Source organism: Macaca nemestrina, chromosome 9 (assembly GCF_043159975.1).
Source record: "Macaca nemestrina isolate mMacNem1 chromosome 9, mMacNem.hap1, whole genome shotgun sequence".
In the NCBI taxonomy this organism is placed as follows: Eukaryota; Metazoa; Chordata; class Mammalia; order Primates; family Cercopithecidae; genus Macaca; species Macaca nemestrina.
In genome coordinates this window covers 116,636,321-116,700,418 of record NC_092133.1, presented here as the reverse complement: position 1 = coordinate 116,700,418, position 64,098 = coordinate 116,636,321, and the positions used below count along the sequence as shown (strand labels likewise).

Below are 64,098 nucleotides of genomic sequence, written 5' to 3'. Positions count from 1 at the left end.
AGCTGGGATTACAGGCAGCCACCACCACACCTGCATAATTTTTGTATTTTTAGTAGAGGTGGGGTTTCACCATGTTGGCCAGGCTGGTTGCGAACCTATTTTTCCCTTGAAGCATATTCCCAGGCTTTTCACTATATTTCTCAGCTGCTAGATATTAGATTTTGCATATCCCCAAAGTCAGTCTACTTCTATATGCTTTGTAGCGTCTGATACACTGATTCTTTGCAGTGGCTTAGGGGGCAGATATTACATGGAATTGGGAAAACTATCCCTTCGATTACATTTTGGTGTCACATTATGGAATTCCTTTAGTTTTCTCTGCTTTCTCCTTTCAAAAACATAATTCTCCATAAAGCCAGTTTAATGATTTCTGCACATACAATAATATCTTCCAGCACACAGTGGGCCTAACATCTAGAGGGCTTCACTGGGGTGTCCAGTGAGTGAAGACTTCTGTTATGGCAAAATAATGAGGTATGGGCTTTTTATTGTAAAATCCCCCTTGGAATATCAGTTCTCACTATTGTTTTTCTACTTACTCAAAACTAAAGTCCTTACAGTGAACCCTTAAATATAATGAATTCTGTTAAAATAATTGTTTATACTCTATAATTCAAAATCAGTGTCCTTGTTAATACCCAGAAGGTTGATGCTGAACCCAAGCCGTTTTAGAAAAGAGAATAAAACAATAACCATGATTGATAATATGTAGGAGTAGTGTACTTCCTTTTCCCTAATTTATTTTCCAGGTGAATATATGTTAATAGACTTATAAGAATAAGTTTTCCTTTCTCCCCAGTTTGGTCCTATGATATAGTGGCAATGACCTGCCCTTCCATCAGCACACGCTGTGCACATGCATGGACACTAACACGTGTGTACTTGCACACACTTGCCTATTTCGTGATAAGGACTTAGTTAGCTTGCTGGCTTTCATGCTAATTGTTTGTATGTTTCTCCATGATAATTACCAGCTCCTAACATACTACCTATTTACTTACGTATCTTATGTGTCTTGTGTGCTTTCTTCCTTAGGCACTAGAATGTAATTTCCATTGTGGGGATTGACTTCTGTTTATTTGTTCATTGCTTTGTCATCAGTGCCTGGAAGAGTATCGGTCACAATGCAAACACTTGACAAGTATTTGTAAAAGGCATGAATGAATCATACACTAGGTGTCTAACAGTAGGCATTTAGCACTAGGAAGGAAGCCCACCATTACTGTGGTTAAAAAGAAGGAAGTGTTACCAACCACTCAGCTTCTGACCTCCCCTTTCTAATGTAGGGGTTTCTTTAAATTTATTCTTTCTAGCAGGACTGAGATAGCTAACAAGAAATGTTAGCCATTCCTGGCTGGTGACTTCATCTGCCAGTCCCTGCCCTGCCTCTTGACCTGAAGAAAGTCTAGGCAGAAGGATGGCATCTCAGGGCATCATCCATGCAGAGCGAGGGTGATGAGACCTGCAGTAGCCTCCAGTCTGTGACAAGGGTTCAGGCCAGATCCCCTTTGAGAACATTTTGAACTTTAGAACTCTCAAAACCTTTGTCTTTTAAAAGAAAGGAATATCTTCTTTTCAATTATCTATATGAAAAGAGAAAATGAACTCTGTAATTCTTTATTGATATTAGAAAAATAAAAAGTAAGTTATTTTACGCTGACAGTTGCCGGGAAGTTTTTTAGCCACAATATATGTGAAAAATAACATATGTCAGTTACAGACTGATATGATTTGGCTGTGTCCCCACCCAAATCTCATCTTGAATTCCCATGTGATATGGGAGGGACCCGGTGGGAGATAATTGAATTATGAGGGGAAGTCTTTCCCGTGCTGTTCTCATGATAGTGAATAAATCTCACGAGATCTGATTGTTTTATAAAGAGGAGTTCCCCTAAATGAGTTCTCTCTTCTCTTGCCTGCCACCATGTGAGACGTAACTTTCACCTTCCACCTTGATTATGAGGCCTCCCTAGGCACGTGGAACTGTGAGTTCAAAAAAACCTCTTTTTTTTGTAAATTGCCCAGTCTCAGGCATGTCTTTATAAGCAATGTGAAAACGGACTAATAAATGGACTTAATATCAAAGCAAAATGATAATTATAAATGCGTGTGTTGTTTATGACTGTGTTACAATTTGATTCTTATATGGCCACCAAATCCTTTAACTTTAGAAAGCATAACTATATACTTTGACAGATATTAACCAACAAATTTATACTTAAATTGCTCATCCACATCAAAGATCCTCCTTCAGAGAAGGGAACAATGTGTGTGTATACAGGGAATGGAGGAGGAGAGTCATGTTTTCTTGCACACTTGCAGCATAAAAGGATAATATTTTCAGTGGTGAATTATTCTGAAATTTTGGGGCAAAAGTGTTACTTGGAAGATTCCCTTTGAATTTTCTGGGCAATTGGTATAGTATATATCAGTCTCTTTTGCAGTGGTCTTGAAAGCCTACTTATTTTGTTCAGGAAACCTTTTAAAAAAATTTAAGGAGATTTAAGAGCCTATTAGCAAATCACAATAACATTTGTAGTATCATATTTCTATTAATTTATTAAGAGAAAAAGGGGAATTTCCAGATATTTGAAGTTTCATATTTATTTCAAAGTTTGCTTCAAGGAGATGGACTAGAGAAAATCAGACTGTAAAGTTAGACAAGGAAATGAATGACACAAACATGAAAACAAAAGGATAGGGGATATCTGTTTCCAGCCATGATAAGATAATTAGAAGAGAGCTTGTTCTCTTATTGTTAACAACTGGGCAAGGCTGGGTGCGGTGGCTCATGTCTGTAATCCTAGCACTTCGGGAGACTGAGATGAGTGGATCACTTGAACCCAGGAGTTCAAGACCAGCCTGGGCAAAATGAAGAAACCCCATCTCTACAAAAATTAGCCTAGTGTGGTGGCATGCACCTGGAGTCCCAGCTACGCTGGAGGCTGAGGCGGGAGATTGCTCGAGCCTGGGAGGCTGAGGCTGCAGTGAGCAGTGATTGTGCTGCTGCACTTAAGCCTGGGCAACAGAGTGAGACCTTGTCTCAAAAAAAAAAAAAAAAAAAAAAAAAAAAAAGAAAGATAGAAAAAGAAAAAACAGGACAAAATGTGTCAAACAATGATTTTCAGGCACCAGACAACAGACAGAGAAGAATTATGAACCCTCAAAGACAGAAAACAAATGAAGCGAGTCCTATAATCATACTCATTTTCTTCATGGAGACATTTTCCAAACCACAGAATACGAAGGTAAATCTAGGCAGAGCATGGCATTTTCTTTACAGGGCAGAGTTTAGGAGGTCTGGGCAGGCTAAAATATGTAAGTCAAAGTGCCAGAGTAGAAGGAACCGTGGAGGTAAAGCACTTCCTAAATCTGCACGGGGCCCCTTTTAGCTTGTCTCTAAATACCTAGTCACCTCTGTGTAAGGTAAATGTCCATGAAGTCAGGCTTTGCAAAGTTTGACCAGAGAATCTATTACTAAATACTTAGCCACATATGGCACATGCAGAGGATGAAGCTCTATGAGACAAGGCAAAGCATAACCAGAGAGGTATACACTAAATCTCCAGCAATCCCACAGGGCTGGGAGATGTTTAAGTTTTGACCAGGCAGAATGTAGATTCCTCATTGAAAACCTGGGAGATTCAGTAGAAACCCCAGAGAGTTGTGCCTAATAGTAGGGCAAAGCTAGCCTAGAACTAAAGACTACTCTAGATTCATCCTAAGAAGTCCTAAAAATGAGCTTTGAAAAGACCAACCTGATACACAGATAACTTTGTCATATCCAATAGTATTAAGAGAAAGCAACAAAAGCTAGTACTCAACAACATATATTCTATAAGAAGTATCCAATAAAAATGCACCAGACATGTGGAGAAGGAAAATGTGACCATAACTGGGATGAAATTAATCCATACAAACTCGCAGCCAGCCTCTATGATGGTCCCCAATTTTTATCACCTCCTGGTATTTATTACTTTGATCTTTGCACATTGAATTAGAACTGGTCTGTGTGACCAGTGGAGTAGCAGATATGATTCTGTGTGGCATCCTAAGCTAGAGCATAAAGGACATTTCATCTTCCATTCTCTTGGACCACTAGGTCCAGGGGAATCCAGCAGCTGTCAGGGGCCCATATGGAGAGGAACTGGGGTCTCCCACAAATAGCCAGCACAACTTGAGAGTCATGTGAGTTAGCCATCTTGAAAATGGATCTGATTCCAGCCCCAGTCAAACCTTCAGATGTGTGCATTCTCAGCTGACATCTGACTAAATCTCATGAGAAACTTCAACACAGTAAAAACCCATTAAGGCCGAGCATGGTGGCTCACGTCTGTAATCCCAGCACATTGGGAGGCCGAGGTGGTGGATCACTTGAGGTCAGGAGTTCAAGATCAGCCTGGCCAACATGGTGAAACTCCGTCTCTACTAAAAATACAAAAATTAGCCAGGCATGGAGGTGTGTGTCTGTAATCCCAGCTCTTTGGGAGGTTGAGGCAGGCTGATCACCTGAGGTTGGGAGTTTGAGACCAGTCTGGCCAACATGGTGAAACCTCATCTCTACTAAAAATACAAAAATTAGCCAGACATGGTGGGGCATGCCTGTAATCCCAGCTACTCAGGTGGCTGAGGCAGGAGAATCGCTTGAACCTGGCAGGCGGAGTTTGCAGCAGTGAGCCGAGATTGCACCACTGCACTCCAGCCTGGGTGGTGACAGAGTGACATTCCATTTCAAAAAAAAAAAGATGTGGACATATTTGGAGGGTATTATTCTGCCTCTCAAAGTTGTTAAAATAATTAAGTAAAAAAACTGATGAAGTATTTTGTAATGGTTGGACCAGGCTGACAATACCTGAACACATTAGTGAATTTTACCATCTTAAACAGACAGAGTCAGTCATTAAGCACCTCCTGACATATTGGATTGAAAGCTCACAATGCCACCTTGCAAAAACAAACAGCAAACAAAACCAAGCACACATCTGATCAAACCTGTCTTACCCATGTCAAGAGGTCAGAGGAATGTGCTGAAACAGCATAATGCAATCAACAAAAGCCAAAATGTAGGATTCTAACTCTACAGGACAAATGACCTGGTTTCTTTAACAAATAAACTACAAGAGGGGGAAATAAAAAGAGGAGGGAGAATTTGTAGACTAAGAGTCTTAAGAAACACACTAACTATGGACTTTGTTTTGATTCTTATCAAACAAAGGTATTTTTAAAAATATGACTTGAGAAATTTTTAAAATACACACTAAATTTTGTTTAGGGCAGTTTTAGGTTCATGGTGAAGTTGAGCAGAAAGTACAGTGAATTCTCATATAGCCCCTGCCCCCTGACTTTCCCATTTGTTACAGTAGATGAATTTACATTAACACATTATTATCACCTGAATCCCATAGTTTACATTAGGGTTTACTCTTGGTATTGTACATTCTATGGGTTTTGACAAATGCAAAATGACATGTATCTACCATTATAATATTGTACAGAACAGTTTCACTGTCCTAAAACTCCTCTGTGCTCAGCCTATTTATCCCTCCCTCTCCCAAACCCCTGGCAACAATGGATCTTTTCACTGTCTCCAAAGTTTTGCCTTTTCCAGAATGTCCTACTGTAGGAGTCATACAATATGTAGGCTTTTCAGATTGGCTTCTTTCACTTCATAAGATATATTTAAAGTTCCTTCATGTCTTTCATGGCTTGAGAGCTTATTTGTTTTTAGCATGGAATTTTACATATATATATATATATAATTATATAATAATAATAATATATGTACCACGGTTTACCCATTTGCCTGTTGAAGGATGTCTTGCTTGCTTCCAAGTTCTAGAAATTACAAACAAAGCCGCTATAAACACCTGTATGCAGGTTTTTGTGTGGGCACAAGTTTTCAGCACATCTGGCCAAATACCAAGGAATGAGATTGCACAAGGATCTTATGCAAGAAGATAGGCCAGAGCTGGGATTGGACCCCTTTGGGATCTGCTGTGGGATGGAGGCTGGAGAGCCCAAATCGAAGAATCAGAGGGGCACTTTGTTTTCCAACAGGTTTCAGCACAGACGGGACAGTTACCTGACGGCAGCAGGAGCTGAGACCAGGCCTCCTTGGAATGTGCTGTGAGACAGAAGTTGGCAAAGCTATCGGGGAAGCTCAGGCTCTTGGGCTGTGAGATATGGGTGAGTGTCCCTCTGGGTCCTTGCGTGGGCAGTTCTGAGCTGGGCCTCAGCTGAGCGGGGCTAGAGCTGAGCCACAGAGCAACTTTCAGGTTCACTGCCAGAACTGATGTCAGCAGGCAGGTGAGCCTTTTCATCAAGATCCTAGTATGTACAATTCCTCCTGGACTTCTGGAAGACGGTTTTGGTTGCAGGCTCAAGGTCAAACAGGGCTGTAGTCAAGGCCCTTCTGGGACTGGGCCATTTCTGTGCTAGAACTTGGGAACACACTCAGTGGATTAGCTACCTGGCTGTTGGTCTGCAATCTCAAAATGACCCTCATAGGTCTTGGGATCAGCTGGGGTTTCACAAACTCCAACCTGAATAATGAGGCTCCTGCAGAGAGACTTTTGACTGTGAATAGGTATAGAATCTTTATTGGGGGATAGGAGCACGTTACCTTCTATTCCACCATCTTACTAATGTCCAATTATACTTCTTTTAAAACACTTTTAAATGCTTGCCCTAGAGTTTGTAACACACATTTACAATGAATACAAGTCTACTTTCAAATAACATCATTCTGCTTCACTGGTAGTGAAAATATCTTGTAAGAGTAACATATTCCTAATTCTGTCCTTCATTCGTTTAATCATTTCTGCTATTTGTTTCACTTACGTATAAGCTATAATTGCCAAATAGATTGTTGCTATTTTTATTTTGAACAAATTGTTATCTGTTCAATCAGATAAGAATAAAAAATAAAAATTTTCATTTTACCTTCACTTATTCCTTCTACAGTGCTCTTCTTTTCTTTACGTAGATATGAGTTCCTGACCTATATCATTTTCCTCCTTTCCAAAGAACATTAAGATTTCTTGCAAGGCAGGTCTACTGCCAATAAATCCCCTCAATTTTTGTCTCTTTCACTTTTGAAGGATAATTTTGCAGGATACAAAATGCTAGGTTGGTGTTCTGAACTCTCAACACTCTAAATATTTCATGCCACTCTCTTCTTGCTTGGATAGTTTCTGAGGATGAGTTGAATGTAATTCTTATCTTTACTCCTCAATAGGTAAAGTAGTTTTCTCCTTTAGATTCTTTCATGTTTTTCTCTTTGTTTTTCTGATGTTTGAATATGAGATGCTTGGTGTAGTATTATTATTATAATTACTGATATTGTTCCTGTTTGGTATTCTCGGAGCTTCCTGGGTCTGTGGTTTGGTGTCTGACATCGGTTTGGGGAGATTTTAAGTCATTATCGCTTCAGCAATTTCTTCCGTTCCCTTCTCTCTTTCTTCTCCTTCTGGTATTCTCATTATACATGTGTTACAACTTTTGTAGTTATCCCACAGTTCTTTGACAGCCTGTTCTTTTCTTCCCCCAGTCTTTTTTTTCTTTGCTTTTCAGTTTGAGAAGTCTTATGGATATATCCTCAAGCGTAGAAATTCTTTCCTCAGCTGTGTCCAGTCTGTCAATAAGCCTACTGAGGGCATTCTTCATTTCTGTTACAATTCCATTTCTTTTGGATTATGTCTTAGAATTCCATGTCTGCTTACATTACTCTTTTATTCTTGCATGTTTTTGTGAAGCAGGTTTACTGTGTACTGGTTTATCAAGTCGTCTGAGTCCAGTGCGACAGAACATACTCATATGCAACAAGCTACATTAAGTGGATTTATTACTTGTGGATAGGCAACAAGGGACAGCAGATGCCTGGGATTCATTGTGAGTCAGTCCTCCCAAGGCTCAGAAAGCTTCCCGGGATGGATGAAGCCTTAACTGTGAGTGCCCTACTTGTACTGCAGCTGAGGGACTCCAGAAAGCAACTCACCCTGGGTTTTATATCCCAGGGGCAACACTGGGGTATAAAAGCTGTAGCCCTTGGCTGCATATAACATCCCTTTCCTCATTTGATTGTTCCACATTGGGCTGAAGCATTGATGGACATTCTGTTTTTAGAATGGGGCTGGAATGAGCCTGAACTATTCTGGCAAACTCCCCCACATCTCAAGGTGTTGCGTTCCCAGCACATACTACAGTTCTTCTTGAGTACTATGAAGGAGTAAGGGAAGAGGAAGAATGGGGTTGGTCCAAGGACACCTAGAGAACTGTCCTGCAGTGCGCCTCACCTCACTTCCACAAGATATTACCCTTAGCAAAACCAGTCCATATCATATGCTCACCAACCATATGCCCAGATCTGGAGGTGGAGGTTTGTCTCATCAGATTCATGTAACATCTTGATTGACACATCTTCATTCAGTGCAACACCTTTGGGCCATAGCCAGAATACATTTCACTAGGCTCAGGAGGACTACAACCATAAGCATGACCAAGCCTTCCTGGAGTAGTGACCTAGCCCAGAATCCAAACAATCTAGCTAAGAAGTTGCCAAAGAGGTGAAAGAGGAATTCTTCAGGTGTTTCCACTGTCTGTGGCCAGTGAACCTGCTTCTGAATCTTCTTCACTTGTGTTTCCACCATACCTGTGGTATTAATCCAGGTATGGCAGGCAGTACTGCCAATTGCATGCACTCCTCCCAGTTGGATTAAAAGAAAGTCTAGATAACTTCTGTCATCTGAAACAGCCTTCCTGAGGGAGCTGAGGGATGTCTGCTGGGCGGTCAAGGCAGTGACAGTGGAGGAAGCCATATCTGCCATGGTCAGGGACAGATTTCTTATCACTTTTTCCAGAGCACTGACTCTGATGCATGGTCTCAAAGATCTCATAAAGGACATAAGCCCAGAGTCAGTTCTACCTCCTGGAAGGTTCCTAGTAAGTCTGGTGTATGGCTTTGGGCTGCAGGCCCAAATGGGGGCATCTCATTATTCCCAGGGGTGGTATCTTGGGGTACCCCCAGCATATGCAATATGCAAGATCCCTCTGTCTGACAGATTTTCAGGCATGACAATGCCCATCCTGTGGGTTACCGCCAGACCATCTGCAGAGAAAGATGTAGCCCTCGGCTGTACATAACATCCCTTTCCTCATTTTATTGTTCAATGGCCCATACATAGGGATAGATGCACTGGCTTTCACCAACCAAGTCCGATTGATGGCATAGTTGCATGAGCTCAGTTTCTTCCATACAATATTGTTCATGAATCCTACACAGAGGGCTAGCGATAGTCTAGTCTTTGCTTTCATTATCACTACTGGGACAGTTCTAGTCCATGTAATCAAAGGAGTGTGTCCATGAAAGTACCTGCCCACCAAGGTTTTTTTAGTTGTGGTTGTGACATTTTGCCACAGAGTCAGTTAATAGGGCACTTCCGGTTCCCTGTCATGTGGCAGGTGCCAGATCCTTGCTCAGTAAGCCATGCTCAGGTGTTATTGCCTTACACTGTGACAATACTCAGAGAATAATGGTTGATACAGTTTGGTTGTGTCCCCGCCCAAATCTTGAACTGTAGCTCCCATAATTCCCAAGTGTCATGGGAAGGACCTGGTGGGAGGTAATTGAATCATGAGGGCGGGTTTTTTCCTGTGCTGTTTTCATGATAGTGAATGAGTCTCATGAGATCTGATGGTTTTATAAAGGGGAGTTCCCCTGCACACGTTTTCTCTCTTGCCTGCCGCCATGTAAGACGTGCCTTTCTTCTCTTTCACCTTCTGTCATCATTGTGAGGCTTCCCCAGCCATGGAACTGGAATTCATTAAGCCACTTTTTCTTTATAAATTACCCAGACTTGGGTATGTCTTTATTAGCAGCATGAGAACAGATTAATGGTTTAGTTTACCACTGGCAGGAGAGAATTGCTGTGGTCTGTGACAGGAGGAGGTCCAGGGTGGCAAATCCAACACTTTGTCAGGTTGCCTGCCATGGCCACAGCTTGAAAGAGCCCACCAAAGCCCACCAAAGGCACACTCAAGGCTTCTGCTGCCACATCCTTGTGGAAAAGCAGACTGACAGGTTCGTGCCCCACCCCTACCCCTCCCAGGGGGCCCAGGTGTTTCCTACCCATCAGATAAGAATTGGGCTGAGGTGGTATAGTGACCTAGCCTGTCTGTCCCTATCCTGAGGTTGCCACCTCTGAGGGCACCCCTTGCCCTTGCTGCTTAACCCAGACCTTTTGTCCTCATTTGTCCAGTGTAGGAAGAGAAAGGGTGTCCTGTAAAAACTTAATATGCCTGATGACAATGCCCACTTGACTGGAAGGATCAGATGTCCCTAGTGCCCCTAGAGGGACCCTAGCACCCTTGTATTCCTTGGTTTTGTCACCCACCCTTGTGGAATCACATAGAGGGGAGGGGAGGCACCAAGAGGAAGCATTGCCTCCAGATTAGAGTCAGAGAGCCCCCTGTCTGGGGGTACTGTGGCAGCCTGAACTGCAAACCACCCACAGGATATGCTTTCTAAAGTGAAAAAAGAAGAATTGTTGAAAACATGAGGATTTTGCAGGCTCAGGCCAATCAGGCAGCTGCCTGGTCCACCGCGACCCTTACCTAGTTCAGTGTTTCTCAACACGTGTTGCAATGCTGTGTTTTCCTTGTGTTTAGTGCCTACATTGCCCTAGTCAGGTGGGGGTACCACCCCACCAGCAGGTTGTCTTGATGTTCTCTCTTCAGTTGCTGTGTGAATCAGCTGTTCCATCATTTAATGGTTTCACTGGCCTGTGCATAATAGGCTGCATGGAAAGGCCATCATATCCTCTGATCATATCCTCTGAAAGTGTAACCTGTGTCATGTTGCTTGGGCAGTGAAGTATGTTGTTTGGTTAACGGGACATCTCACGGAGTATCCAAAAAACATGACATGTTATCTTAAGGGTGGCTATGGTATTCCTAGCGTCCACATGGGTGACATGTATTTGTCCCTTCAAGACAGGAAGCTGTTGGCATAGTCCTTGTCCTCACACAGGGGATCCTTTAATAGCCTAGTCACTCAGCCACCATTCTCCTGACAATTTAACTAGGCTGCTGGCAATGGCCCGTGAAAATGTAGCAATATGGTGGTAGGGGTGGCCTGCTTGGCCATCACCACTGCAGGTAGTTTGGCCGGTTGGTTGGAACATCTGTATTCAGTCTGAGTCAAAAGATGGCCATCCACCTTTGCAGCCCAATGAACCCTATCTGCTTTTAGTTTTACAGAGCCATCACTAAATGATGCCATATTTTTGGAAGACATGTGTTTGAATCTTGGGCCCTAGGTAGCTACAGGAAGAGCTACAGCATCCCCTGTGAGCAGCTTAGTCTCTTCTGGGAACATAGCCATTTGTTCATGGAGACTACTAGTGCCACTAGAGAGATCTAGCACCCTAGTATTTCTTGGTCCTGTCCCCTAGCCTTGTGCAATCCCATAGAGGAGAAGTACCCTAGGGAAGCATCGCCTTGGTGAGCATACCCCAAGGGAGCTACAGCATCCCCCTCACTTCCTGCTGGACTGGAGTGATTAGCCAGAGGTTAAAGCTTTGAGTTTTCGCAGCTCTTTTCTGAGTATGTGTCCTGCCCTGAGCGTGTGCATGGCTTTAAAATTCCCAGTATATGGATCACCTGAGGTCAGGAGTTCAAGACCAACCTGGCCAACATGGCAAAACCCCATCCCTACTAAAAATATAAAACTTAGCTGGGCGTGGTGGCGCCCGTCTATAGTCCCAGCTACTCAGGAGGCCGAGGCAGGAGAATCGCTTGAACCTGGGAGGCAAAGGTTGCAGAGCGCCAAGATCACTCTATTGCACTCCAGCCTGGGTGACAGAATAAGACTCTGTCTCAAAGCCGAAAAAAAAAAAAAAAAAAAATCCCAGTATATAAAGGTGCTTTTGAATGCCTTAATTTGACAAAGAAACTCTTGGCCCAGCCTATCCTCCCTGGCTTATAGGGCACTATTAAATACCTCAACAGTAATGTTTTGACCCTGATGCTTGTGGGCTGTTCATTTGGCTTACGATGTTTTAAGGAAATTCTTGCTAACTTTTCACCATGAGTGAGTTCTGGGGAAGGTAAAACAAGCATAAGTGCTTTGTGTCAGTCTTCTGATAGCTCATAGACATGTTTAAACAGACAAACTCTCTGTGAATGAGGTCTTTTCTCCCTCTGGAACTAGGAATCTGGGTCCCACACCTGTTAGGAATGAATGTAGGCTACCTTTTTTTTTTTTTTTGAGACGGAGTCTTGCTCTGTCACCTAGGCTGGAGTGCAGTAGTGCGATCTCAGCTCACTGCAACCTCTGCCTCCCAGGTCTTAAGCGATTCTCCTGCTTCAGTCTCCGAGTAGCTGGAATTACAGGTGTGCATGCCACTAGGCCTGGCTAATTTTTGTATTTTTAGTAGAGATGGGGTTTCACCATGTTGGCCAAGCTGGTCTCGAACTCCTGACCTCAGGTGATCCACCCCCCCTTGGCCTCCCAAAGTGTTGGGATTACAGACCTGAGCCACCCTGCCTGGCCTAGGCTACCTTCTTAGGACCACCATCACTATCAAGCCAGGGAGGGGGGTGTGAGACAAAGGCAAATAAAAATGCCACAAAATTTTCCCACCATTTTTAAGTTGCTTTTTTTCTGATTTAGTGTCCACTTGGTTGGTGTAAACCTTGGACCATTTTTCAGAGTTTAATTAGAATCATTTCTAACAGTTTTTGCTTTTTTCAATTTTTTTTTTTTAAATTTTTGTGGTGAAATGGGCTCTCGGAGCTACATTCTACCCCGTTTATGCTGACATCACCCCAAATATTTTTGGTGAGGAAAAGAAACTAATTTGTAATTGACGTCTAGGAGAGAGAACTAAGGAGCGGGAGCCACTGATTGCAAGACAGGAAAAACATGACTAAAGCCTTTAGGCAAGATCATATTTAAATAGCTAACATTTCTAATCATTAATACAACTTCTACACTGTTGCTGTTTTTCACTTTTCCCATCCCATTGGTGTGACGAGTTAAATTCAAGGCCCAAAACCAACAAGTTCCAGGGTAAAAGTGAATTGCTTTGTTACAGTATAGTTTTATTATGATGAATACCTTCTTTAAAAAAACAATATTGGTTTATAGAGTTTAAGATAAAAAAGTAACAAAGTGTTGGTATGGTGGCTTACACCTGTAATCCCAGCAGTTTGGGAGGCTGAGGCAGAAGAATTGCTTGAGGCCAAGAGTTCAAGACCAGCCTGGACAGCACAGAAAGACCCTGTCTCTTAAAAAAAATTAAAACAAAAAATTAGTCAGATGTAATGGCATGACTGTATTCCCAGCTACTCGGAGGCTGAGACAGGAGGATCACATGAGCCCGGGAGTTTTGGGTGCAGTGAGCTATGATCGCACCACTGCACTCCAGCTTGAGTGACAGGGCGCAAATCTGTCTCAAAAAAAAAAGAAAAAAAAAAGAACATAACAAAGATAAACTTTAAAATCAGAAAGATTAATAAAAATCAAAGTGGACAACATACACAGCCTAATTCCAGTAATTAATATAAAGCTTCAATAATGAAGGCAGTGTGGTGGTACTGGGCTTAGAGCAGACCAACAGATCAATGGCACAAAATTAGAACCACACATAAATTGTCAACTGATTTATTTTTTATATAGATTCCAAGTTAATCCTATCCTGAAGGACAGTCTTTTCACAAATGATGCTGAGACAAATGGGCAGCTTTTATGAGAAGGAAACGGATCTCTATCCATACGGCCCAACAAATACATGTGATGGATCACAGGCCTAAATGTAAAATCAAAACTATTAGCTTAGAGAGAAAACATAGATGACTTTATTTGTAACCTTGGAGTAGTCAGTGTATTTCTTAGGATAAGAAAGCACTAACCATGAAAAAATATGATAAATTGGATTTATAAACTTTAAAAATTTTTTACCAAAATATACCATGAACAAAATGTGTAGAAAAGCCTTTGAATGGAAAAATAAATGATAAGATATATTTTCACATATGAATGCATGTAGCAAGTACAATGAAAACAATATTCCATTTATAGTATGAACCATACATACAGTAGTTGAATTTCAGGTATAAATATAAAGTAAAGGGAAAAAATAACAGAAAAGTTGTACCTTGTACTTGATTGTAAAGACTGTAAGAAAGATAACACTTCCTAATTTAGCGAAGATATTTTAATATAGGACTAATTAATTTTTATCAGTATATTTTAAATAATAATTTAAAATGGGATTTCCAAGTCAAGGAAACATGCCCTTGTTGTTAGTTTGTTGACCAATTTTTTTTTTTTTTTTTTTTTCTGAGACGGAGTCTCACTCTTGTCACCCAGGCTGGAGTGCTGTGGCATGATCTCAGCTCACTGCAACTTCTATCTCCCAGGTTCAAGCGATTCTCCTGCCTCAGCCTCCCAGGTAGCTGGGATTATAGGTGCACGCCACCATGCCTGGATAATTTTTGTATCTTCAGTAGTGACAAGGTTTCACCATGTTGGCCAGGCTGGTCTCGAACTCTTGACCTTAGGTGATCCACCCACCTTGGTTTCCCAGTAGTTTGTTGACTATTCTTAATAGTGCATTAAAAAAAATCAGATTGGATTGGGGCAATGAGGAATTATAGAATTGGTCTTTGATTTGTTAGTGGATATTCAAATAAACCTTCCAAAAAAGGTTAAGAATACTGGAATAAAAATTAGGCCATGAGCTGCCCCGAATACCATAACAAGAAACATAATCTTAAAAAATGTTCTGAAGATGTATGCTTTCGCTGAAGCTAAAACACACACCCCTAATATTGTTGAAATTGCACTTTGTAACACTGGGTAGCCTAGAAGATATAATGCCTCAATTGATTTTTGGTTTACTGAGGGCTGAGAACTAGAAATAAATGCATAGGAAATGTGTGCAGAAAAATCGAAAGAAAACCCTATACAAATGACAAGATTAATCATGGATATGGAATCAAGATTGACTTTCCAGAATGCCATGAAACCCGTTACTCCTACAATCACAGAACCAATAGCAAAAGTCACCCACAAGGAACAAAATGGATAAGGGATTAACAATAAGGAAACAATGAACATAGCTGCTGATGCAACCAATACATTTCGAACAGTGTTTTCTATTATTGCAGCATACTGATCAAAATATATAAATGCCTGGTTATATACTATTAAGGGAATTTGACAGTCTTCAGCTATGCGTCGTAATTGGAATAACATTATTTTCTTTTTGGTTGAGGAAGAAACATCTGTTATCTGAATGAAGCCCCGGGAAGAAATGATTTCATTTGATGATGAAATATTAATATCATGCTGAAAATTTGGAAAATTGCTTAAAAAATCAGGAATATTGTTCATAAAAGTATTCTTATCATTAGGATCTTGGCTGTTACCTTTTAAATATTGCACATATGCATCTAACCAAAACTCTGTAAGATTTTTATCTACATAGACATTTTTTTCAAAAATTTTAATACAGTTTTCCAGTTTTTGCCTAACATCTTCATTCCAGTAGTCAACTTTTTTAGTAACAATAACCATAACCCTGGGACCATAATCTGAAAAATAATCTTCCTCTACATCAAAATATGGTGTGATGTAGGAATCGTCACTTGCCAGATTTCGAAGGTCTAAACCTTCCTGCACATGGAAACACCCATATATACTGCTTATGATATACAAAACGTATATAAAGACTACAAAATACTTGGACTCACTGCTTGTGAGAAAGGGGCCAAAATAGTCTCTAAAAAACAAATTCATTGGATGGACATCCGTTCCATGTTCATCTGGGACAGAACCAAATGGGAAACAGCAGAACTTTTTAAATGAGGACCATTTTGGGTCAGCCTTTTTCAACCAGCGTAGGCAGACTACTTCTCTTTTACCATCCAAGGCCATAAATGCTCCAAAACAGGTGATGCTATAAAAATAGCAAAATAACAGGGTCGTTCCTGTATAGATGCAAAAACATTGTACGGACCTAAAAGAGCTCATAACCCCTGTATAGAAGGCCAGGATGTTAGTGATGGTGGTGATTGTAATAGACACTGCCACTTTTGAATAGACATTGGACATCCGCTCTGGTATGTCATCTGCAAGTCTGGTCTTATGCCAGGCAGAAATCATGATAAACATGTCATCGACCCCAACACCTGTAACAAAAAAAAAAAAAAAAAAAAAGAAACAGAATCTTCATCTTCATACATATTACTATCCATTAAAAATTAAACAGCTTGGTTCAAACCATTTTCTTTTTCTATATCTTAAGGTTTTATTTATCTTGTCCAACCCTCTGATTAAATACTACCTTCTCTGTGATGCTTTCCCTGGTTGCCTCTGACTTTACAACAGAACTCATCACTCCTTCCTTTGTAATAAGTCTTTGCTTTGTACATACTCCTATTATGCACGTAGCGCAGTATACTCTACTCTTTGCTTAGGGTGTTTCCATGATGAGGTCAGGAAACCTGGCTAGATGGGTATCAGTCAAAGCAGCATTGGCAATGTGTGTCTTTGATTCCAGTAGATTGCTTGAGAGATCATTTTCTCTTGTAAGATATTTCATGCTCATGTACAGACACATCCAGCCAACATTCTGTTGCTTGAAATATAAGCTGGACTTAATGTGTTCTACAGTGAGCATCTGGCTATCTCTGTGGTATGATTTGAGAGGCACCACATAGTTTATAGACACGCACAGGCACATACACAGATATAGTTTTTCTTCTAGTTTGTTTCTGATACCTAGGATGTTGGTATTCAAATTCCACTTGCCCAGTTCATTGTAATGAGATCAGAAATATGTATCAAGGTAAATCTTAAGAATTCTTTACATATTAATGCCTACTAGATAATTAGTTCCTTTCCTCAGTGATATTTCAGATTGGTTGGAATAGGAGAACATCAGAGAATTTTCAAGTCATGACTGAAGCCTGGGAAAGGGGATTACAAAAAAAAAAGGAACTGGAAAGGGCAGCATGAGCGTGTTGCAGATAAATTTCACCTCCCTCCAATCTCCTACCAGACATGTGAGTAATGAATTGCGTTATGACAGTAGGATGGCTATGATAACAATAGGTGATGGGAATTTTTCAGCTCCATTATAACCTTCTGGGACTACCATTGTATATGTGGTCTGCTTTGTATATGCAGTCTATCTTTGACCCAAACGTCGTTATGTAGTGAATAACGGTATAAGAAAAAAATATTTGACTTTTCAATTAATCAAGGGATGCAAATTAAACCACAAGTGAGACACTTGGTTTTCTTATTAATCAATATGAGCAAGACTGAGGATTTCTGGAGGGTTTTCTGCAAATGAAGACACTCAGTCCACTAGGGAGAAATGGAAACTGGCACACAATTTTTCAGTCCAAGTTTGCAACAAAGCAAAAGACTTAAAAAGGGAATACCTTTGACTGTCAATTCTACTTCTAGGAATTTGTCCTAATTGGACAAATGCTCAAAAGTAGAACAAGTGTGTTCATTTTGGTGTAATTTATAATAGGAAAATATCGAAAACAACATAATCCCATAACAGTATGAGATTGGCCAAATCAAACATAGCGTTAGATTGGAATCATATTCAGTCTTTTTAAAAAGAGGTAGATATTTAATGTTAAACGAAAATTTCTTGTTATAAAATAAGATGTTTGAAATGGAGAGATAGCTACATGTGTATATTTGCATAGAACAAATTCTGGATGGATACACATAGAGATATTAGCAGGAATTATCCCTGAAGGGTGGAATTACAGTTGTTTTCCATTTTTCTTTGTATTTTTGGTAAGTTCAGAATTTATTTTACAGTAAGCATGAGAAAATAAAGATGTTTATATTTTGGAAAGTAAGCATCTTGGAAAAACTAATACTTGGTTTTCTGGGGGAGATAGTGAGTTATGTACTGGATATTAGCTTATTTATTCTAGCTTTTCAAGGCATACCTTCCTCCTACGCACTCACACCTAATCATCCAGTGTACCTCACAGCCATAAATAACTATAGTTAAGACGTATATAATTGATTTAATGTAAGCCATTTTGTAGAGTTTGCATGAAGGCCTGGGACTTTCTTGTATACTACTGTAGACTTTATAAACACTGGATACTTAGGCTACACCACATTTATTTTAAAATATATTTTTCTGTCTTCAATAATAAATTAACCTTAGCTTACTGTAACTTTATTATTTTATAAACTTTTAAGTTTTTAAAAAATGTTTTGGCTTTTTATAACACAGCTTAAAACACAAAAACATTGGACAGCTATACAAAATATTTTCTTTACTTATATCTTTAATCTATAAGCCTTTTTCTATTTTTAAAATTTTTTATTTTTTTTTTTACTTTCTAAACTTTTTATTAAAAACTAAGATACAAAAACACATATGAGCATAGTAGTGCGTGCCTGTAGTCCCAGCTACTCAGGAGGCTGAGGTAGGAGAACTGCTTGAACCCAGGAGCCGAGATTGAGCCACTGCACTTCAGCCCGGGTGACAGGGTGAGGCTCCATCACAAAAAACAAACCAAAACCCACACACATTAGCCTAGGCCTTCATAGGGTCAGAATCATCACTATCACTGTCTTCCATCTCCACATCCTGTCCCACTGGAAGGTCTTCAGGACACGTGGAGTTGTCTGCTATGATAACAATGCCTTCTTCTGAAATATCTCCTGAATAACCTACATGAAGCTATTTTACAGTTAACTATTCTTTTCATAAGTTAGAGTACACTCTAAAATAATGACATAAAATTTAGCATAGTGAACATATAAAGCAGTAACAATTGTTTATTAAGTATTATGTTGTGTACATAATTGTATGTGCTATACTTTCATAAGACTGGCAGAGTTTGTTTACACCAAGATATAAGGAAAGAAAATATTATTGTACAGCTCTCCAATGTGTTTGTGTTTTAAGCTGTGTTATCACAAAAGTCAAAGAGTGTAAAAAATCTTTAAAGTTTATAAAATAATGAAGTTGCAGTAAGCTAAGGTTAACTTATTATCGAAGAAAGAAAACTACATTTTAAATAAAGGTAGCAATAGCTTAAGTGTCCAGTGTTTGTAAAGTCTGCAGTAGTATACAGGAATGTCCTATACCTTATGTTCACTCAACATTTATTCACTGACTTACCCGGAGCAACTCTCATTCTTGCAAGCTCCATTCGTGATAAGTACCCTGTACAGGTGGACCATTTTTTATATTTTCTACCATATTTTTACTGTACCTTTTCTATGTTTAGATATATTTAGATATACAAATACTTACCATTGTGTGACAGTTACCTACAGTATTCAGCATAGTAACATGCCGCACAGGACTGCAGCCTAGGAGTAGGAGGCCAGCATAGCTGAGGTGCGTTGTAGCATATACAATTGAGGTTTGTGTAAGTAGACTCTAGGAAGTTTACACAACGACAAAATTGCCTATGGAAGCATTTCTCAGACCCTCAATGTTAAGTGATACATGACTGTATTTTTAGTGATTCGTATTTTGTTTTTTACATGTGAACTGCTGTTCACGTACATGGTCTGTTTTTCCATTAGGATACTCGATCTTTCCACCTCTAGAGATATCCAGTTCAATTTCATTTCCCTGTTTCCTGGCACCTCATTTGTGAACTGTAGAGCCACCTCAATACAGTTCTTTCCCTTATATCCCCTACCCTGCCACATACACAGTGTGTAGCCTCCCGTTTGGTTTTACTCACCTAGAATAAGAAATGGCGAATTGGCAACTATGATGACAAATGGCACCCCAATGTGCAACAGCAGGCCAAAGCCGCTCACCACTGCCAAGAAAGCAGAAATCACTCCAAAGGCTGCAACACACATTTTGTTTCGTATGCAGTCCAACCTGCAAAGTTGGAGGGAAAAATCATAGAATCTGTGGTGGCAGCTTTCATCAATGGATAACATTTTTGACTTGGACACGTAGTCAAAAATCTCTAAGGCAATAATTTCCACACGTATCTTCTGGAGACCTTTAATTGCCAGGGACAATCTCAGACCAATTAAAAAATAAATAAATAAATAAAAGGAAAGAAAGGGAGCAGAAAAGTTAGAAATCTGTAAATCTGTACTTCTACCAACTTTCCTACGTGTGATTCTTTGCAGCCAGCCAGGCACTAAGTCACTGACTGGCATTTTGGAGCCACAAAGAAGTACTAAAACACTGCTAATGGCTAATTCCACTCTGATCTTCAGAAGGGTGTGAATGGAATATAACAGGTAATGAAGAGCAAACTGCACTAGAGAAAGAACATATAAGCAGTTATCTTTTCACCTATTGCTGATCTCTAACTAGCCACAACACAACATTAAATGCCTCCTGTATTTCAAAGCTAGTACAATGTGTATTGTTGTTAACATACAGTAGGAAAGTCTTCTTTCAAGTTACTTTCAGGATTCTTCTCTACTGGTGAAGTGGATTCTGTGGAAAAGTTGCTACGAATTTGGAAAAAATTAAAATGCGCTATATTTTAAATGACCCAATCTGTGCCTGTTTCCTTGGCAAACCAACAGGAATGGGACTATATACAGAATATTTTAAAGTATGATTCAGTGCTTTACCTCCTCAACAACCATAACGTTACCTTTTAAAATATTGGCAACAACCTCTGGCTTTAGATTTTACTTGTTAAAAATTGCTTCAGAACAAATGACTGATACCTGCATTCAGATATTCTAGTGGGGGAGAGAAACTAACTTGGGAATTAAAGTCTAGGAGCTGAGGAACTGGAACCACTGGTTTCTTTTTTTTTTTTTTTTTTTTTTTGAGACGGAGTCTCGCTCTGCCGCCCAGGCTGGAGTGCAGTGGCCGGATCTCAGCTCACTGCAAGCTCCACCTCCCGGGTTCCCGCCATTCTCCTGCCTCAGCCTCCCCAGTAGCTGGGACTACAGGCGCCCGCCACCTCGCCCGGCTAGTTTTTTGTATTTTTTTAGTAGAGACGGGGTTTCACCATGTTAGCCAGGATGGTCTCGATCTCCCGACCTCGTGATCCGCCCGTCTCAGCCTCCCAAAGTGCTGGGATTACAGGCTTGAGCCACCGCGCCCGGCTGGAACCACTGGTTTCAAAACAGCAGGAACATGACTAAAGACCTGCAGGGGAGATCACATTTAAATAGATAAAATTCTTCTTGCTAATAAAATGCCTGTACTGTTATTGTATTTCACTTTTTCTCAACCTGGTACTATGAATTTAGGTCAGGGCCCCAAGTCAACACACATATACATATAAATTCCAGGGCAAAAGTAAATTGCTTTGTTATAATAAAATCTCTTATTATAATTCTTTTTTTTTTAGACAGACTTTTGCTCTTTTTGCCCAGGCTGGAGTGCAATGGTGCGATCTTAGCTCACTGCAACCTCTGCCTCCCAGGTTCAAGTGATTCTCCTGTCTCAGCCGCCCAAGTAGCTGGGATTACAGGCATCCGCCACCACACCTGGATAATTTTGTATTTTTAGTAGAGATGGAGTTTCACCATGTTGGCCAGCTGGGCTCGAACTCCTGATCTCAGGCGATCTGCCTGCCTCGGCCTCCCAAAGTGCTGGGATTACAGGCATGAGCCACTGCGCCCGGCCTATTATAATACATTTTTAAAACAACAATATTGGTTGATAGGATTTAAGATAAGAAAGTAAAAGAAATGAATTTCAAAATCAGAAAGATTTTGGATAAAAGGTATATATGACAAGGTTATGCCCATTCCTCCTTTTCTTAGCTGTGAATTTTTCTTAGGATAGGGGAGTGAAGTATAGTATTGACTACAGAGACTTTGGCTAGATATAAATAAAGTTCAGTACTATCTGTGGTTTCAGGCATCCATTGGATGTCTTGGATAGTATTCCTGTGGAAAGGCAGGGTATTACTATACATGAAATAGCATGAACTATAATTAAGTTCAATTTAGAGCATAGGCTTTTGGAAAAGTCTTATTTAAGTGACTTCATTGCAAGACAATAAATATAGAATCCTGAAATATGTTTGAATATGTGTCTTAAATGAGCTAAATGCGTGTATGCAAGGTATAACCTTCATATATGAGTGTGTGTGAGACAGGCAAAATGGGGATAAGTACTAGAACTGTCTAGGAAGCTCCACCCAGAGCAGACATAAGAGACCCTCTGTGATAAGGGAAGAGGGGGAGTGAGAGGTGTCCAGGGAACTTATAAAAGCACTTGTAGGCGGCCGGGTGCAGTGGCTCACGCCTGTAATCCCAGCACTTTGGAAAGCCGGAGGTGGGCGGATCATCACCTGAGGAGTTTGAGACCAGCCTGGCCAACACGGCGAAACCCCGTCTCTACTAAAAATACAAAAATTAGCCGGGTGTGGTGGCGCATGCCTGTAATCCCAGCTACTCAGGAGGCTGAGGCAGGAGAATCGCTTGAACCCAGGAGGCGGAGGTTTCAGTGAGCTGAGATTGTGCCATTGTACTCCAGGCTGGGTGACAGAGTGAGACTCCATCTCAAAAAACAAAACACAAAACACCAAACAAACACTTGCCAGAGGATCAATTTCATATTCAAGACCAGAGAAGACATATGTTAGACTGTCGTGGCAGCATTCATATCTTAAGAATTTTTCAATTCCATTTCTCCTACTCTTTGAGCATGCTCCAGTCTGTGAACCACTCAGCAAGGTGGATAGTAGGAGAAGTGACAGGAGAGGCCTGGAATATCCCTTTTTCCCTATTAAAGGCTATTCCATGTAGCACGCTCCAGCTAGGAGAGGGGGAAAAACCTTAGCTTCAAATCAAGTTACCACTTTTGTTTATGACATGAACATGAACATGGACATTTTAATTCTGACTGGAGGACTTTTTGTCTTGCTTATGAATTACCATAACATAGGGACTGCCTGAATTTTCCTGAGGCAGAGGAAGAACTTGCTCTACCTAGTAAACTAACAGGAAACAAAGGGAGACAAAAACACAACTGCTTTATGTTTATACCTTATGAGTCTTGTGTTCAATATGGTGGTTACATAAGCATAGAAGAGTCTTTAGAGACAACTATAAATCATTTTCCAATTCTCTTATTAAATATTTTTCTGCGTTATTGTCCAAATCATTTGTAAAGATATGTAAGAACTGACTAGAATTTGTATTTTCAAAACCAACTATCTATCTAGTAGAAAAGTTTTGTCAAACCAATTATTAGTAACATGTAGACTGAATTTTTAAAATGCTTTATCCTACTAAGTTTAGTAGACTGAATTTTGCGGGGTTTTTTTGTTTCTTTTTAAAGTTTCTTTGTTTCTAAGGGATGTGGTCCTTCTTTCCAGGGTAACAAAATTATGAGGTAGTTTATTGACCCAAAGAGGTCCCCAATGTCTTCACATCCCTTTACCTACTGAGACTTCATCTTTCTTTTCCATACATCTAAATAGTTAAATTATATTATTTGTCCCTAAACCTACCTACATGTAAGAATCAGCTAGAGAAATTTCTGAAATACAGATTTCCAGATTTAACCCCAAGATATTTTAATTTGGTAGGGTGGTGCCTGAGAATATCTGGTTTATGGCTCTCTGGGTGACTCTGATGTAAATTAATTAGAATATAATCTATGGGGTTCCTCCTACATCTAAATTCTGTTGTTTGATGATATCTTTCATATTTTAGTTTGAACTCAAACAAGAACACAAACTACCCTTAATGCCTAGAGAACAATTTTTAAGTGCTTAACAAGGTAAACTGCACATTAGAACAATGGAGACACTTAAGTCAATTAAATTCGAACTTAATTTTTTATGAAGTGAAAAGTACTATTTTAAATTAGTAGAAATAGGACGTGCTTCCTGGTTCCACCAACTTATCTGCCTTCCAAATGGAACAATTAATCGTAACTGATGCAATATGTTAGGTAAAAAAGATACGCCAAATCAAACAAAACTGGCCACAATTTCTTTTACTATTCCATTCGATTAGACACTATTGCTGATGGGAAAAAATGTTTTTAAAAATCACCAGGCTTAAAAAATGAGAGTTTAGCACGGGATGTCAGGAAAAATGGTAGAATAAGAAGCTCTTGTCCTCTCAAAGAATTATCCAAAAAACAAGCAGAAACTGTCAGAAGCAATTTTATGAACCCTGGAAAAAGTGAGAGCAACCAAGCGAGTGATGAACCAAAAAAAAAAAAAAAAAAAAAAGGAAAAAGAAAAAATCGCCTCCCTTTCTGGCATGGTGGCAGTGTTAAGGTAGCAGGGGTGTTAAAGTGGCCACAGTCCCAAAAGCAGAGGCAGTATTAAAGTGATGACAGCCTGAGTCCCAGTGTCAGAGTGTTTCACCGGATCTGGAGGGGGAAGAGCGAATTTTACTCAAGAAATATTGTATATGAAAGTTAGCTGGGTGTGGTGGCACATGCCTGTAATCACAGCTACTCAGGAGGCTGAGGCAGGAGAATGGATTGAACCTGGGAGGCAGAAGTTGCAGTGAGTGGAGGTTGCGCCACTGCACTCCAGCCTGGGTGACAGAACAAGACTCCATCTCAAAAAAAAAAAAAAGTATATATATATATACACACACACACACACATATATATAAAATATGTCTGGCTACACAAAGGACTCATGCAAGGTGCTCCTTTCTGTTTTGCTTAACTCAAAACTCAGGTTGAAAAAGGTGGCAAACATTGCAACCTGAATTAACAACCCTCAGATGGCTGGGGCAAGAGATCACACCCCAAATGTACAAAACACTAAGACAAAAGATGGGGAGCATTTCTCTGAGAATTTAGGACATTGAAAAGCAACTATGCATACTGGGGAATTTAGAAAGTTACTATAAACAGTAACTAACTTGTATGAAGAAATAAAAATATCCAGTAAAAGGAAATGCATGGACAACTATAAAAGCAAGTATTATTGTACTTTTGGTTGTAACTCCACATTTTATTTTCTATAGAAGTTAAAAGACAAATGCATAAAAAAAACTGTAAATCTATGTTATAGGGCATACAATATATTAAGGTGTAATTTGTGACAAAGAGGAGAAGAGGTTCTTATATGGTTTTGGATTAAATTGGTATCAATTCAGTACAGACTATTTTAAATTTAGGATGTTATATAAAATCCCCATGGTAATCACAAAGAAAATCTCTAAAAATATCACAAAAGGGGATGAAAAGAGAATAAAAACAGCTCACTAGAAAAATATAAACTAAACATAAAAGAAAGCATAATGGAATGTCACTGTGATAGAAATCTTACCTGGTGCAGTATAATTCCCAAGTGTATTGTATACCAGAAAAAAAAAAAATGCAATGTGGCGGCCAGGCACGGTGACTCACGCCTGTAATCCCAGCACTTTGGGAGGCCGGTGCGGGTGGATCACGAGGTCAAGAGATCAAGACCATCCTGGCTAACACGGTGAAACCCTGTCTCTACTAAAAATACAAAAAATTAGCTGGGCGTGGTAGCGGACACCTGTAGTCCCAGCTACTCGGGAGGCTGAGGTAGGAGAATGGCATGAACCCAAGAGGCAGAGCTGGCAGTGAGCCGAGATTGTGCCACTGCACTCCAGCCTGGGCGACAGAGCCAGACTCTGTCTCCAAAAAAACAAAAGGAAATGTGGCTAGGCATAGTAGCTCATGCTGCACCCACCAGTGGGGGTGGCTCACAATGTAATCCCACCACTTTGGGAGGTTGAGGTGAGAGGATCACTTGAGGCCAGGAGTTCAAGGCCAGCCTAGGCAACACAGCAAGATCCTGTCTCTACAAAAAATAATAAAAATTAGCCAGATGTGGTGGCATGTGCCTGTAGTCCCAGCTACTCAGGAGGCTGAGGTGGGAGGATTGCTTGAGTTTAGGAGTTCAAGGCTGCAGTAAGTTACGATTGTGCCGTTCCACAGCAGCCTGGGCAACAGGGAAAGACCCTGTCTGAAAAGAAAAAAGAAATGTGAAAAAAATAAAGCATAATAGAGGAAATGAAGGACAAAAAAGTGATAAGACAGATAGAACATAAAAAAGTTAAAAGTTCTTTCTTGTCAGCAATTACCTTAAATGTAAATAGATTAAACTCTCCAATCAAAAGACAGGTTGGCAGAATGGATAAAGCAACATGATCTAACTATATGCTGTTTACAGACTTACTTTATCTCCAAAAATATAAGTAGATTGAAAGTATATAAAAAGATAACTCTACACAAATAGTAACCAAAATAGAGCAGGAGTGGCTACACTAACATCAGGCAAAAAAGACTTAGAGACAAAGGAGTACATTATATATTGATAAAAGGGTCAATTCCCCAAGAAGCTATAACAACTGTAAACATATGTGCACTGCATAACAGAGACCCGAAATATATGAAGTAAATATTGACAGAAGTGAAGGGGGGGATAGAGCACTCTACAATAATAGCTGGAGAGGACTAGGCATGGTGACTTACACCTATAATTTCAGCACTTTGGGAGGCTGAGGTGGGTGGATCACTTGAGGTCAGGAGTTTGAGACCAGCCTGGGCAACATGGTGAAACCCCATCTCTACTAAAAATACAAAAATCAGGTGAGCATGGTGATGCACACCTGTAATCCTAGCTACTCGGGAGGCTGAAGCAGAAGAATTGCTTGAACCTGGGAGATGCAGGTTACAGTGAGGCAAGATTGTGTCCCTGCACTTCTGCCTGGGTGACAGAGTAAGACTCCATCTCAAAAAAAAAAAGAAAAAAGAAAAAAGAAAAAAAAAAGCTGGACAATGCAATATACCACTTTCATCAATGCATAAAACATCTGAGCAGAATATCAATAAGGACACAGAGAAATGAACAACACTACAAACCAATTAGACCCTATGGAAATATATAGAAGACTCAACCCAATGACAGCAGAATATACACTCTTCTTTAGTGCCCATGGAACATTCTCCAGGATAGATCATACATTTGACTGTAAAACAAGTCTGAACAAATTTTAAATGATTGAAGTTATACAGTGTATGTTTTTCTAACCAACAATAGAATAAAGCTAAAAATCAACAATAGAAGGAAAACTGTAATATTAACAAATCTACAAAAATGTAACAATACACTATTAAACAATCAAGGGACATTAGAAAATAGTTAAGAATGAAAATGAACACACAACGTAACATAACTTATGGGATACAGTGATGATAGTGCTCAGAGGGAAATTTATAGCTGTAAATACTTACATGAAAAAGAAAAAAGATTTCAAATCAATAAATTAACACCTTGTGGAGCTAGAGAAAGGAGGGAAAACCAAACTCAAAGCTAACAGAGGTGTCTTAGTCTGTTCTGCCCACTGTAACAAAATAGACTGAGAAACTTATAAACAACAGAAAATTGCTTCTTACAGTACTCGAGGCTGCGAAATCCAAGGTCAAGGCCAAAGATTTGGTGTCTAGTGACGGTTTGCTCTTTGCTCCATAGATGGTGCCTTCTTGCTATGTCCTTACATGGTGGAAAGGGCTAATAATCTCCCTCCGAATTCTTTTTAAGAGTATCAGTCCCATTCTAATCACCTGTCAAAGACCCACCTCATATTACTATCACACCAGGAATTAGGTTTCCACACAGGAATTTTGGGAGGACACAAACATTCAGGCCACAGGAAAAAGGAAGGAAAGAGTAAAGATTAGAACAGAGGTGAATACAGAATAGAAAAACAATAGAATGAATCAATCCAAAAGTTGGTTACTTGAAAAGATCAACAAAATTGATTAAATTTTACTTAGTGTCACAAAGAAAAAGAGAAGACACAAATAACTAAAGTTGACATGAAAGCGGAGACGTTACTACTGACCTTATAGAAATAGAAAAGTTTATGAGAATATTATCAAAAACTGTATGTCAACAAACTGGATAACCTAGATGGAATGCACGAATTCCTACAAAAACACAAATGATCTAAACTGACTTAAGGTGAAATAGAAAATCTCAAGACCTGTAACAAAAGATTAAACCAGTAATAAAAAAACTCCCAACAAAGAAAAGTCCAGGACCAGATTTCACTGATGAATTCTACCAAACATCTAAAGTGGAGGTAACAGGAATCCTTCTCAAACTCTTCCAAAAAATTGAAGAGGAGGGAACATTTCTTAACTCACTCTGGGAGACCATCATTACACTGACACAATGCTAGACAATGACATCATAAGAAAAGAAAACTACAAACCAATAGCTCTCATGAATATAGGTGCAAAAGTCATTAACAAATACCAGTAAGTCCAATCCAAAGCATATTAAAAGGATTATACATCATAGTCAGCAGGGATTTATCCCAGAAAGGTCATTGGGAGAAAGTCAATCAATGTAATATACCATATTTATAGAACAAAGGACAACAACCACATGATCATCTCACTAGATGTTTAAAAGGCACTTGACAAAATCCAACACCCTTGCATAATAAAAACACTAAAAAACTAGGAATATGAAGGAAAATTCCTCAAAATAGTAAAGACATTTATAAAAATAGTAAAACTAACATCATGCTCAAGGGTGAAACAATGAAAGCTTTCCTCTAAGATCAGATCAGATCAGAAACAAGACAGAAAAGATGTCCCACTTCCCCATTGATACGCAATGTTGTACTGGAAGTTGTAGCCAGAGCAATTAGAAAAAAAAAATGTATAAATAAAAAGCATCTAAATTAGAAGGGAAGAAATATAACTCTCCCTCCTCAGAGATCACATGATTGTATACCTGAAAAATACCAAAGAATCCAGAAGAAAACTACTAGAGTTAATAAATTCAGCACAACTTCAGGATACAAGATCAACACCAAAAAATTAGTTGTGCTTCTATACATATGCAATAAACAATCCAAAAAGGAAATTAAGAAAGCAATTCCATTTAAATAGCTCTAAATGAATGAAACACCTAAGAATAATTTTAACCAAGGAGGTGAAGAATCTGCACACTGAAAACTACCAAACAAGGTAAAAGAAACTTAAAAAGACCTAGATAAATGGAAAGATCCTTAGTTCCTGGGTTGGTAGACTCAATATTGCTAAAATGCCAGTCCTACTCAAAACAGTCTGCAGATTCAACACAATCCCCATCAAAATTCCAACAGCCATTTCCCCCCAAGAAATAGAGAAGCTGATTCTTAAATTCATATGGAATTGCAAGGAGTCTCGATGATCTATGTAATCTTGAAGAAGAAGAACGAAGCTGAAGGAATCAGTATTATTCAGCCATAAAACGCAATGGGGTTCTGATACATGCTACAAGGATGAACCTTGAAAATATTATGCCTAGTGAAATGAGCCAGTCACAAAAAGACAATTATATGATTCCACTATATGAAACCTTTAGGAAAATTCACAGAGACAAAGTAGATTAAAGGTTAACTGGCACTGGGTGGGGGTGGTGGTGGTGGTGATGGGGAATTTATTGCAAAATGGTAACAGAGTTCCTGTTTGGGATGATGTAAAATATTTGAAAACAGATAGTTGTGATGGTTGCACGCCAGTGTGGATGTAATTAATGCCACTGAATTGTACACTTAAGAATGGCTAGAATAGCACATATGTCATATATATTATAATATTTTACCATAATAAAGTATTTTTCATAAAGTAAGAGATTTAAAAACTAATCAAAGCTTTTTACCTAAAGCATGACGTGACTGCAAACAGAATGATGAGAACGTATGCCAGGTGAAACACAGGGATCACAGTCATAGAAGTTGCCTGAAATTCCAGTTGTCTGGAAAGTGATGTAAAGTGGACCACCTGCCACAAAAATATACTCAGATAAATAACTTTTAATTACAATATTTGTGTGTGAGTTACAAAAACTATTGAAACACTTTATTTTAGTGATGAAACAATATGTTAAAATTCAGCAAAAGATAGAAATACATGGATTATGACTTCAGAATAGAGAAAACAATGTCAATTTGCTTCTTTCCACACATCTATAGATTCCTCAAGTTTCTTGCAAATTCAAAGTTTAAATAAAACTCCTGAATAAACAAAATCTGAATTTTATATAAAACTTTGAAATCTTTTTTTTTTTTTTTTGAGACAGGGCCCTCAACCTCCTGGGCTCAAGTGATCCTCCTGCCTTGGCCTTACAAATAGCTGGGACTACAGGTGTGTGCCACCACGACTGGCTAACTTTTGTATTTTTTTTGCCAGGTTGCCCCAGCTAGTCTTGAACCCCTGGACTCAAGCGGTCTACCTGCCTTGGTGTCCCAGAATGCTGGGATTACAGGTGTGAGCCGCCACGCCTAGCCTGAAACTGGTTAATCTTGTTCTCATTAATAGCTGCAGAAATTAGCAACTTTTTCTTTTTTTTTTTTTTTTTTCTTTTGAGGCGGAGTCTCGCTCTGTCGCCCAGGCTGAAGTGCAGTGGCCAGATCTCAGCTCACTGCAAGCTCCACCTCCCGGGTTCACGCCATTCTCCTGCCTCAGCCTCCCAAGTAGCTGGGACTACAGGCGCCCGCCACCTCGCCCGGCTAGTTTTTTGTATTTTTTAGTAGAGACGGGGTTTCACCGTATTAACCAGGATGGTCTCGATTTCCTGACCTCGTGATCCGCCCGTCTCGGCCTCCCAAAGTGCTGGGATTACAGGCTTGAGCCACCGCGCCCGGCCGCAACTTTTTCTAAATTTGTATTAGGTTGGTGTCTTTTACTATTTCAATTGCATAAATATTTCAGGAGGGCCTGGCCTTTGAAAGCTCTTTCCAGCAGGTGTCTCTTTCACTAGGGCTTATTTATACATCTTTATTAATAGAGTTGCAGATCCACCAATAACTGAACAGCTACTATGTACCTCACACTAAGCCAGGGGCTGCTTTGTATGTATCTAACTTGAAAAATGCTAAGCTAGTTATCTTCTTAACACTACAGAACTTTTACTTACAAGACGGTTTGTTTTTTAATCCCAGTGAGCTCCAAGCAAGTTTTAGGGGCTCCCCCAAACCAGTGAAGAATTTAACTAAAAGTAGAATTTCAGAATACTGTAATTTGATTAGAAACCAAACCCCAAAATTAAACATGAAGATCAATGTCTGTACCGAACAGGCCCATTGGGTGGACGAAAGATTTGTGTTATCGACTAGAATGTTACTCAGGATTCACGATTTCTGGCATCTGTCGGTGTTAAGAAAATTGGATTGAGTACCAAATATGGTAGAGCACACCCAGCCTAGAGGCAAGGGCTCCATAAAGTAGTCAGGAGGTGCTTTTGTTAGGGTTCTGGGGAGCAAGTCTTCCTCGTCCCTCTGACCTTCTCCTGGCCTCCCTGTAAACCCAAACCACCAGGTACCTCAATTTTCTTCAAGGCCAAGGTGTTCGTAATGTTGGTAAATTGGTCGAGGAAATGGGTGAGCCACTGCTTGCTCTGCACCCTGTCCTCAGGGTCCTCGGTCTTCAGGTAGTACAGCAGCCGCATGGCTTTGGCCCGCAGGAGTAAGTGGCCCATTCCTAGGCTGCCCCCCAAGATGCGTCCTCCGAAGAAGCCGGTCAGGTAGAGGGGATGCCCGCCGTGGTGGTAGATGGGGAAGGAGATGCTGCTCAGGTTGAGCGTTTTGTCCACCTGCCAGGCGTGCAGGAGCGGGTTGGGGCGCACGCAGAGCGCCCTGTACCTCGCGCACACCTGCTGGTACTGGATCTGGCTTCCGTCTTCCTGCGCCACACGCAGATCCTGCACCGCGCCGTCCAGTTTGCTGACTTCTGCAAAGGTGGCCGGGTCCAGCAGTGAGTCGCTGTAGGAGACCACCAGAAGCGAGGCGAAATTGGCTTCGGTGCTCCTCCTGGAGGCGGAGAAGCGGTAGGAGTCGTTGGTGGTGAAATGGCCCTGCACGAAGCGCCGCTCCGCCTTGGCCGGGCCCCCCACCGGGGTGTACTGCTCCTCTAGGTCTTCCTCTTCCTCTTCGGGTAGGTACAGGAAGCCGGTGCCCAGCGCCGCTGTCAGCATCAAGGGCGCCAGCAGGAAGATCCAGGGGTGCGCGCCCACCTGCCACCCCAGCCACTGGAAGGCGCGGGACAGCGGCGCCTCTAGGCAGTCGGTGTGACAGCGGTGCCGGTGCCTGCAGATGGCCCTGGGTTCGGGAGTTTCCTCCTCTGGAAGGGGTGCATCGTCCAGCTCCAACCGCGGGCGGGGTGCATCATCCAGCACCGACGGCCGGGGGGATGCATCGTCCCCCTCTGGGAGGGGTGCATCGTCCCGCTCCAACGCCGGGCGTCCTGGGGTTTCGGGGGGTCTCGGGGATGCCAGGGGTCCCAGGGGTGGCTGGTTGCCCTCGGACTCCGATTCCTCAGATTTCTGGTACCACTCCGGGCCGGTCGCCGAGTCCTGCTTGGTGAGCTTGGGCTTCTGCTCTGGGCTCGGCCTGGGCTCGGGCTCCACCCAAGGCATTGATTCTTCCTCTAAGGAAGCGCAGGAGGGACAGCAGGTGAAAAGTAGCTGCGGAGATCCCACCAGACGGTTTCCTGGCCCCACCCAACGCTTTCCTGGCCCCACCCAACGGTTTCCTGGAGGAATTCTAGGGGAGTTTGGCTCCAGCCGCGCGCCAGAAGCGGAGGCTGCATTGGGAGCACGTGCTTTGCCCCGTCGCCCAACTAATCTGAAATGTGTTTGTGGTGTCCCTGGTTTCTCAGGGGTTCTGCACATACAAGGAACGCTTCTTTAAGGTCATCAAATGTGTGCCTATCCTATGGGACTCGCAATTCATTGGGAGAATTTGGGTGTTTCTTCCACGCACACAAATGGTACAGAAATTCCACGTGTCCTGAGTGACAGATTTTACCTTTCTTGGCGTTCACCCAGTAGCAGTTTCGGGTAAGACTTTTGTGAACCTGACGCACTTGACTTAGTTATTATTTTTATTTTCTGTCCACAAGTGTAACATATACATACATTCTCCTAGTAAAAAGAAGTAAATGCATAGAATGAAAAGTGGGGAAAAAAATCAAAATCTTGCACTCCCATTCCTCTTGAAAGAAGTGTTAAAAAGTGGGTCTGCATCCTTACCAACCCTTTCTATGCATATACATGCATATCAAAGATATAGCAGATATACCTTTTTCATAAATACTACTGCACTATTCGTGTTATGTAGATTACATTTTTCATCTACAGTGGCAGAAGATTTGAACATGTCAGTGCATATGGATTTATCTTATTTTTTTGAACTGCTCTATGCTTTTCCAATGTATGGATGAAATATAATTTAGCTAGAATCTTATTGATGGACCCATACATTGTTTAGTCATTTGCTTTTATAAACAGTGCTCAGTAAATAAATATCATTTTTTAAACCTGTACATAAGAACCGTATCTGTGAGAAATAATTTTTTAGAGTGGATTCACTAGGCCAAAGGATAGGTTTTTTAAAATTTTTAGAGCTATGAGAAATTAAAATCCAAAGAAGTTGTATTGATTTATACCCTCATAAGCAATATACCAATTTGCCATAGCCTATCCTACAATGTCAGCAAAGTGGTTTGTGCCAGTGGTATCTTACTTTGGTTTAATTTTGAATGTACTGCTTAGTATCCTTATCTTTCCTTTTTGAGTAAACTATCATATCTTTTGCATGCCTATTCCATTAAATAGTTTTCCTATTGGATTTTAGGATTTTCTTCTTGATTTGTATGTTAAAGAAATGACCACTTTTCTTGTGGTCAGAGTTACAAGCCTCCCCTCTCCCCTCATTTTTCTTATTGCCATGGCTTATTTTTGTAATTTAGTTAATGTATACTTTTCTTTCATGAATCCCATTTTTTGTCATAATAAATTTTCTTTTTTTGTGATTATAATTGCTGTGGTTTGAATGAATGTGTCCCTCCAAAATTCAAAGGTTGGAACCCAAACCCCAATGTGATAGCCTTTAGAGGTGATTAAGTCATGATGGTAGACCTCTTGTGAATGGGATTAGTGACCTTATAAAAGGGCTGGAGATAACTAGCTAGGCCTTTTTGCCCTTCCTCTCTTTCGCCGGGTGAGGACATAGGCGTCCTTTCCTCCAGAGGGTGCAGCCACATGGCACCAACTTGGAAGCAAAGACTGGGCCCTCCAGACACCAAACCTGCCAACATCTTGATTTTGGACTTCCCCCATCCAGAACTGTGAGAAATAAATTCCTGTTGTTTGTAAACAGGATCTCAGATATTTTGTTATAACAGCACTAATGGACTAATACAATAATTATCTGCTTTTTAAAAATTTAAATATTAATCCCTCTGAAATTTATTTTAGTTTAATGTAAGCAGTTAAGAATCAATGACATTAAGGGATTGTTGTCAACTAAAAACTGTGCTACCGTTTCCATCATAATATGGAATTGTAATTGAAATATGGCTGTCCAGTCAAGGATTACATTTTCGAGTCCCCTTTGTTCCCTTGTGTGGCCTTGTGACCAGTAATCAGCTACAGAATGTAAGTGGAAGTGATGGGTGTTACTTCCAGACCAAGACCTTTAATAATTGCTCTGTCTCATCCCATCATCTAGACATAGGTGACAGAGGAACCTACTTGAACTGTGGTATATAAGCTGGCAGGAACCTGGGTTCCTGAAGCATTCCGGGCAAGATACCTAGTCACTGACCAGGAACATCTGTAGTGACTGTTACATGAGTGAGCGATATATTTGTATTGTGATAAGCCACTAAAATGTTGTGGCTTATTTATTAAAATGATCAGTTTGGCTTTACTACTGGATAACCCATGAAGATATAGCCGTCCCTAACACTCATATCTGAGCACACTTTGTTTTACTTAGTCAGCACTCTACCTGTTGACATTGAAAGAGAGGTGTTAATTACATAGTGTTTGAAAAGGAGCTGGAAGAAAGGTGGTTTGTCAGTGGGTGTACTTCAGGATTAGCCAGTGTTAAAATTCTATTCAGTGCACTTGTGTCATCCACATCGGTAGATCTGACTATGGCAGTATCTGAAAGCAAAAAGCAGAAGTACATCAAACCAGTCCATGCTTATTTTAATTCAACTATCGATAATAATACTTCATTTGAAATAAGGCATCCAAAACAAATTTAAATGAGATGGTTTGCCAGGACAACAGAAGAAGCCAGTTTTGGCTGCAGAAGACAGAGTTAACAATTGCATTGGAATCTTGTCAATAACCCATATTAAGCAAAATACCCCTTTTTTGTTAATATAAGTGAATAATCAAAATTTATGTCTGAGGAATAGCATGAAGAAGGAGGAAGATGAGCTAATAAAATATCTAAAGTAATTGAAGGACAAATATTTGGTGATTAAATCAATGTTGAATTAAAAAATGATGAAGCATGGCCAGGCCCGGTGGCTCACACCTGTAATCCCAGCACTTTGGGAGGTCAAGGCAGGTGAATCACTTGAGGTCAGGAGTTTGAGAGCAACCTGGCTAACATGGTGAAACCCTGTCTTTACTAAAAATACAAAAAATTAGCTGGACATGGTGGTGCATGCTTGTAGTCCCAGCTACTCAGGAGGCTGAGACAGGAGAATTGCTTGAATCCGGGAGGCAGAGGTTGCAGTGAACCAAGATCGTGCCACTGCATGGCAACCTGGGCGACAGAGTGAGACTTTGTCTCAAAACAAAACAAAAAACAAAAAAAGATGAAGCATGAAAGTATGCACTTTAGTTTGTTGTCCAAAGTCAGTCACATTTTACAAATGCTTGTCTTTGAAGAAAGACTGACAATCAATCTAGTGCCTTACAATGTATTAAACTAGTTTGTAAATGAGTCCTCTATTCATTTTTGTTGCAATTTGTTCAAAATCAGTTGTGGATCTTTAATCAAAGTGTTTATTGGATAGAATTCCAACCAAACTTAAAGTTTTGAAACTTTTAACAAATTTCAATTATTAAAAACAAAATTTGTATTAGAAGCCATTGAAATTGTCACTACAAAAGTGAGGAAGGAAGTGAATATATACTATGAGAATAAAACACTGTATAAGATTTAAATTAGAAATTTTATAATTGTGTTTTTAAATGTGAACTTGTAAGAAGAATTATTTTTGGGCCGGGCATGGAGGCTCATGCCTGTAATCCCAGCACCTTGGGAGGCTGAGGTGCGTGGATCACTTAAGGTCAGGAGTTCGAGACCAGTCTGACCAACATGGTGAAACCTGGTCTCTATTAAAAATACAAAATTAGCTGGGCGTGGTGGCACATGCCTGTAACCCCAGGTACTTGGGAGGCTGAAGCAGGAGAATTGCTTGAATCTGGGAGGCGGAGGTTGCAGCTACCTGAGATCATACCACTGTCCTCCAGCCTGGGCAACAAGAGTGAAATTGTCTCAAATATATGTATATCTATTTTGATGAGCTTCTGTTTTTATTTGGACAAATTTATATTCTGTAATGAATGGAATATTGAAAATGCCTATTTTGTAGCATCTTATTTGGTTTGACAAAACATTCAAGATAATTAGAACTAGAGATTACTTATTTTATTAGTTTTGCTTTATAAAGTGTTTCTTAAGAATGATACTCTGAATGAAGTAAAGAAGACAGTATCCATGTGTGATGGTTAATTTGTCATGTCCATTTGTCTGGACTACAATACCCAATCATTTAATCAAGTGCTCATCTAGATGTTGCTGTGAAGATAACTTGTGAAGATTATTAACATTTGCAATCAGTTCACTTTAAATAAAGTAGTTATCCTTTGTAATGTGGATGAGTCTCATCCAAGCAGTTGAATTGCCTTAACAGCAAACACAGGATTTCCCCCCAAAAGAAAAAGTTCTATCTCAAAACTGTGACATGAGCTCCTGCCCGAGAGTTTCTAGCTTACTGGCCTGCCATACAGATGTTGGTCTTGTCAGCCCCCACAATTCTAGCAGCCAATTCCTTGAAATATGCCAGATAGACAGTTAGATGTTAGAGAGAAAACGCACCATCCTACTGGTTCTGTTTCCCTGTAGGACTCTGACCTATATATATTTTGGTAGCAAGAGTTATTCCAGAGAAATAGAGTCTTAAGATTGAGTTTTATTAATTGAGTTTGAGTTTTTTGGAATGGTTCTCTAATCTGATTATATTTAAAGGAACAAATGACTATATTTCCAGTGGTAAAGAGGGTACTAATAGACCATGCTGTGATGTGGCAGTAGATATGTAAAATATTATCATTGGTTACTCTTAAACACATGCTTATGAAAGGCAATGTCCTGCATGACCATGTATTTGATACCTTAAAACATATTAGTTTAACTAGTATAATACAGTTGACTAGTTGCTCCTAACTGCACTGGAGAAAGTGGGGAAAGAAAAGGATGATCTCAGAGCTTCACATTCTCAGCTCAAGCCCTTCCTAAAGGAACTGAAAGTTTTAATGTCTGTCCTTAAGGAAACCCTTATCTCCAGTATCTGTAGGACTAAGATTTCTGAAAACTAAACCCAGAGTTTCATTCTGCGAGTGGCTAAATTACAACGCAAACTGAATTTGCGAGTGGCTAAATTACAACGCAAACTGAATTTGCGAGTGGCTAAATTACAACGCAAACTGAATTTGCAGCTTTGCAAAGTGTCTTCTGTTAAATTGCGGGCATTGATTGGTTAGGAATGGGATCCTGAAAATTCGAATAGGGGTATATAGGAAGATGCTGATGAAGCTGGCTGGGGTCTTCAAACTCCTATATTCTGCTGAATCTTTCTCACCAATAGAAGCAGTCCTCCCACCCCTGTCTGAATAAGTTAAGCCTGATTTTCCTAAGGAATCTGTAATGGTTTTCCTGGAGGTAATTTCCTTGCAAGATACTGCTGATTATTCTCAGAACTTATCCCAGATACCCCTTTTTGATTTTAGGCATATACATAGACTTAATTAAGTCCCAGTTGTTCCCAATGGGTTGGGTACAAACTGTGACCCATGAAGAGTAATGTTACACACCAAAAGAACCACATGATTTTTCCAATTTATACTGATAGAAATTTGGGGAATATGTGTGGCAATGGATATTAAAGCTGTAAGATAATGATGGAAAGAAAATACAGTTGGGTCAGCCTGAATTTACTGATATGGATTTACTAAACAGAGATTCTGGATTCAATGTTGCACCTCAAAGTATTAGAAAGGGCTTTAATAGTTTGATTGGCTGGTTGGCTGAAACATGAACCCAAAACTGGCCCACACTAAATGAAATGGAAATTCTAGCACTGCCTTCATATATTGCAGATGAGGTTATATATACTGGATTGGAATGTTAGGGTGGATTCATTATGTCAAACTTGCTTATCCATCAAGAGCAAGAGGACTAGAGGACACATCTTTCACCAAATTTATGAGGATTGAATTTGTCGAGAAGGCCCAGCATCCTTGAAGAACTCTGTGTTCACTTTTCTTTGTAAGCTGGAAATTACAGTGGATACTTCTGCCACTGAAATGGGGATAATTGAGTCCTAGGGTGACAGGAGTCAAGTGGTGACACTTAATTGCCAGAGACAGGGTGGATGTGGTTACCATAATCAAATCAGTAATAAGAATATTCTAACTTGCAGAGACCCAACCATCTAGCATTAGCTACTTGATTATGGTGTCTCTAAAAGAGAAATACATGGGCAGACTATGAAATTTTATTAAATTTTACTGTATATGTGGAAGAATTTTAGGTCAAGTATACAGAAGTTTAACTTGAGTCATCAAAATAGAGAGCTGCAGCCACTCAATCAATTTCCAGACTTGATTCAGTTTGTAGACCCAGAACCCTTTGGATGAAGGGGAGGCTGGGTCTCCTTGATGAAAGATTTTACTGCCAAAAATTTGTGCTGTTAATTTTTCTCTTATCTTTCCCACAGGAGACTAAAGCCATTTACTAGGTGACTGTGCATTTGAGAAAAGGAAAAAATTGTATTTTGTGGGGATTAATGGACACTATCTCTGAACTGACAGGATCCAAAATTTTCAGGACCCAAAATTTCACTGTGATCCACCAGTCAGAGTTTTGTCTTATGGAGGTCAGGTGAGTTTTAGACATCTCACAGTGTGTCCAGCATGTCTCTAGATCAATATTGTTATTTCCCCTGTTCCAGAAGGCACAGTTGGAAGAGATACTCAGCAACTGGCAGATTTCCCACATTGGTCCCCTGACCTGTGGAGTGAGGGCTATTATGATGGGAAAGGCCAAGTGGAAGCCACCAGGACTGCATGGACTTAGGATGTAAACTTAGCCAGTGGTGATTCCAATTGCAGCTGTTATTTCAGATGTGACTTTATTGCTTGAACAAGTGCTTTTACCCCCCAAGTACTTTATAGTAAATATCACCAGAAGTTGCTTTGCTTCAGCTGACAATGCCAGCAGTATACCTTTACTGTCCTACCTCATAGGTATATAACTTTCCTGCCTTGTATCATTATTGAGTCTGTGTGGACTTTGCTTGCCTTTCCATTCCACAAGACATCACACTGGTTCATTACATTGATGATATTATGCTGACTGGACTTAGTGAGCAAAAAGTAATAACTACTCTTAACTTATTGGTAAGACATTTGTATGTCAGAGTGTGGTAAATAGGCTGGGCAAGGTGGCTCATGCCTGTGATCCCAACAATTTGGGAGGTCAAGGTGGGAGGATTGCTTATGGCGAGGAGTTTAATACCAGCCTGATCCACATAGTGAGACCCCATCTATCTAAAAACAAAGAGGGCTGGGCACAGTGGCTCACACCTATAATCCCAGCACTTTGGGAAGCGAGGCATTTGGATCAGCTGAGGTCAGGAGTTCGAGACCAGCCTGGCCAACATGGTGAAACCCATCTCTACTAAAAATGCAAAAATTAGCTGGGTGTGCTGGCGGGCACCTGTAATCTCAGCTACTTAGGAGGCTGAGGCAGGAGAATTACTGGAACCTGGGAGGCTGATGTTGCAGTGAGCCGAGATCGCGCCATTGCTCTCCAGCCCGGGCTGACAACAGCGAGACTCCGTCTCAAAACAACAACAACAACAACAACAACAACAACAACAACAACAACAACAACGAGAATGGAAAATAGATCCCACAAAAATACAGGGGACTTTCACAGCCCCTGTATCCAATTTCTGTGGATAAATGATTGCATCTGTCTCTTCCTATAGCTAAAAATCAGATACAATGCCTACTGGCCATCTCTGGTGGAAGCAACATATTCTTCATTTGGATATGCTACTCTGGCACATTTGCCAAGTGACCTGAAAAACTGCTAGTTTGTTGTTGTTGTTGTTGTTGTTGTTGTTGAGACGAAGTTTCCCTCTTGTTGCCCAGGCTGAAGTGCAATGGCGCGATCTTGCTCAATGCAACCTCTGCCTCCTGGGTTCAAATGATTCTCCTGCCTCAGCCTCCCGAGTAGCTTGGGTTACAGGCATACACTGCCATGCCTGGCTAATTTTGTATTTTTAGTAGTGACGGGGTTTTGCCATGTTGGTCAAGCTGCTCTCGAACTCTTGACCTCAGGTGATCCGCCTGCCTAGGCCTCCCAAAGTGCTGGGATTACAGGCATAAGCCACTGAGCCCAGCCCGGCTGCTGGTTTTAAGAGAAGGGTTCTGCAACAGGTCCAGGTATACAAGCTGTTCTGCCACTTGAGCCATATGATCTAGGAGATCCGAGCACCATTGGCATATAAAGATGCTATTTGTAGCCTTTGTAAGGCTTCTATAGGTGAATCACAGTGCAGAACCTTAGAATTCTGGAGGTAAGCCCTGCCATAGTCAGTGGATAACTATCCTCCTTTTGAGAAACAGCTTTTGTCTATCTACTGGGCCTTAGAAACTGAATGCTTAACCATGGGCTACCATGTGACCTGAGCTGACTCTTACAACCTAAGTGTTGTTTGAGCCAACAAACCGTAAACTTGGGTGTGCAGAGCGATACTCCATCATCATACAGCAGTGATATATACAGGATCTGGCTTGAGGAGGCTCTGAAGGCACAGTAAATTACATGAAGTGGCCCAATTGCCCATCGTCCTTGCTCCTGCTACATTACCTTCTCTGCCCCAGCCCACCCTTATTATTTCACGGGGGATTCCCTATGATAGTTGACTGAGGAAGAGAAAACTAGGGCTTGGTTTATAGGTGGTTCTGCACTATGTGCAAGCACTACCCACAAGTGGATAGCTACAGTACTACAGTCCCTTTCTAGGACATCCCTGAGGGACAGCAGCAAAGGGAAGTCCTCCCAGAGAGCATTTGGCTGTTACTTTTGCTTGAAGGAGAGATGGCTAGAGGTATAAGTATATATTGATTCACGGACTGTGGCCAGTGGTTTGGCTGGATGGTCAGGTACTTGTGAGGAACAGAAGTGAAAAAATTGGAGACAAGGAGATCTGGGAAAGAGGCATGTCTTGTGGAAGGATAGGCCTTTCTGAGTGGGAAGAAATGAAGGTATTTGTGTTTCATGTGAATGCTCACCGAAGGGTGAACTGCACAGAGGGGGATTTTAAAAATCAAGTGGATAAGATGGCCTGTTCTGTGGATAGCAGTCGGCTTACTTTACTCCTCAGCCCACCCTATGATCCCCCAATGGGCTCATGAACAAAGTGGCTATGTAGCAGAGATGGAGGTTGTGCATGTGCTCAGCAAGGCTGAGCTGCCTTCCACTTACCAAGGCTGATATGGCTACAGCTATTTCTGAGTGCCCAGTCGTCCTGCAGCAGAGACCAACACTGAGTTCCTGATATGGAGCCATTCCCTGGGATGATCAACTATCTGCTTGGTGTCAGTTTGGTTGCATTGGACTGCTTTTATCACGGAAGGGGTGGACTTTTATTCTTACTGGAATAGACACTGTAGATATGGATTTGTCTTCCCTACACAGCATGCTTCTGGCAAAACTACCATCTGTGGATTTGCAAAATGCCTTTTTCACTGTCATGATATTACTCGTAGCATTGCTTCTGCTCAAGGAACTCCACAGCAAATGAGGCGTGGAAATGGCCCCATGCTCATCAAATTATAATAACTGTTTCCTGTCACCTTGAGGCAGGTAGATTGATAGAACAGTGGAACGACTTGTGAAGTCTCAGTTTCAGCTAGATGACACTACATTGCAGATTTGGGGAAATGCGCTCCAGGATGCCGCATATACTCTAAATCAGCATCCAACATATGGTACCTTTTCTCTTATATCCAGGATTCATAGGTCCAGGAATCACAGGGTGGAAATAGGAGTGTCACTTGTCATTACTATTACCCTTATTGATACACACTATTTTTTTTTCTTGTCTGCACAACTTTATGTTCTGCTGGTCCAGAGTCTCAATTATAAAGGTATGTTTCCACCTGGAGGCACAACAATGATCTCATTGAGATGGAAGTTCAGACTTCCACCTGGCCACTTTAGACTTCTGATGCTTCTGAATTAACAGGCAGCCAAGGAAGTTACTGTACTGGCTGGAAGGACTGATCCTGATTACCAAGGAGAAATTGGAATGCTGCTACATAATGGAGGTAAGGAAGAGTATGTATGGAATGCAGAAGATCCTATAGCATGTCTGTTAGTATTATAATACCTGTGTTTAAAGTCAATGGAAAACTACAACAACCCAATTCAGGCAGGACTACTAATGACTTAGACCACGGGTCTCCAGCCTTTTGGCTTCCCTGGGCCACATTGGAAGAAGAAGAATTGTCTTGGGCCATACGCTAACACTAACAATAGCTGATGAGCTATTTAAAAAAAAGTCGGTGCATAATTTTCGTGATATCCACCACCACAGATAAGCAAAAAAGTCCTTGTGTGCAAAGGGTTGGACACAGCTGGCCTAGACCCTTCAGCAATAAAGGTTTGAGTTTTTCTGCTGTGCAAAGAACCACAAGCAAGCTGAGGTGCTTGCTTTGGGCACAGGAACTATGGAATGGGTAGTGGAAGAAGGTAGTTATAAATACTACCTACAAATATATGACCAGTTGCAGAAACCAAGACTGCAATTATTAGGAGTTTTTATATTTTTCCTTTCTTATCCCCCTATAAGATAAGATATATTAATAATAGTTAATTTTACATCACAGTATTTAAAAAGAAGAATTAACATGAACATCACCAAAGTACTTTGTATACTTTGCTAGGGAAAATGCGAGTGCATTTTCAGTTGCATTCAGGATAGTTGTGTCAGGTTAGGTGGAATTAAAAGTTTTTAATTATTTTTATATGGAGATTATGTATGGTTTAAGGAAATGTATATGGGTGCCAAGTTGATGAAGGAGTGGACTATGATGGTTAGTTTGTTGTGTCAATTTGGAGTACCCAGTAATTTAATAAAACAATTATCTAGGTGTTGCTATGAAGATATTCTATATATTTATTTTATTTTTGAAGATATTTTGTAGGTGTTATTAACACCTACAATCAGTTGACTTTAAGTAAAGGAGTTACCCCCTATAATGAAAGTAGACCTCATCAAATAAGTTGAAAGGCCTTAAGAACAAAACCGATGTTTCCCAGAAAAAGAAAAAAATACTGTCTCAAGACTGCATGTAAGTAACATCAGCTCCTGCCCAAGAGTTTTCAGCCTGCCAATCTGACATACATTTTGGATTTACAACCCCTGCAAATGTGTAAGCCAGTACCTTCAAGTCTCTCTCTTTCTTTCCTTTCCTCCTTTTCTCCCTCCCTTCCTCTCTCCGTGTATGTGTGTGTGTGTGTGTGTGTGTGTGTGTGTGTGTGTGTTTATGTATACACACTGTTCTGTTCCTCTGGTGAACCTTGGCTCTGTTTCTCTGGCAAACCCTGAAATAATGAAAATAACGAATAATGAAAATAACTGGACTTAAGTATTTCAAGATTTCAGTTAAAAAAAAAGAGCAAAATTCGCATAGTAGATTTTTCTTGAGTTCACCAGGAATCTCAGTGTCTCTAGAGAGAGTATTTTCTCAATAAAATAGGCTGCATAAACAAGATTCCACTGAAGGTGTCAACAGATTCAAATTACCATATGATACAAATTTAAATAAAATTGTGGATAATTTTATGAACCAACTAAAAAAAATGCAAGGTCATATTTGTAGTTGAGTCCCTGAAAGAGAGAAGAGAGAAAAGTGGCATAAAAACATTTTAAGAAATAAAGGCTGAAAAATTTCCAAATGCGATGGGAAAAAAACAAGCCACAGATCCTAGAAGCTGCAAGAAACCCAAGCATTTTAAATACAAAGAGGATCATACTTAGGCACATCATAGTCAAATGACTGAAAACAAAAGGTAAGTCTTAAGTAAGCTAGAGAGAGAGAGGAGAAAAAAAAGACATTTTTACATTGGATAAAACAAACTAAGAATGAAGGCTGACTTCTATTCAAATATTGTAGTAAGAAGACAATTGCAATGAAATCTTAAAATGCTGAAAGAAAGAAAAAAAAAGCCTTTCCACCTAGAAATTATATATCTAGTAAATTTATCCTTAAAAAGTGAAGAGAATATAAACATTGTTTGACTCGTAAGCCAAAAAAGATATAGCAAAGGAAAGAACATATTTTGTCATAAATGATAATGAATGCTGACTATATCAAAATTTATGGATGAAGCTAAAGAGTGTTTAGAAGGAAATTCATAGCTTTGAAAATTATGTTAGAAAAATAAAAAGATATAAAATCAATTAAGCTACCATCCTAAAAGGAAAAAAAAAGTGAAAATTAAACCCAAATTAAGTACAAAATGAGAAGAAATAAATATAAGAGGAGAAATCAGTGAATTAGCAAATAGAAAAATAATAGAGAAAATTGATAAAACTGAAAGTTAATCCTTTGAAAAATTTAATAAACTTTGTAAGCCACTGGCTGCACTGATAAAAATAAAAGAGATATGATACAAATTAGCAACATCAAGAATTAAAGAGGGCATACCACCAGAGAACCTAGAGACATTAAAATTATAATAAGAAAATAATCAATTGACCTCGTAGCTGAAATTGGTAAATTCCTTATGAGAGAAGACATACTAAAACTGACCCAAGAAGAAATAGAATATCTGAATAGTCTCATATTTGTTAAAGAAAATGAATTTGAAAAAAAAAATCATTCCAGAATGAAAACTCCAGATCCAAATTGATTCATTGCTAAATTCTACCAAGCATTTAAGGAAGAAACGATGAAGAAATTATATAAACCATACATCATTTATTTTAGAAGATAGGATGAGTAGCACCAGCTCATTTCCTGAGGGTAGCATAACCCTGATATCAAAATCTGAGAAAGACATTACAAGAACAGGGAATTGCAGACCAATATCCATTGTGATCATAGGAACAAATATAATTTACAAAATATTAACAAATGAAAGATAGTAGTATATGAAAATAATATCCCATTACCAATGTGCATTATTCAAGGAATTTAAGGTTGGTGTAATATTGAAAGACCATTTAGGTTGAATTACCACATTAACTAAAAGAGAAAAATGATACAACAATCCTAATAGATGAACAGAAATCATTTGACAAAATTCAGTACTCATTCATGATACAACATTTGAGCAAACTAGGACCAGAAAGGAGCTTCCTCAATCTGATAGGAGACCTCTATAAAAAACTTCTAAATAATCATTCTACTTACTGATGAAATGTTGAACATGTTCCCTCTGAAGGTGGGAACAAGGCAATGATGTTTGCTCTTTGTTTTTAAACAGTTTATTGAATGTTTTAGTCAGTGGATTAAGACAAGAGATAAAGATTATAATTGTGTAAATTAAAGTGCTAAAGAAATCATAAAAATTTGTAAGAGTTAATAAATGAGAATAATGAGGTTACACAACGTAAGGTAGTTATACCAAAACCCATTTTTTTTTGTACTAGAAAAAAGTTGGAAAGGGATTTAAGATTAATGTTATTTGCAATGGTGCAAAAATAAAATATTCAAGAATAAGTCTACTGAAGAGCACAATATATCTCAGAGAAATTAAAGAACACCCAAGTAAATGGAGAGACAAATGATGCTAATGGTTTTGAAAACTCAATATTGCTAAGATATCCATTTTCCGCAAATTGATCTGTAGATTTATCACAACATAGTCAAGATCCCAGCTGGCTTTGGAGGTATTGACAAGTGATTCTAAAATTAGCAAGTAAATACAAAGGACCTGGAATAACCAAGACAATTTGGAAAAGAAAAAAATGTAATTTTTGACCAATCTACACAACTGAATTTAAGAAAACTAACATAACATTTCAGTAATCAAGGCAGTGTGATATTGTCTTTAGAATGGGCAAAAAAGTCAGCGGCATAGAAGTAAAAGCACACATAAATGATCAATGGAATTTTTTGACAAAGTTGCCAACTTAATCCTATGGCGAGAGGATAGTCTTTCCACAAATGATGCTGGAACAACTGAGTAACTATTTCATGAGGAAAATAAACCTGTATCCATACTTTCCAGAGGATGTAAAAATGTATTCATGGTGGATCATAGACCCAAATGTAAAAATTAAAACTCTTAAGCTTTGAGATGAAAATATAGATTCGTTTTTTGGTCACTTTGGAGTAAGCAGCAGTTTCTTAGGTAGGACACACAAACCATTAACCATAAAAGGAAAAAATAATGAATTGGACTCTATAAACTGTAAAAATTTCTGCTCATCAAAAAGCACCATTAAGAAAAATGCATAGGAAAGCTCCTGAGTGGGAGAAATAATTTTTAATACATATATTTGAAAAAAGCCTTGTATTCAGGTTATATAAAGATCTTGAAAATTACAAACAACTAGGCATGGTTAGGCCCATGTGGGAGGATTGCTTGAAGGTAGGAGTTTGAGACTAGTTTGGGCAACATAGCAAGATCCTATCTCTATAAATATGATTAAAAATTAGCTCATATGGTGGTGCATGCCTGTATTCCTTGTATAGTGGTGCATGCCTGTAGTCCTTGGTACTTGGAGGCTGAGGCAGGAGGGTCTCGAGCCCAGGAGTCCCCGGTTACAGTAAGCTATGATTGTGCCATTGCATTAGCAACAGAGGAAGACCCTCTCTCTCTCAAAAAAAAAAAAAAAAAAAAGTTACCAACAACTCAGTAAAAATGAGCAAAGGACTTTGACAAAGCTCTTCACAAAGAAAGTCGATCATAAATTAATGATCAAAAAGCACATAAAAAGTCATCGGGGAAATAATTAAGAATACAATGAGTTACCAGTCCACCTTCACTAGATGGCTAAAATGAAAAAGACTGGCAATACCAAATAGAAACAACGATGTGGGACAACTCTGGGGGTCTGGGAGGGCTTGGTGGCCCATTCTCAGGTGGACTCCACCCTCTACTTAATGCTCTGCTGTTGCTGACTTGAAATTCTGAATATTTTTATCTTTGAACTTATATATTCAAAGTGAAGTCTAATGAGTGAATGAAGCACAGGACATGTATCCAACGGCAGTGTGTGCATGTGCTGCTCAGTTCCATGGGCATGGCTGGTATGAAACAGCGTGTGTACTAAACTGTAGACTTGGGAGCCTGGTGAACACATGCATGCCAAGGGGAGTCAGGGATGCCACAAGGTCCCAAGGGAGCAGCTGGGACCAGGACCTGGGCAGATTCGTGGTGGCAGCAGCAACAGCAGTAGAAGTAGTAGCAACTGTGGAGGAAGCTGACTTGCCAGTGTGTCCCTGGAGTGTATTCCTGTGACAGCTGCATATATTTACTTGCAAATCTGTGTGGAGGCAGAAACTGCTGGTGCTCAGGCAGTAACCTTTGTCAGTAAATTATTACAAAATACAAGCATTCAGGCCGGGCGCAGTGGCTCACACCTGTAATCCCAACAACTTTGGGACGCCTAGGCAGGCAGATCATTTGAGGTCAGGAGTTCAAGACCAGCCTGGCAAACATGGCAAAACCCCATCTCCACTAAAAACACAAAAATTAGCTGGGCCTAGTGGCGCACGCTTGTAATCCCAGCTACTCAGGAGGCTGAGGCAGGAGAATCGCTTGAACCCGGGAGGTGGAAGATGCAGTGAGCCAAGATTGTACCACTGCACTCCAGCCTGGGAGTCAGAGCCAATCTCTGTCTCAAAAAAAAAAAAAAAAAAAGTCCTCACGTAGACATTTCAATAAAGCATATCAAGGAGGTAGAATTCTTCAATTAAGTTGGAACCTCTGGTTTTGATACTGCCGCAACATTACAATTCGGATCTCCACAGGCTTAGAAACAGAAATTAGACGTGAAGATTTTTGTGTTCAACAGGAAATAACAGCATTTTTGAATGAAGTTTTGGATAAACCAATTATTAATTAGGACAATATTGAAATTAATTTTTTCTTATAATTGAAGATACAGTGATAGAATGAGTACATAGATATTTTGAAATATATACAAATCAAAAAGACAGTATTTTACAAAAACTCCATAAGTTACAGGAAATTGCAGAGGAAACATTAAAATTCTATTGTATACATTTAAAATTAAACTCAGATGTACATGGAACTGATTTGTATTAAAAGGTAAATATTTTAAGAAAAATTACAAGAGTCATTGGTTCTAGTTGTAGTAAAACTTGTATTTCAAAGCAATTTATGATAAATGTATCCAAATGTTGTCATGACCTATAAAATACCCCTCGCAACTCCGGCAACACTTATATCATCATTAAGATCTTTCTCAAGATTAAAAATCATTAAAATTGTTTATGATATTGCATTTGTTAAGATGTTGGCAAATGTTGCTTTCAATTACCTCATTTGATAATGAAGTTACTAAAGGTATCTATTTTGATGACCTAATGAATTTGTAAAAAAAGAAAGCTAGAAAAATCTTATGACCAATCAAGATATCATATTAGTAAATTGTATGCTAAAAGATAATTATAAAAGATGTTAATAATTTAAGAAGCATGAGAATAAAAGAAGTATTTAAAAATTTATATTGCAAAATTCATATAGCAAAAAGTTAGAACAATTTTGAACTTTTATGTAACTAACCAAAGAGACTAAAAATACATAATGCAAAAGTGGACAGAATTAAGAAGAGAAATTGCAAAAGAAACAAAAGGCATCCAGATTGGAACAGAAAAAGTAAAAGCATCTCTATTTGCAGATGACATGATCTTATATGTAGAAAATCCTAGGAATTTTACACACACACACACACACACACACACACACACACACACACACACACAATTAGAACCAAAAAATGAATTCAACAGTGTTGCAGGATTCAAGATCAATATTAAAAAACATCAATTGTGTTTCTATATTTTGTCAATCAACTATCAAAAAATGAAGAGAAGTAGAAAAATATCTAACGAATAAATACTAACCAAGAGAAAGTTGAAGTATGTAGATTATTCTCAGGAAAAATGTATATAAAAGGCAATAAAAAGTAATTATTAGAGATAAAGAGATGACTATATAATGACAAATAGTTCAACTTATAGGAAAATTCTAATATCTGCCAGAAAATACTTGCTGGTATAAAAGATTTGAACAATGTAGTTAACAAACTTGACTTATTAGACATTTCTAGTACTCTTCGCCAACAATTTGAGAATGCACATAATGTTAGACAACAGTTAACATTATAGGTATGAGTTTTCCTAATGTTAAACTATTGTTTATGTTAAACTGTTCACATAACAATTATTATACATTAATTATAACATAACAAATTAATAACATTAATTATAACAACAATTTAACATAGGTAAACAATAGTTTACATCATATTTCATATACAGATAAATTCCTAATCAGTTAAAGACTTAAATTAAAAAGCCCAAACTTTGGGGAAATAGCAACCTGGAAATATAAAACCTAACAAAACAATGCAAATAAAAATTAGAAACTTTGATAGTTCTATAACTGTAAAGGAAATTAATTCAGTATTTAAACACAGACATACATATGTCGTTAGGTTTTCATTTGCCTTGTTTATTTTTGACCACATTTTCTTTAATCTTTTTTTATCTGTTTGTTCCTGATGTGCTTTTTGTATACACCGTACAGGAGTGGGATAAATATTACTAGTGCTTACTAGCATTTCTACTTGTCTTTTCCCTTTTAAACACAAGAAAAATATTATTTCCCAATCTCTAGTGTCATGTGATTAGTTCTGACTAATGAGTTATAATGAAAACCTTTGTGTATTACTTTCAGTCCAACACACTTCAGAGCCACTGTTCTAATTCTCTGTGTCCTAATCTAATGCTTTATGTTGAGGTGGAGGTGCTATAAGATAGAGGCAGCCTGGAATTCTTAGCCATTGCATAGAAGTCAGTCTAAACATTATATAGAGCAAGAATTGAACTTTTGTTAGGTTGCTGAAATGTTGTTGTTTTATTCTTCCTGTAGCATTACCATTAGCTAGCCTATCCCGACTAATAGAAGATTATTCACTTTTTACTCAATCTAATAATGATTATCTTTTAATAATTTATTCTGTTTATATTTACTGACATTTCAGTTATGTTTGGTTTTAAGTCTCTAATTGTGGTTTATATTTTGTATCTTCAGTACCTAAAAAAAGCTTGGACATATCAGGTACCCAATAAATATTTGTTGAAAATTAATGAATTTTAAATGATATTCTTAAACACGTACTTCATGATTTTTCAACTTTGGACTTTCTAACCTGAAAGTAGAGAATTTTCTTCTTTTCTGTCCCTTTCCCCACCAACCACTGAGTTTGGTGAAATATGCTGTTGTTGTTTACATTGTTATAATTTATTCAGCTTACATTCTATTCTGTAGCCAAAATTCTTGCAGCTGCTTACATCTGTAGCTCTATTTTTAATGGATTCAATATTTTCTTTAAGCTCCCTTACCATGACTTCCCAATTTCTGAGGTCTTAATTTTGATTGATTTATTAGCTGAACTGATTTAATTGCCAAGAAGTTTTAGTTTTTTAAAAATAAGGACTTACATCTCTTTGCATCTTGTATCTTTGAAGATATGTGTCTAGTCTTTTTTTACTTTCTAAGAGAATTTTGTAGACATTGCTTCACTGTCTTCTGGCCTTCAATGTTGTTTGTATGATGTCATCTCCCTTTGTAGGTGACTCCCCGCTACCCTTTTATTGGCTGGTTGTCCACAGTAGTCTTTATTTATGTTTGAAAATCAGTATCTTCATTAGCATATGGTGCATTTATCAATTTCTCCTTTTCAATGTGAATATTCAAGTCTTCATTTATTTAATAAACTTTTCTTTCCCAATTTTGTTTTTGAATTCTTTCCTGAGGGTTTTCTGAGGGCTTGGATAAAGAAATGTTTATTAGATTCTTTTCTTTAGCAACCTCAGTTACAGAAATGCTGAATTACATACATTATCTTCTGTGTCTATTATCATCTTTTTAATTACTTATATATCTTTGCTTTTCTCCAGTTTATATTTAATATTTCCTTAAGGCTGACTTTGAAGTTTCTCTAAGTTCACTAGAATGTTGACATTTTTGGGATGGGTTTGTTTTGGCATGGGTTCACTCAGCAAAAGTGAGGTTAGGAATGATAAACATAAGCCCAGGGAATTATTGGCTGCAAATACTCTCTAGCTACAGAGAAGGCTGTTAGATATATACATGCCTCCATGATCTCCCTTCAGGAACTATGTAAGTGTAAACCCATACGAATAAGGAAATGCAAGAGAAGACAACAGAAAATGAGAGCTATCAGCAGTAGCAGCTGACCTAGAAGAGCAGATAAAGATAAGAAATATTGTCTATAATCCGAGCACTTTGGGAGGCAGAGGCAGGAGGATAGCTTGAGGCCAGGAGTTCCAGACAAACCTGGACAACATAGCGAGACCTTGTCTCTACAAAAAAACTTTTTTTTTTAATTAGCCAAACATGGTGGCATGTGTCTGTAGTCCTAGCTACTTGGGAGGCTGAGGACAGAGGATCTCTCGAACCCAGGAGTTCAAAGCTGCAGTGAGCTATGATTGTGCCACAAGGCTGCAGTGAACTATGATCCTGCCAGAAACTGGTAAGGCTCAGGAATGAAAGCACCAGGTACCTCTGAAAAACAGTGCCAGGTAGAAACCTAAACGCTGAATGGGTCGAAAGTCTGTGTAAAGATTAGACCATCAGGTTACTCATCCACAGCCTCTGTAGTCAGATGACTGCTTGTCCTCTATTCCAGTAGGAAACAATATCTTCCCTTGTAGCAGTCAAGCTAAGGATGCCTGGGCTCAGGAGCACCAGACCCAGGTGAAGGCAAGGGGATGGGACTGCCAGTTTTCTTTGTTCAATTGTTTTCTTTTAATGGTTTGTAAATTATAATTCTACTTTTGTTATTCTACTTGTAACTCTTTCTGTTATTTTGTTATTATTATTTTAATTTTAATTTTTAGTCAAGATGTGGGGGTTCACTATGTTGACCAGGCTGGTCTCTAACTCCTGGGCTCAAGCCATCCTCCTGCCTTGGCCTCCCAAAGTGTTGGGATTACAGGCATGAACCATTGCGCCCAGCCTATTTATGACTCTTAGATTTTATAAACATTCTTAAGGTTCTCTTTTTGAAACAATGTCAGGAATGTATGTATGTGCTCTAGTTGATATGATAGGAAATCTAATACAGTCAAAAAACCTCTTTACTCCTCCTCTGCATTTCCCCAGCATCCTTTTCCTTTACAACTACTGCCCATATTGATGATATCTGGGATTTGTGTTCCTAGTTTTGCTATTAAGAAAAAAAAAATTATCATAGATTGGTAGTTACCAAAAGCCGGGAAGGGTAGCAGGAGAGGGGATGAAGAGAAGTTGCTTAGTGAGTACAAATGTATGGTTTGATAGAAGAAATAAAACCTAGGTCAGGCGTGGTGGATCACGCCTGTAATCCCAGCACTTTGGGAGGCCGAGGCGAGTGAATCACTTGAGGTCAGGAGTTCGAGACCAGCCTGGCCAGCATGGTGAAACCCTGTCTCTGCTAGAAATACAAAAATTAGTTGGGTGTGGTGGCACACACCTGTAGTCCCAACTACTTGGGAGGCTGAGGCAGGAGAATTGCTTGAACCTGGGAGGCCTAGGTTGCAGTGAGCCGAGATTACGCCACTGCACTCCAGCCTGGGTGACAGAGTGAGACTCTGTCTGAAAAAAAGAAAAAAGAAAAGAAGAAATAAAACCTAGTATTAGATAGATCAGTAGGGTGACTATAGTTTACGGTAATCTATTGGATATTTCAACATAGCTAGAAGAGAAGAATTTGAATGGTTCCAGCAGAAAGAAATGACAAATATTTTAGGTGATAAATATCCCAAGTATACTGATTTGATCTTTACAAATTATATGAATGTATTAAACTATCACATGTACCCCAAAACTATGGACTTCTATTATGCATCAATAAAAAAATAACACGGGAAAAAGAGAAAATTGGTATTATTCCTTAAAATTATAAATTGTTTTTTCCATGAAAAAAAACCACCAAACCTATTTAAGCAATAAAATATATCCTAATCACTTAGCTCACTGTAGCATCTTGTAGTTCATTTGGATGATTATTTGTCTGTTATCACATTTGGGGGGTCAATATTTTTGTCTATCAAAACTTTAAAGATACTACTCTATTGTCTTCTTGCATTGTTTTCTTCTAGCATTGCTGATGGGAAGCCTGATATGAATCTCATTCTATTTCGATATATATAATCTCCCTCTCTCTTTCTGTATTATTATTATTTTTTTGAGACGGGGTTTTGCCATGTTGGCCAGGCTGGTCCTGACTTCAAATGATCCGTCCACCTCAGTTCCCAAAGTGCTGGAATTACAGAATGAGCCACCACATCCAGCCTCTCCCTCCCTCTTTCTGAAAATTCCTATTAATAGAATTTACTCAGCAGGGCACAGTGGCTCATGCCTGTAATTCCAGCACTTTGGGAGGCCAAGGCGGGCTGATCACCTAAGATTAGGAGTTTGAGACCAGCCTGGCCAACATGGTGAAACCCCATCTCTACTAAAAATACAAAATTTAGCTGGGCATGGTGGCGGGTGCCTTTAATCCCAGTGACTCGGGAGGCTGAGGCAGGAAAATCGCTTGAACCCAGGAGGTGGAGGTTGCAGTGACCATTGCACTCCCGCCTGGGCAATAAGGGCGAAACTCCATCTCAAAAAATAAAATTGAAATTAAAATTAAAAATAATTAAAAAAAGAACGATGAGGAGAAAGGAATCCTATTGATAAGTAGTTAACCAACTGGCTGGAGTTGCAGTGCTTTTAGTCATCAATGGAGATTGTACTGCACGTGTTATCTTTAGATTTGAAGGTGATCCCAGTACAAGAACTGAAGGTGTTCAACTAATTTAGGTGAGGTAATAACTGAACTGAGGCAAGAAGAGTAAGTCTAGGTTACTGGATCAAAGGATAGGTTATTCTATTAGGGTTCTCCAGAGGGAGAGAAACAATAGGATAAACGGGCTGGGTGCGGTGGATCATCCCTGTAAATCCCAGCACTTTGGGAGGCTGAGGCAGGTGGATCGCTTGAGGTCAGGAGTTTGACATCAGCCTGGTCAACACGGTGAAACCCCTTCTTTGCTAAAAATACAAAAATTAGCTGGGTGTAGTGGTGCTGGCCTGTAGTCTCAGCTACTTGGGAGGCTGATGCGGAAGAATCGCTTGAACCCGGGAGGCGGAGGTTGCAGTGAGCCACTGCACTCCAGCTTGGGTGACAGAGTGAGACTCTGTCTCAAAAAAATAAATAAATGAAATTAACAAAAAAATTAAAAGGGGGTTTATTAGGGAGAATTGGCTCATGGAATTGCAAGATGAAGTACTATGATAGGCTGTCTGCAAGCTGGGGAGAGAGAAAAGCTTGGTAGTGGCTCAGTCCAAATCTGAAAGCCTCAAAACCAGGAAAATCAACAGTGCAGTCTGCAGTCTGTGGCCGAAGGCCCGAGGAACATCCTCCCACACTGCCCTAGAAGCCGCGGGGGCAGGTCCCAGAGTCCAAGAGCTAAAGAACCTGGGTCTGTTTGATTTAGTCAAATTGTATTTGAAAAATCTTATACCCAAGTCATTCTCTATCCTCATCCACAACTTCCACATGCAAGCCATGCATATGTCTACAGGTGTTACAAGGATATATTTTGCTATTTTCTTTCTCATTTCAGAGGACTATATTGGTTAACAGTATTTCCTTTTTCATCTTAATGTATTTTATATTCATATATGTAAATTACCATACTCATGTTGGTAATTTTGGCTAAGAGAGCATACTTTTGAGGACTGATATATACATTCTTTTAATGATATTGGGAATCTATGAATAAAACAAAGGCATCTATCTATTCATGTTTAGAGGACTTGCTTGCACCATTTATCCCAGCAATTAACTATGAGTAGTCCATGGGATCATTTTTAAAATCTGATTTCCTCTAAATTCTATCTGGAAGAAACTCTCCAAAATGTGAGATATGAATGGTACTGCCTTCCGTCTCCAGCATTTTTGTAAACTTGTCCCCTTTCGTTCAATTTCTTTGGTGTATTCTGCAGTTCCCAGGGTAGAGGGACCCATGTGTCCATGTCACCATTTTAATGAAAATCCTATCTTTTAACATGCACTGAACTCCATTACTGAAAGGCAGATCACGTGCACTTTCTAGAATTATGAAAATTGCTTAGTGCTTTTTCCATGGTTAGCAATCACTTAATTAGCATTAATAGTTTAATAGTAATTGTGTTTTCATGTGGGTAGATGCAGCATTTTAACGAAATCTCCAGATTGTAAGATATATGTGTCTAAAAGTCCAGGGGAAATATCTTTAACAATATTTTAAAGGAAAAACGAAGAGGAGCTTTTGTTTGTTGGCTTTCCAGAATTTTAGCTGAGTGACCCTATTAAACTAACCACAAGATGGCATCACTTTGCTATTTTAAAATAAATATGGTAAACTGGACTGAGGATCCCTTTCATCTTTCATCTCTGCATGTTCCAAGTCCTAGTTATAGCTGCCTCTTGAGTTTATCATTCATGAGCTATAAACCTAGTAGCAGCTGGATCACATTTAAAGTCGGTAGATAGAGTAACCAGTTTGTGAATTCTATTTCTTGGACCATATCCATGTTAAGGAGAGAATGGCTCAGCTGCTCTCCTAAGCATTTCAGATGAAATGTCAGAGTGCGAGGATTCACCGGTAATATGCAATGGAGCAAATCTAAACCCAGGCCCTCTCACTGCCCCTATTTATGGTCCTTCCTTCCTTCCTTCCTTCTTTCCTTCCTTCCTTCCTTCCTTCCTTCCTTCCTTCCTTCCTTCCTCCCTCCTCCCTCCCTCTTTCCTTCCTCCTCCTGCTCCTCCCCTCCCCTCCCGTCTCTTTCCCTCCCTCCCTCCCTCCCCTCCTCCCTCCCTCCCTCCTTTCTCTCTCTTTCTTTCTTTCTTTCTTTCTTTCTTTCTTTCTTTCTTTCTTTCTTTCTTTCTTTCTTTCTTTCTTTCTTTCTTTCTTTCTTTCTTTCTTTTTCTTTCTTTCTTTCTCTCTCTCTCTTTCTTTCTCTCTCTCTCTCTCTCTTTCTTTTCTTCCCTTCTCTCTCTCTCTCTTTTTTGAAACGGTCTTTCTGTCACACAGGCTGGAGTGCAGTGGCATGATCATGGCTCATTACAGCCTCCAACTCCTGGGCTCAAGTGATCCTCCTGCCTCACCTTCAGCGTAGATGGGACTACAGGTGCATGCTACACTACACCTGGCTATCGTAAAAACAAAACAAAACAACACTTTTTTAGAGATGTTGTCATGCCATGTGGCTCAGGCTTGTCTCAAACTTCTGGACTCAAACAATCCTGCTGCCTTGGCCTCCCAAGGTGCTGCGATTATAGGCCCCAGCCGCTGTGCCAGGTCTTATGGTATTTCTTTCTTACACATCAGCAGATTTTTCTAACCCTTCAAAACACAGCAACTGAATGTCTACAATTACTCAACAAATCAGTTACTACAAATTACTAAATTCTACAGTAAAACATGTATGTTTCAGGATCTGGTTCAATCTACTCTTCTGACTTTAGATCATCTATTCTGATTATTTTATTTTAGTAATCCAGATACCCAGATTACGAATGCTTGTGTGGGTTTAGTAGTTCAATTGCAAAAGATCACCATTTGTTACTCTCTTATTGGTTTTTTTCTGTATCATTCTATAGAAGGAATTTGGCTTTCTTAAAATGTGTAGGAAATAAAATCAGACCCAATGTTCTATGAGCCCCTCTGCTGTGTTTGAGTTGTGCAACCCTTTGCTGTTGGTTTCAGAGCTCTAGACTCTGCTGCGGGTGCCCCGTAACATGGGCTAGAAGCAACATGGCTTCTGGTGAACATGTCTGTTCGGGTTCTCTCTCTCAATTTCAGCCAACCCTTCTGGCCTGTAATCTGGGAATGATGTCCACTTTTCAGGATGGGGTTCTCTATAGGCCAGAAAATATTTTCTGTATGAGAAGGGTAAGGGTATTGCATAATTCAAGAACATAGCTTGGAAATGAGAAACTTGTTTATTCTCTTAGTTATCCATATTTGGTTCAGATTAAGTTAAACAAGCAAAGCATCACTTGGTGCTAAGTCATCTCTCCTTCCTTTAGCTCCTGCCATATGCAGATTCCACTTTCCTCCATTTCTTCCTAAGCAGCCCTCGTATTCCATGATTTTCTGTTCCCTGCTTTCTCTAAGTCCTGTTCCCTCAGGTCAGCTAAACCAAACTTGACATAAATAAAGCAAAATTGGCCACTAGTAACTATGTCTCTTTTAAAATTACACTTTAGTTATGGATTAGCTGTCTCTTACACTTGATTATGAGCAACTCAGAGACAAGGGCTGTGTCTTACTCATCGCAGCATTCAGTAGTTAGAGGACACTCCACTGTTAGCCAAGATGGGGTGAGGGTAAAGGCATCAGTTGCAAAGATAAGAACCTTTTCGCATGTCAGTATCCCCTATTGTCACTACTTAGCTGTTCCTGCTTGCTTTCCCACAGCTCCTGAAATGATGTAATTAAAATAGGCAGGTATAGGCTGGTCATGATGGTTCATACCTGTAATCCCAGCACTTTGGGGGGCCAAGGTGCGTGGATCACTTGAGCTCAGGAATTCGAGACTACCCTGGGCAACATGGTGAAAACCGTGTCTCTATTTATAAAAACAAACAAACAAACAAACAAACAAACAAAATACGGCATGTATAATGGCTGAAATGGATTCTGTAGATGAACAGGTCTTCTAGGATCTGTTCAGATATCTCTGTTCTAACAGAAATACAAGTTGTCTTTGCATATTCTCACCTGCCACATCTTCAGCTTTCCCTCCCTTCTTTTCTTGTTGGGAATTTAAATGGTATAAAATTTCCTATAAAAGTTTCTCTTAACTTTTATAATAGTCTTCCACAGAACATTATAAAATCACTCAATTTTACGGTGAAACCCCGTCTCTACTAAAAAATACAAAAAACTAGGCGGGCGAGGTGGTGGGCGCCTGTAGTCCCAGCTACTCGGAAGGCTGAGGCAGGAGAATGGCGTAAACCCGGGAGGCGGAGCTTGTAGTGAGCTGAGATCAGGCCATTGCACTCCAGCCTGGGCGACAGAGCGAGACTCCGTCCCCCCCCCCAAAAAAAAATCAGTTTTCTTTTTATAGGTTAAAAATCTAAAGATTTAATAAGTTGTATCAGATATTGAGGAGAGGCTCTAAAACCGATATGTGAACAATTACAAAAGAAACTGAAGGAGGAACTAAAGTCCACAGCAGCAGGAAATGACCACGAATATAGTCCATGAATACAGGGGAAGCATATTGTTAAAATGCATCTAATGTTATGGGCAGGTGGTAGACTCATTCATGGCCTCCACTGAATCCTGGCTCCCAACATATATGGCCTTTTTTGGTTCCCTCCCACATTGGCTCTGGGCTTGACCATGTGATGCTTAGCAAGTATGACATTAGCATTAGCAAGTATGACACATGCATTTGGGGTTTGCTTGCTTGGAAGCAAGAGAGTGCAGGCTCCTGTTGACTTGGGGGTGAGGTTCACAATGCTGATAGTAAAACTCTTAGAAGCATTTACATTGTTTTAGACTTTCATTAAATTCCTTTTTATACCATGAAATGAATCTCTCATTTCCTGTAGTATAATGATGACAAAAAAAAAAAAAAAAAAAAAAAAAAAAAAGATGCCTCAGGAATCAGCAGAAGACAAACTGGGGACTGCTTAAGGTAACGAAAAATAGAGATTTCTTTAATAGAAGTGTTACAATTTTGAAGCTCAAACTGGGCAGAAAAGGAAAAATGAGATCTTGAAAGCCACACTCAACATACAAAAAGGAAAATAAGATAAGTTAAGAGGTGACTGCTCTTTGAGATTGAACTACATAAAAGGGAAATCACGGAGAGTGACTAGAATCTGAAGAAATCTCAGAGAGGAAACCAGAGTGATGTTCCCAGAGGGAGCCCGAATCCAGGAGATACCTGAGTTCATTCCCATGGGAAATGGGAATTACCAGGTTTGGGATGTGCTCCAAGGTTTTATGGCATTCTGTTTAAAAACATGGACTTAGAGGCCCAGGTGTTCAAATCACAGATGTACCTCTTGCTATTTCTATGACTTGAGGCAAGTTACAGAATCTCACTCTGTTGCAATTTCTTCAGCTATCAAACGGAGAAGAGAATACATAGCTCATGAGGTTGTTATCAAGACCAGGTTATTTAAAATGTGAAATTATTAAAAACATGTGAAATTAAATAAGGGCTATGTGTTTTTTAGGTGTTATTATTTGAAATATTTTCAACATTAAGATTAAGGTGGGTTGTTTGTTTGTTTTATACCTTTATCAAGGTGAGGAAAATTTGCTACAATTTTTTTTCTTTTAATCATGAATGAGTTAAATTTTATCAGACATCTGTGTGATACATTGGGAAGATAATATGATTTCCTCCCTCAATCTATGTATTTGGCAAATGGTGTTATTATGTTTTCTAACCTCGAAGGATGCTAGAAAACCCAATATGTGAAAATACAATGTGGATTCAATTTACTAATAGTTCATATAACACTTCTGCATCCCTATTTATCGGTGAGATTGGCCTATAATTTTTTTATTATTTAATGTGGGTAAGTAACAATGTTATTAAAAAGTTGGGTCACTTCTCCTTTTCTTTATTTTCCACAAGAGTTTTTATAAGATAAGGATAACCTGTTACTTGAAAGATTGCTGAATCTGTTCTGTGAAATTATCAGGGTCTAGTGCCTTTAAGGAATGCAGTTTTTTTAAGCGCTCTAAAACCTGTCACTGTAAGGAATGGGAAATTTTAACAACCAATTCAATTTCTTTGATAGTATGGGGCAAGTCAGGTTTTTTATTTCTTCGTCAGCCAACTTTGGTAATTTCTATTTTTCTAAAAATGCATTTATGTCATTTGTTTTCAAATTAATTAACATATTTTATTAAGATTAAAAATGTGTTCTTTATCTGTACTTTGAGACCCTTTTTCTATTCTTAGTATGAATTTGTGTCTACCGTCTTCTTTCTCCAATAAAGCTTTTGAAGCTTTTTATACTTACTACTTTTTTAAGAGAACCAGGTTTTAATTTTATAGTTTCATTCTATTTTAAAATTCTTTGATCTTTCTGTTTCTACTTTGTCTTTATTTTCTTCCTCCAATTTTCTGTGTTCTTTTTCTAACTTCTTATGTTATCTGCTTTTTGTTTTATAATAAATGCATTTAAAACTTTAAATTTTCACTTACGTACCAGACTAACTTCATTCTACACGTTTTGATGTGTAGTGTCCTAATGATGTTTCAAAAATTTAATAATTTTATTAGATGTTTCTTCTTTAATCCATGAGTTATTTTAAAGTAGAATGATTTCTAAAACTATTGAATTTTCTTGGTTATATTTTATTTATAATTTTATTATATTATTGTCAAAAATGGCTTATATAATGTCAGTTCTTTAGAATTTATTGAGGTGTATTTTCTGGTCTATAGATGTAAATCTCTATATGTGCTTGAAAATAATAATGATTCCTTTTGGTATAAGATTCATTTTTTTCCATAAATATGCTACACATTTCTATATATTTTATCTGCTTTTCCTACCAATTGCTGAGCAAGAGAGATGCAAAGTCCTTCACTATAATTGTGAATTAGTTAATTTATCCGTGTAATACTGTTTGTTTCCTTTATATTCCAGGTTATTTTGTTTATGATCTTCTTGGAAATTTCTCCTTTTATCAATATCACGTCTTTCTTTACCTCATTAAATGTTTGATTCTTTAAAATATCACTATGTTAGCATCATTTATTACTTTCTGGTATATCTTTTTCCAAGTCTTTATTTTTAAGCTTTTAATATTGTTTTATTTTGGTTATGTCTGTTAAAAACAACATATAGTAGGATTTTAAAAAAGAAAGAGACTTATCTTAAAGTTTGTCTCTTAATGGATGTTTTAAACCCATTTGAACTTTTTGAGACAGAGTTTCGCTCTGTCACTCAGGCTGGAATGCAGTGGTGCTATCGTAGTTTACTGCAGCCTCGATCTCCCAGGCTCAGGTGATCCTCCCATCCGAGCCTCCCGAGTAACTGGAACTACAGGTTTCTGCCAGCACTCCAGGCTAATTCCTTTTTAATTTTTTTCTATTTTTTGTAGAGGCATGGTCTCACTATGTTGCCTTGGTTTGTGTTGAACTCTTGGGATCCAGTGATATCCCTCCGTCTCAGCTTCTAAAGTGCTGGGATTATAGGCATAAGCCACCATGCCTAGCCTATAATTTATTTTTGGGTTTATTTCTGTTATCCCGTTTTGTATTGTCTACCATGCTTTTATCCCCACCTACTTTTAAAATTTTTATTCTTTGCTCTTTTTGTTAGATATTCTTTGCTCCTTTTGTTGGATAATTCTGTTATCTTCTAAAAAGAACAAAAATATTTATAATATTTTATTCTTTGCTGAAACACACAACTTTTGGCTACTATTGTTTAGAATTTTAATTCCATTTTGATTTTTAAACACATACATGAACATTATTGCTGTTATTTTTTTCACAGTTAATAATTCAGTTCAGCAATATGTTTTCAAATTGATTTGCTCACCATTGCATTTCCTTCCCTCCTCCTTGAATCAGTTTTGTGGCTGGTGCCTATTCTTCTGTAGTTTCTTTGCAAATGTCATTGAGGCATAAAGTGTTGTTTAATATCTGGATATTCGTTTAATGATCTTCCTCCTTCAATGATAGTTTATTGTATGTAGAAGTTTAGTTTCAGAGTTCTTTACTTTAGGTACATTGAAGATATTTCTCCATGATCTTTTAGCATTCATTTTTGCTTATTTTTTTTGTATGTGCTTTACTACCCATGTGATGGCCATTTCTTTATAGTTAATCTGCCATTTTAATATTTTAATATTTTTTTTTGAGACAGAGTCTCTGTCATCCAGGCTGGAGTGCAGTGGCATGATCTCAGCTTACTGCAACCTCTACCTCCCGGGTTCAAGCAGTTCTCCTGCCTCAGCTTCCTGAGTAGCTGGGCTTACAAGCCCCATATGCTACCATGCCTGGCTAATTTTTGTATTTTTAATAGAGATGGAGTTTCATCATGCTGGCTAGTCTGGTCCTGAACCCCTGACCTCAGGTAATCCACCTGCCTCGGTCTCCCAAAGTGCTGAAATTATAAGTGTGAGCCACCGCACCCAGCCTTAATATTTTAATTTTTAATTTTTGTGGATACATAGTAGGTGTACATATTTATAGACTACATGAGATATTTTTATATAGGCATACAATGTGCAGTAGTCATATTAGGGTAAATGGGGTATCCATCACCTCAAGCATTTATCCTTTCTTTGTGTTACAAACAATCCAGTTATACTCTTTTAGTTATTTTTAAATGTACAATAAATTATTGTTGACTGTGGGCACCCTGCTTTGCTGCCAAATACTAGATTTTATTTATTCTACCTAACTATATTTTTGTACCCACTAGCCATCCCCACTCCCACCCTGCCTCACTACCGTTTCTAGCCTCAGGTAATTATCATTTTGACCTCTATCTCCATGAGTTCAATTGTTTTAACTTTGAACTCTCACAAACAGGTGAGAATATGTGAAGTTTGTCTTTCTGTGCCTGGCTTATTTCACTTAATATCATGTCCTCCAGTTCCATCCATGTTGTTGTACATGGTAGGGTCTCATTCTTTTTTATGGCTGAATAGTACTTCATTTTGTATATGTACCATGTTTTCTTTGTTCATTCATCTGTTGATGGACACAGGCTAATTCCAAATCTTGGCTATTGTGAATAGTGCTTCAGTAAACATCAGAGTACAGCTATCTCCTTACTGATTTCCTTTCTTTTGGGTATATACCCAGAAGTGGGATTAATCATATGGTAACTCTATTTTTAGTTTTTTGAGGAACCTCCGACTGTTTTGCATCGTGGTTGCACTAATTTACATTCCTGCCAACAGTGTACATGTGTTCCCCTTTCTCCACATCCTTCCAGCATTTGTTATTGCCTGTCTTTGGATATAAGTAATTTTATTTTATTTTTATTTATTTATTTTTTTGAGATGAAGTCTCGTGGTGTTGCCCAGGCTGGAGTGCAGTGGTGTGACCTTGGCTCACTGCAACCTCTGCCTCCCAGATTCAAGCAATTCTCCTGCCCCAGTCTCCTGAGTAGCTGGGACCACAGGCACACACCACCATGCCCACCTAATTTTTTTTTGTATTTTTAGTAGAGACGGGGTTTCGCCATGTTGGCCAGGCTGGTCTCAAGCTCCTGACTTCAAGTGATCTGACCACCTCAGTCTCCCAAAGTGCTGGGATTACAGGCATGAGGCACCACATCCGGCTTTGGATATGAGCCATTTTAACTGAGGTGGGATGATAGATATCTCATTGTAGTTTTAATTTGCATTTCTGTGATGATCAATGATACTGAGCACCTTTTCATCTACCTGTTTGCCATTTGAATATCTTCTTTTAAGAAATGTCTATTGAGATCTTTTGCCCATTTTCTAATCAGATTATTAGATTTTTTTCCTATTGAGTTGATTGATACATTCTTGTTATATATATATTTTATGTATATTCCTATATATTCTTATTATTAATCCCTTGTCAGATGGATAGTTTGCAAATATTTTCTCCCATTTTTTTGGGTTGTCTCTTCATATCATTGATTGTTTCCTTTGCTGTGCAGAAGCTTTTTAACTTGATGTGATCTCATTTGTCAAATTTTTGCTTTGGTTGCTTGTGACTGGGGGTATTCCTAGGAAATCTTTGCTGAGTCCAGCATC

At 39.1% G+C, this 64,098-nt stretch overlaps 1 protein-coding gene across 1 annotated transcript; it reads right to left on the bottom strand.

The window, feature by feature from the left end:
- Positions 1-13,647: 13,647 nt before the first annotated feature.
- On the bottom strand, positions 13,648-32,502 carry LOC105479990 (patched domain-containing protein 3). The gene is made up of 4 exons (XM_011738370.2): positions 31,285-32,502; positions 29,623-29,744; positions 19,756-19,901; positions 13,648-16,194 (listed from the first exon to the last, which is right to left on the bottom strand). The coding sequence occupies exons 1-4, from the start codon at positions 32,374-32,376 to the stop codon at positions 14,687-14,689; spliced, it is 2,868 nt and encodes a 955-aa protein (XP_011736672.2). The 5' UTR covers positions 32,377-32,502; the 3' UTR covers positions 13,648-14,686.
- Between the last annotated feature and the right edge of the window lie 31,596 nt (positions 32,503-64,098).

Coding starts and splice junctions, on each gene's coding strand:
- LOC105479990 (XM_011738370.2), bottom strand. CDS start 32,376: ATGCCTTGGGTGGAGCCCGAGCCCAGGCCGAGCCCAGAGCAGAAGCCC. Junction 19,902..29,622: donor GCAGTCACGTCATGCTTTAG/GTAAAAAGCTTT, acceptor CCAACTTTGCAG/GTTGGACTGCATACGAAACA. Junction 16,195..19,755: donor TTCGCCATTTCTTATTCTAG/GTGAGTAAAACC, acceptor TTTTTGTTACAG/GTGTTGGGGTCGATGACATG.